The 57,739-nt window shown below is 45.1% G+C and overlaps 4 protein-coding genes across 5 annotated transcripts; 2 read left to right on the top strand and 2 right to left on the bottom strand.

The window, feature by feature from the left end:
- Nucleotides 1-2,988: 2,988 nt before the first annotated feature.
- Nucleotides 2,989-17,091, bottom strand: acox1 (acyl-CoA oxidase 1, palmitoyl). Of its 2 annotated transcripts, none has more exons than XM_079335073.1 (14): nucleotides 16,840-17,091; nucleotides 15,520-15,679; nucleotides 12,668-12,828; nucleotides 8,919-9,026; nucleotides 8,252-8,371; nucleotides 8,008-8,123; nucleotides 7,696-7,865; nucleotides 6,618-6,780; nucleotides 6,239-6,429; nucleotides 5,611-5,790; nucleotides 5,352-5,457; nucleotides 5,024-5,167; nucleotides 4,725-4,931; nucleotides 2,989-4,648 (listed from the first exon to the last, which is right to left on the bottom strand). In XM_079335073.1, the coding sequence occupies exons 1-14, from the start codon at nucleotides 16,946-16,948 to the stop codon at nucleotides 4,598-4,600; spliced, it is 1,986 nt and encodes a 661-aa protein (XP_079191199.1). In that variant the 5' UTR covers nucleotides 16,949-17,091; the 3' UTR covers nucleotides 2,989-4,597. The 2 variants fall into 2 exon arrangements, with proteins under 2 accessions (XP_079191199.1, XP_079191198.1); XM_079335072.1 differs by lacking the exon at nucleotides 12,668-12,828 and adding an exon at nucleotides 10,551-10,711 and having other exon boundaries at nucleotides 16,840-17,090.
- Nucleotides 17,092-17,129: 38 nt separating this feature from the next.
- ten1 (TEN1 subunit of CST complex) lies at nucleotides 17,130-19,018 on the top strand. The gene is made up of 3 exons (XM_079335093.1): nucleotides 17,130-17,279; nucleotides 17,998-18,155; nucleotides 18,632-19,018. Exons 1-3 carry the CDS (start codon nucleotides 17,158-17,160, stop codon nucleotides 18,781-18,783), a joined length of 432 nt encoding a protein of 143 aa, XP_079191219.1. The 5' UTR covers nucleotides 17,130-17,157; the 3' UTR covers nucleotides 18,784-19,018.
- A 439-nt stretch (nucleotides 19,019-19,457) lies between these two features.
- Nucleotides 19,458-35,076, top strand: LOC306819976 (NACHT, LRR and PYD domains-containing protein 12-like; the record flags this gene model as incomplete). The annotated part of the gene is made up of 13 exons (XM_079337603.1): nucleotides 19,458-19,546; nucleotides 19,759-19,911; nucleotides 20,057-20,176; nucleotides 21,559-21,665; nucleotides 21,817-22,196; nucleotides 22,281-24,079; nucleotides 26,833-27,001; nucleotides 27,476-27,702; nucleotides 29,771-29,944; nucleotides 31,948-32,124; nucleotides 33,822-33,995; nucleotides 34,509-34,682; nucleotides 34,977-35,076. 13 exons carry the CDS (start codon nucleotides 19,458-19,460, stop codon nucleotides 35,026-35,028), a joined length of 3,795 nt encoding a protein of 1,264 aa, XP_079193729.1. The 3' UTR covers nucleotides 35,029-35,076.
- An 8,066-nt stretch (nucleotides 35,077-43,142) lies between these two features.
- On the bottom strand, nucleotides 43,143-57,477 carry evpla (envoplakin a). The gene is made up of 22 exons (XM_079333785.1): nucleotides 57,221-57,477; nucleotides 53,528-53,627; nucleotides 53,252-53,406; nucleotides 52,706-52,829; nucleotides 52,478-52,609; nucleotides 52,353-52,394; nucleotides 51,683-51,844; nucleotides 51,473-51,580; nucleotides 51,299-51,394; nucleotides 51,012-51,122; nucleotides 50,511-50,657; nucleotides 50,243-50,397; nucleotides 50,044-50,141; nucleotides 49,791-49,963; nucleotides 48,862-49,037; nucleotides 48,611-48,749; nucleotides 48,333-48,526; nucleotides 47,535-47,685; nucleotides 47,320-47,403; nucleotides 47,050-47,157; nucleotides 46,862-46,954; nucleotides 43,143-46,756 (listed from the first exon to the last, which is right to left on the bottom strand). The coding sequence occupies exons 1-22, from the start codon at nucleotides 57,277-57,279 to the stop codon at nucleotides 43,376-43,378; spliced, it is 5,988 nt and encodes a 1,995-aa protein (XP_079189911.1). The 5' UTR covers nucleotides 57,280-57,477; the 3' UTR covers nucleotides 43,143-43,375.
- Between the last annotated feature and the right edge of the window lie 262 nt (nucleotides 57,478-57,739).

The raw sequence follows: 57,739 nt of genomic DNA, 5'->3' as shown, positions 1-57,739 counted from the left end.
ACGACGCCTCGTAAACAGGGAGACACTGACCTACATTTGACTTTTCCACAGTGAAGAGTTAAACTGCTGTCACACAGGTGAACACAGCTGGTGCATTTAAAGTCAGCTCATAATGTTGGAAATATGAATTGTGTTTATTGTTTGTAAAAGTTTCTTCTGTTATTAGAGATGCACGGCTTCAACATGGGTGTCAGCTGATATCGGCCATGTTGACAGACACCAGGAAGTAATGTGTTCCACTACTGATTCAGAGACAGCTTGTTATTGGACGGATGAAGTCACCTGCTGGACAATGTCCGACTTGTTTTCATGTCAAACGGGAGAAAACTGTGATAGTCTAACGGAAAAAGAAAACTGAAACAAACATGGGTATCGGCCCTTTGAATTACATCTGTGGACCATACACAGTTTGTACAGTTTTTCACTAACAGTGTTCGATAAAAAGATTTTTATTTGTGAGAAGTTAAAACAATCAAGAGAAAAAGGTTAAAATAAGGCTGAACAGAAATAAAACATACGACTGTGACCATGTAAATAAAACAAACCAGTTTGAAACATCCAATTATTTTGTACTTGCAGTAACTTTTAATAAGCAATTTAATAATAATAATAATAAGAAGAAATCATCTTCTTCATCATCCTCCTCTCTGTATGTTACAGATAGAGGGACATGTCACACTTGGCCACAGCAGATTAGAAAGTTTCACTTCTTGTAGTCTGGTGTTTCTTCTTTAATAATTAATAATTATTCACAGTTCAGACACAAACAGAAGCAGATATGAATGAATAGGTGTGCAGGTTGAGGTTATGTTTAACGTTAAGGGAACGAAGAGGAGGAAGAGGAGGAGGAGGAGGACACATGAGATGATTGTTGGTATGTGTCCGGGCGGGCAGAGCAACAAAGGGCTTGTCGAGGCACGTGAAGAAAAAACCACACACACTAAGTTAAAAACTCACCACTTTTAAAAGAATAATTACAAAAAAAAGACCTCTCAAAAACAAGCTTTTTATATTGGAATATTAGCGCGGTTGCCTAGCAACGTCGTTAAAAAAAGGAGAAGTTGTATGGCGGCGTTCTTCTGAAGCTCGCGAGTAACCGTTTTTTTTAAGTTAACGTTTAACTTACTTTTAACGACTCTTCCGCTCCTATAACAAAAAAAAAAAAAAAAAAAGGTGTGTAGAGTTTAATCAGACTCACCTGCGGGGAGAATCCACCTGGTTATTATTCATTAGAGGACGTTTTATATCCGACACGTCTCGATACTGTAGCTGCTTATAGTCCACCACTGTACTCTCTCTCTCTCTCTGTCTCTTCCAACATCCTTCACTGCAGCTCCACGGAGGAGCACGAAGGGGCGGGGCTAACGTACACTGAGGAGACGAGCCCGCCCAACAACGACTGGCCGCGTGCTATATGGTACATTCAAGTGCTGTCGGACGCGTCGGAAAAAAAGACATTAACACCTGCTCAATTCGGAACAACGACGCGGAAAAAAATATGTACGTACCCGACTTGACGTCAGAATCGCCACCACATCGCAGGTCACGTACGTGTAGTGACTGTTAACATGCCTTTTTTTTATTAATTCACGAGTTGCACGTCAACTTTATTTTTTGTTATCAAATAACCTTTAACAGTGATCTTCTTTGTCGCATCCACGCTGTGCTGTTGTTGTTGTTGTTGTTGCTGTTGTTGCTGTTGTTGTTACAACTTTCAGACTTTCTGAACTGAAATCAAGGTGGACAAAATTAAAGAAGTCCGAAGAACGACTTCCCCACCTCGGATATTTGGACTAACCGAGCATCACCTGAATGCAACACGAGTGTGAGAACATAAACTACGGGAGCCCCCACAGCCCCAAATACATCATTAACTCAAACTACGTGTTGAATAACTTAACAATTGATGGAAAAAGTACTTTAATGCTGAATTTTAAGTTTCATTGTAAGCGAAGGACCAAATGCTGCATTCAGGTGCTGTCCGGCACGTCGGTAAAATGAGTTTCTGAGTTGAACACCTGCGCATCAACTTGGAAACCCGGAAAAGAATGACATTCCTGAATTCCCGATTGGATTTCAGAATCGTCATCATATGGGGGGCAATATATATCGTGTTGATGATAACGTACTTTTTATTAATTAAAGTATTGCACGTCAACTTTTTACTCAAATATCACTGATCTTCTACACTGCATTGAAATTCAGATTTTCCGAACTGAGAACACGTGAGCACACTCAGGTCGGAAGAATTACTTTCCAGTTTGGAAACTTTGACCATCCGAGCTGCACACGAATGCAGCACTGGTCAAACATCTGGAAAAAAACTTTTTCAAGTTTTTATTTCCTCCCTCCTTGACTTAAATGCAATTCATTATGCACCTGTCTCAGTCAAAAAAAGTAATCCCTTTAAATAGTCAAAATTCATTCAGCACCAGCAGCCTGGCTTCCAACAAAAAACAATCATTTTAACATCTCTTCACTGGCCGCCTGTGGATTTTAGGATCATTTTGATTACTTTCAAAGGTCACATCTCCTCCTCTTCTTCAGGTTAAGTGTCAGAGCTCCTCTTCATCATGTGTGTGAAGTGTGTTGTTGTAAATCCACTCTGATCCTGTATTTGATCATGTCTATAAACCCCTCTATTTCAGCCCTGCTCAAAACAGGCTGTTTCTGTGTCTGTAGCTTTAAATATGTAAATGAGCTGTGTCTGACCACGCCCCCTCTCTGGAAGGGCTCGGGTGTACTCGCTGCTTTCTGGCTCCATGTTCTATTGTTTACGGTGAGAAGGCAGACTCAGAGGGCAGAACAAACACCTAGCTGTGGGAGTGTCACCCACCTGGGGGAGGGGCTACTGCCCTTTGTGATGTCATGAAGGGAAAATCTCCAAAACGGCCTGTTTGAGCAGGCTGAAGACGGAGAGGATGGACTTTTCTCATGATTGGGGGGACTTGTAGAAGAATTAGAGACAGTAAATAAACAGGAGGCACATTGTTGATTTTTTTATTAATTTAATTTACAGTTCAAATTATTTCACAAACATTAAAACCATGTTAAAAATGAACATTATTCAATAAAACATTTCAAATGAAATATTCCACAAGTGTGTTTGAGAACAGCTAAGTTATTACATATCGATAATTGTGCCCGTTATGACAGAAATCAACCGATCTAAAAGTCAAACAGAGAAATGTTATGAGCGAGAATATTCACAATCAGTAAGAAACAGAATTCAGCTTCTTGAGGCACATATTTATTATTTATCATATCTGACATATTTATCAGGTTTACAGAGAGCCCTCCTCTTTCATTTCAACGAGTCCATCTGTTACTGCCATAAACATCATCATCATCAACAACCAATCAGGCGGCTCTGTCGGAAAAATAGAACAACTCTATGACAGCTATGTTAGTTCATTACAGATTTTATGTGCTGCAAAAACAGGGACGATCGTCTAGAAAAACATGATCCAGTCAGCTGGACATCTGAGCACAGGAAGAATCATTCTTTGTAGCTTTGTAGCCTGAAATCTGTTTGATTAGAAGTAAAAAAAAAAAAAAAAAAAAGGTTAAAGTCGGCGGCGGTTTGGACCCTCGTGTTATATCCGCCTCACACGTCGGGGAGGGAGAATACTAACTCGCATGCTCAGAGCTCACGCCGTCCTCACAGGCGCTTTGGACAAACTTCAACATCTTCAGTCCCTCGTTCACTAACATGCAGACGCACAGAATCGCCTCCAATCATGAGCCGACGTCTAGATTTAAAACGAAGAGCGGCTTCTGTGCAGCGGATTACAGTAATCACATTCATCGCTGGGCGGATTGTTTTCACTTTCTGATTGGATAACAACAGAATATTTCAGGTTGGTTTTTTTTCAGCTAGAAAAGGCTGTAAGTTGAGACCGTGAAGGATGTTCAGCATTTAAATCCAGATATTCTCTGTTCCCATTTTTAAACAAAACAAAAAACAAAACATGACGGCAGTGTGACCTGCAGGAGGACGAGAGCGAATCACGCCGTTGGTGTTTCGTATCAACGTAATGAGAGACATGTCAGAGGGGAAAATGTCCTGAAGATTTCTAGAAATGTTCAGGAGTGAAAACAGCTCTCGTCCAACGTTCCAAGTTACATTTCTCAATTTGGTAGGACGAACAGAAAAGGTCTCGTTTTGAGGGACTCGCACAGTGGAGCCGTCAGGCACTGGTCGGAAAATGAAGGGAAGACGAGGGGAAATGAAATTCAACTAAATCCATTCAAAAAGGAAAAGTGCCAATTTAAGAACTCTTAAAGCTTTTTGTGTGTGTGCAGAAATAAGGACTTCATTGAGATTTTTAGATATAAATATCCGTCCTTGTTCTGTTTCCCTCCCATAATGACAGATTGATTAAGCTCCTCCCCCCTCCAGTGCTTCACCAATAAGAAGTGAGCTGAAATCGTCTCAGTACACAGAGGGGACTTCAGAGAGGCTGATGGTGAATGTGGGGGTGGGGGGGGGGGCAGGAAGGCTTCAGTGTGCTGGTGAGTGACGACCGCCGCAGGTTTCTGTTGAGGTGGGCGGGGTCGGAGGGTCACAGCCAGGGAACGCGGTGCGGCGGGCGGCTCACAGTTTGGCACGCAGGGGCTTCAGGTACTTGTGGAAGGATTCGTGGACCTGAGGAGGAAAGAAGGTTTTATTTGTGTTCCAGGAAACAGCGAATCAGGAAACAGGCGGGGGACGTCTGACTGACCTCTGTGGCGTTTAGAGGTGAGCTGCGAGCCCACTCGAACAAGTTCTCGTAGACGTTCCCGTCGTATCGTCCCAGCACTGAGTTCAGCTTCTTGTCGTTGTGGTCGAAGGCGTCCACCAGAGCCACGGCGTTCTGCCTCAGCTGAGACAGCAGCTCCTTGATGCGAATTGAAGACTGCAGCACCTGAGGCACGCTGAGCAGGCCGGCCTGAAACCGAAACGCAACGAGACCAGGATCAGCACAAAGAAGGAAAACCACCTGAGGCTGTTTGTTCAAACGGGAGCAGATGGCGAGCGGACCTGCAGGAAGTCTCCGGAGTTCCTGGTGATGCCCTGCAGGGCGTAGAGCAGAGCCAGGCTGGACAGCGCAGAGTGGACACCCGTGTCACCGATGTCTCGCAGCTTGTCGGTGAAGAGCTTCACCACGACGTAGTGACAGTGAGCCTGGAGACACACGGGGGAGAGAGAGAGAGAGAGAGAGAGAGAGAGAGAGAGGGAAACATAAGCCCCGCCTCCTTCCAACAACTAACGATCTGTGAATCCAGCACTCTCACAAGCCGTCTTCTGTCCTCTCTTATAAAAGCAGAAAGGCCCAAAAATAGGTTTTAAAATCCAGCTTTGAACTTACATCTGAGGCTCGGACCAGGTCGATGGCGCTGTTGTTCCAGGCGTCCTCCTGACTCTTCCTGCGCTGCAGCTCCTGCTGGATGCTCTTAGCTGCCAGTTCAACCAGACTACACACACACACGCACACGCACACACACACACACACACACACACACACACACACACACACACACACCCCATCAATATTACTGTATCAGAGCAAACAAAGCGTGCTGAGCGGTCACAGACATGGCGGCTCAGCGTGTGGCGCTCCGTCTTACATGGCAGCTCGTAGTTTGTACACCTCCACCAGGCTGGCCAGGTCGTTTATGTCCACCACGGTTGGTCTGGCGGCGACGGGCTGCGGCTGGACCACCCGACGCTGCGCCTCGTTGAGGTAGGACACGATGCCGCTCAGCTGCTGGCCGGCTTTAGCCTGCCGGTAGCTCTTCACCAGGTATCTGCACGGACGACAGGTTACAGGTTAAAAACTTCACCGCGTGGTCGACGACGTGATTCTTGTGTTGCCGATACGTTTATCGTTGCCATGGAAACGCCGGCTGTTACGTTAAAAGACAGCTGCATAACGAAGTGAGAGCTGCTGCTGCTGCTGTAGATTATACTCTGACACATAATTTTCTCTGCCTCAGGTCGGTTTGGCCCGGTCGTCATGACAACGGTCAACTTTGGATTGGAGCGAGTAGCAGAGAGGATCACTCCCGTGATTCCCCTCCAGCCTCCACGTCATCTTTTCTTATTGTTTTGACACACGTGCACTAACAGGAGGCTGCACATGGCGAGCTCCAGAGCTGTTTGAGGTTCAGTGCCTTGCTCAAGGGCAGCTCAACACCGATCTTACTACACAGGCACCTGCAGCTGTTTCCCCTGCTGACGTGAGAACTCGTTTACCGTGCGGTCTGCAGCATCATGACCGTGTTCTCTCCCTCGTAGGTGCACGTCGGCGTGAACTGGACGTAAATGTCGGGCAGGGCGCTGCTGCAGGAGTAGCCGTGGCCGCCGCACGACATGCGGCACACCTCGATGCCGGAGTTGGTTTCCCACGTGGTGAAGGCCTTCAGACCGGCGGACAAAGCGTGGAGCTGCAGAGGGACAAAGATTTAAGGTCAAGACGGGTTTCTCGTTCATTAATCAGGTCTGAGGACTTTAACCCATGACGGACGTGTCACAGGAAGTCGACACAGATCTGCCTGAAGCGACTGGCGTGCTGCAGTTCTTATTCTTATGACCCTGCCTGAGAGAAGGACTTCCTTCACGTCCCCGTCCGTACCTCGGGGAGTTCGCTGAAGTCGCCCTCGTTGATGTCTCCACTGATGCGCAGGTACGTCTCCTTCATGTACTGGCCCACAAAGTGGAACGCATAGGCCATCGCCAGCAGGGGAAACAGCTTGTACTGCTGCGTCTGGTAGTCCAGGATCTGAGGCTCCGGCTCTCTGAGGACACACGGACACACACACACACACGGACACACACACACACACACACACATACACACACACACACACACACACACACACACATTCAGGTCGTGTTTGGAGCAAAGAAGCTAAAGTAGAGAGTGAAGCTGCTGGTCTTCAGAGTCTGTTTTCACCCGCGAGCGCGTGAGACCACGTGGCCTGAGAGACGTAAAGGAAACTTTAACGTCAGTATTTGACGAGCTCGGAGTCTGATTGGACCTCTTTGTTGACAGTTTCTGAACTTTTTCATCCTGATAAATAAGAATTAAAAAAAACTGAGGTTGCATCAAGTCAAATCACGTGGTCTGAAATGGTCAGACATTTCGACGACATTTCTCAGAGGGTTGGTGGAGCGGGTTGGGGGGGGGGGGTTCAGTCCTGATAATGGAGGATGTGGTCAGACATTAAATATTCACCAAAGTAATGCTTCCACTGCTGCTGTGTGGTTGTTTTTATTAAAACCTCTGAAACAAACATGAAGCTCTGATAAACATCGTTTGATTTGGAGAGATCGGCTCCTCTCTGTCAACTTACAACTTTACAGTCCTGCTGACACACAAACATCGAGATGTGCTTCGGAGGGAGCAGGGTCACCTGAGGTCACCTGGGGTCACCTGAGGTCACTGATTCATTTAACTAGTTTATCAGCCTCCTGCAGTTTGTTTGTTTGTTTTTTTAAATGATTGTCTTTCATGCATATTTGGTGTTGTTTATTATTCTTTATATTTGACTTCTTATTTTTTATTTTATTTAAGTACTTTTTATTTTAGCCTCATTTCCCACAGTAACTGTTTTTTGCACTAAGACTCATTTCGATTCTGATGCTGACTGAGTGGCTGCAGCAGGTTCGCTGAGGTCCTTTATGAAGGACCGTAACTTGAAGGTACTGACCCAGGTCGGATCTCAGACTGGTGTCGGACGGCGCTGTAGCGGATGGCGATGGTGCAAGCCTTGGAGAGCGCTCGAGCCGACTCGCCCACGATCATGGAGCGGATGAACACCATGGTCCCGTAGGTGAGCTTGGCGCTCGGTGGCTTCACATAGGTGCCATCTGGCTCCACCTGGTGGACGGACAGAAGAACCAGACTGATGTCATGAGATGCTTTTCTCTGGTTCTGCTGTTTACTGATACTGGATCAATACATTCAGTATCGCTCGGTGATAACGGCTGATACTTCACACCTGAGCACAACGTCACATCACCTTTGCGTATTTCATCAGCATGTTCTCTCGGGGGATTCTGATGTTCTCCAGTTTCAGGTAACCGTTGTCAACTTCGTTAAAGCCGAACTTTGGGCCGATGTCTCCGACCACAACACCTGAGAGAGAGAGAGAGAGAGAGAGAGAGAGAGAGAGAGAGAGAGAGAGAGAGAGATAAACAACAGAGGAGGTAGAGGGAGGTAAAGACGATCTGACTCCGGCTCGTCATGAGACAGGCGGAGGTCACCTGGCAGAGGTATGTGCGTCTTCATGTCACGGAGGGGTGTGATGAAAGCGTGCAGGCCGTGGCAGTTTCCCTGAGTGTACAGCTGGGCCAGCACGATGGCGTGGTTCGAGGTCTTTCCAACTGGAGGGGGAGAGGAAGAGAGAGAGAGAGAGAGAGAGAGACAGAGAGAGAGAGAGAGAGAGAGAGGGCGGTGAACGCAGTGATTCATCTAAAGACTCGTTCCTGATGTCACACAGAGACCACGGCGCTGTTTCTGAAACGATCCACGTCCAGGCGCTCGGGATGGTTTCAGGTTAAAGGTCTTTAACTCATCGGGTGAGAAACCTTTTAAATATTGTCTCACCGCCTGTCGCTGGTTATTCTGCAGAACGCCAGGCCCGACTACGCTTGCAGACTGAACAAAGTCTCCTCGTGTGTTTTGTTCTGATGATTCCGTTACGATGGACGTTACTCTCCGGCATGTCCAACTCTGACCTGGCGCTTTGCATTGTGGGAAACGGTGTGCAAAGGAGACTAGAGAGATTAATCCAGGATCAGAACGACGTTCGAAGGATCTTGCATTTATGTTAAAATCGGTTTGGCTCGAGTGGCGGATTCAGGGCGATGATCCGATCTCACTCTGATCAGATGACCGCAGCACGTCAGAGTAACTTATGGCGGTACTCACGTCCTCCGGGCCACCACTTGATGGAGCTGATGGTGGGACTGTTCAGGACGAACTCCTGCGTGGCCGGGTCATACGTGGCGGTGGTCTCCAGCCCCCTGAGGTGAGTGCCTGCAGAGAGACAGGAAGTCAACGCCCGACACACGAACGAGGATGACTGGAGATAAATGACTCATGATGAATGTTTAACGATTAGCTTAACTGACAACAAACAAACATATGAATCAGTGATGAAAACACAACATGTATGATGAACACACAGACAGGACAGAAGAAGGAAGTGACAGACGTCATGTTCAGCCCTCATCACAGTGATGAACTTTGTGGATGTTTGACAGATCTCAAAACACGTAACAATCCTAAAAACCATTTTACCTTCAACATGCCGTTTGTGCTGGAGGACGTGAGTGATGGGTTTCCTCGTCTGAGCCGAGGCTAACAGAACTATTCCAGGAGCTATCGTGGCCGACAGCCAAACACAGATCTCAAGACTAACGCTAACACAAGGTTAAAAACACACAGACGACGAGACAGCGAGGTGACGGGAGGGCACCAGGGCCGGTTTGTCTTTAGAGGAGGATCTGATGCACACGAGCCGCGAGGCTGGTTTCACAACATGGAGGAGCTTTTTCACAGGTCGTACTCTGGACAACTTTTCTCTCCGTTTGGATCTCTTCATTCAGCGAGTTGGCCGAGACGTCAGAAGTGGTCAAACGCCGTGGATGTGTGATGTGTTTGAAGTGTTTGAAGTGCAAATGATGGAAAAACAATCACAGATCATGATGGGTGAAAGATAAAGGAACCAGCTGAAGAACGAGAGGTGTCAGAGTACGGCCTGTTAAAAAGTCATATTGACCATCGATGAGAGCGGACCGACGTCACTCCTCCAAGCTCACCAAAACGAGAGCGGAGAAAGAACAACCTGTACTCGAACACACAGTGGATGCAAAGGTCAAAGGACGGTAAAGATCCTGACACATGACGGGCGACGAAGGGCAACGGCTCACGTCTTGGCCAAAAAGTTGTACTTGAACACACCGCAAAGACGACAGCCAACCACCACGTCCGTTCTGAGAGGAGATAACTCTCCACGCCAGCAGGTGGCGGTAGGCCGCTGTTATGACCATTCTCACGAGATCGAGAATGTCTGATAAGAAGTTGAAAACGGCGCTGGCGTTGTCAGATCTCGGTCTTTACGTGGAAAAAGAAAAGAGGCTTTCGCCGAACGTGACGGAGAGCTGGAGGTATATGAAACCTCCAAACAGCCAATCAGAGAGAACGCCAAAAAACAGGCCGACGAGGTCTGATGGAGCTGGACTCAGCTGGGGGGCGACGACCGCTCACCGACTTTCCAACTAAGACGGACGGCGGACGATCTCCTTGGTGCGCCTTTAGAAGAAGAGCTCGGAGGCTTTTCTGACGACCAATCAGAGGATGCAGCATTTCGATTGGACGCCGTTCATTTTAGAAGCAGTGCTTTGAACCAAAAGGGGGGCGAGGCCGCACATTAAGGGTCAAGAACCTGCAGGACGAGCTCTCATCAATGGTCAGACCGAAAGAAACCAAACGGGCCCCGTGTGTTCTTTTTGTTTTCATGGACAGGGCCTGAGAGTTCGGACTCTGGATCATTTTTACCGTGGCCCATCTCAGTCTGAGCGTAGGTGCCGATGATCTCGAGGTTCCAGGCGGGCATGAAGAAGCGGTCCATTTGCTCGGGGGTGGCCTGGTTGAGCAGTGTGGGCAGGAACATCCCCAGATGGAGATCCAGGGGCTCGGGCCTGTCCGGGTGCACACAGCTGGGCCGCGCGGCACAATGAGGAGGAGGAGGAGGGTGGTGGAGTGAAGAAAGCAGGTGAAAGGGGGCAAAGAGGGAGACGCAAAGGGAAAATTATAGAAAATTGGAGGGTGAGGAATTTCTTTTATTCACCCACAGGAAGGAGTGTGTGTGATAATTTCTGAGTGGGTCACATCAAGAATTTTAAATGTCTAATGTCATGCATATTGGAATTATTGATATTGATTTATGTGCTCAGAATTTGGTTTGAAATTCTTTCATTTTTGATTTTATTTCATTCTGTCTGGAGAAGCTGCAGTTTGGATACCTCAGAGTCTCAGATTAGGGAGTTCTGGTCTGTTTCTGACTGGAGGCCGACGCTCCTGTTTACATCCTTTAGACCAAAGACACCCTCCCCCTCCCCCCTCCCCCCAACGTCCAAAACCACCATCACACGTGTGAGCGGTTTAGTGAACTAAGCGGCTTGGAAGACCACACCAACCGAGACTTAGACATACCTGAGACCAGAATGCTCCAAGACCGAGACTATTTCAGCCCTGCTCAGAACAGGCTGTTTCTGTGTCTGTAGCTTTAAATATGTAAATGAGCTGTGTCTGACCACGCCCCCTCTCTGGAAGGGCTCGGGTGTACTCGCTGCTTTCTGGCTCCATGTCCTATTGTTTACGGTGAGAAGGCAGACTCAGAGGGCAGAACAAACACCTAGCTGTGGGAGTGTCACCCACCTGGGGGAGGGGCTACTGCCCTTTGTGATGTCATGAAGGGAAAATCTCCAAAACGGCCTGTTTGAGCACACATTTTCTGAAAAGTGGAGCAGGCAGAAGACGGAGAGGATGGACTTTTCTCATCATTGGGGGGTTTGTAGACAGACATGTTAGAGGAACTGAATTGGATTTAACATGAGAGCTTTAAACTTTAAACATTCAGGATCTAATTTTCTTTGTTTACAGCGACTTCAATCAGATTATTTTCTGAACAGTAACAGTAAGTAGACGTCAGATTGAGTGAGCGGCATGAAACCATGGTTACATAAAGTTTCTGTCCCCCCCCTTATGTTCCCTCCTTCCCCGATACTCTTGGACTTTGGCCCCAAACCGGCCAAAACGCAGGTAAACAAAATATTCATTGGAGAAAAAAAAACCTGTTTGTAGATCTGGTGGGATGAAAGACGGCTAACTCACGAAAACATCCACTTGGCTTTGTTTCAGAGGGCTAACAAAAGCTGGCCTGACCTACATTTTCTCTCACTGCAGATTCACCGGCCTCTCATGTTACAAAGAGACACTGAGAGGCTGGAGCTCGCTCTCATTATGAGCTCCCAGAAGCACGTTCTCCTGTAGCACGAGACCAAACTTCACTTATTTTAAAATTTGAGCTCATAAAAAAAAAAAACATTTTCATTATCTAATATTTCAGACATCAGCAGGACTTCTCCTCCTGAATCTGCTCAGCAGCCAATCCAAAGACAGAGGTCATCATTTGCAAACAGACAAACAATTAATCAAGGCACACATGACATCATGATCAGTCAGTACACGAGGGAAAGGACGGGACAGTGAAGCAGCAGAACCATCGGGTCGAACGTGGACTACGTTTTTGTTTGTTTTGTTTTTTTTAAATGGACAATATTTCCAGTTAGCTACATGAAGTTAGCCTGAAACTGTGAAAGTGAGCCCCTAGTGGAGAGACGTCAACACTACAATAGTTTGTTAGATCACAGGTGTGAGTGTTAGAACATACATGCTACATCTGTTAGCCTAAATATTGGTACATGATTCAGATCTGTCAAACACATACAAGGAATCACCAGAACAGTTTTCCACAGGACTTCGGTTCTTCTCCACAGGAACCCAAATACCAATTTATTTCTTTTTTAAGCAGACTGAAGCTGCGTCTGAGGGTCTGACATGACTACGTAGTAAACGAGTTAAAGGGGGGTTTTTTTGAGTCCAGGACTGACCGTGACCCATCTCGGTTTGGGCGTACGTGCCCAGGACCTGGAGGGACTCCGCCAGAGGCAACCACTTCCTGGCCTGCTGAGGGTCACACTGGGAGTACAGGGTCGGGAGGAACATGGCAAAATGCAGCCCAAAGGCCTCATGTTGGTGGCCCCGATATATACTGGGTGAAGGGAGAGTGCAGGAGACACAACTTCAGGTCAGACGTGGAGCCGTTTTATTCTCTGACAATGTGATTTTTTATGAGTTTATGTCGAGCGTACGATCCTGTTTCTTGCTTGGTCATGGTTTCCTCTCTAAAAGTCAATGTCCTGCAGATCTCAGTGAAAGTTTAACTCACTAATCTAAATCAACATTGTTCATAAAAAGCAGCATTTTATTTAACGGCTGACCTATTACATCGTGAGTGATGATGTAACCGGAGCAAGCTGACGCTGCATAGCCTCTCACACAGTTTTAATCTAACGATGGACTTTGCTTCACCTGACTTGACTTGCTGTTGGGCCGCACACAAGCTTTTATTTCCCACTATCACTGTGATGTGTAAACCCGCCTGGTTGGTTAAGTGATCCGAGGACAGCTTTAACTTAGCTTCACTTGCTTTGGATGTAAGGTTGAATAAACAGAACAACAACAAAAAAACAGGTTCTGCTCTCCTTTCTCAAAACAACTTCGTCACCGTTTCTGCTCATTTTGAGGTGGAAGCTGCCGAGCCGGAGACGAAGGTGATTAAATCTGCAAAAAAAAGATGCAAAGCAGCACAGACACACAACAAGCGTGATCACCGGTTCATGGTCATTTTTTAAATGAGTGCACGGGAGAGAGATTTGAGCAGGAAAGCAGCAGCGCTGGTGGCAGAATGTGTTGGAACGGACCAAACGAAACGTCCAGATGTTGATTTAAAATCCTGATAGTTGTCAAAGTGCAACTTTTAATAGAACAGCTTCTTCTATCTGTGTAAACAGGGGTGAGGTGGTGTTTGTATTTGTACAGTTTTGGACGTCAACCTCACTCGGAAGAACGCCGACCCCAATCCAAGTGGTGGGAGCGCTCGTAACACGACGACACGGCGGAGCGTGAAGACACGGCCTGCAGGGTGAACATGTTTATGAGTCCAAGACGGCGTCACCCAGAGGTTCAATCGTGGGAACTATGCAAAACAAAACGGGGGTCCAAGAACTCAACCCCGCATAAAAACACATTTTTAGCACTTGCAAGTTCTGACTGACATGATTTGGATCTGTCAAACAAATGTCTTCAACCTTTTTTTTTTTGAAAAACCTTTTTTGTAAAGGTGCCAAAACAATAAAACAAATATCATGCACTGTGCTGTTATCTGGCAGCTTCATGAAGGTGGGCCTTACACAAAAAGCAAGTAAAGAAGTTAAAGGGGGGTTTTTGAGTCCAGGACTGACCGTGACCCATCTCGGTTTGGGCGTACGTGCCCAGGACCTGGCAGGACTCCGCCAGAGGTAACCACTTCCTGGCCTGCTGAGGGTCACACTGGGTGTACAGGGTTTTGAGGAACATGCCAAAGTGCAGCCCAAAGGCCTCACGTTGGCATCCCATAATCATACTGAGCAAAGGGAGAGTGCAGGAAACACGACATCAGGTCAGTTAGCTGTGAATGTAAAAGGAGCAGTATGTCACTCTGCCCCCTAGTGTTTAAAATATGTACTGCAGTCTAAACTCTAATCATCACAGAGAGCTGTCCCCCCCTCCTCTCACACAGCTCTGCATGTGGTGGACACTGTAGCTTCAGTGTTTAGCCAGCTCTGCATGTGGTGGACACTGTAGCTTCAGTGTTTAGCCAGCTCTGCATGTGGTGGACACTGTAGCTTCAGTGTTTAGCCAGCTCTGCATGTGGTGGACACTGTAGCTTCAGTGTTTAGCCAGCTCTGCATGTGGTAGACACTGTAGCTTCAGTGTTTAGCCAGCTCTGCATGTGGTGGACACTGTAGCTTCAGTGTTTAGCCAGCTCTGCATGTGGTGGACACTGTAGCTTCAGTGTTTAGACAGCTCTGCATGTGGTGGACACTGTAGCTTCAGTGTTTAGCCAGCTCTGCATGTGGTGGACACTGTAGCTTCAGTGTTTAGCCAGCTCTGCATGTTGGTGGACACTGTAGCTTCAGTGTTTAGCCAGCTCTGCATGGGTCTGTAAAGCTTTCTGCGTTCTAACCTCTCTCCATGTTTCATCTCCAACATTGATCCTAGTTTGAGCAGCTTTCTGCTGCTGGAGCTTATTAGAAACATGCAGAGGCTTTTTAGCTCGGGTACAATCACTTCTATCTGAAGCAGTTCCACTGCCCGCTTCCATCGCTGCAACACCTGTTCACCTGATAACTGCTCTCATATCTGGCAACGATCCTGGCGTTTATATGCATTTCGTGTAGGCACACTGATGGTAGAGGCTGCTGAGTAAAGAGTCCATCAGTGTCAACTCTAGATTTATAGACCATCAACGAAGACGAAGGAGCAGTTTGGAGTTAAATGTATTGACCAAGGAAACAGCCGACATGTGGCTGCAGCAGCAGGGGATCGAACCCTCGACCTTCCTGCTGAGAGACGACCGACTCCACCAACTGTGTGTGAGCAGGTGTGAATGTGTAGATGTGACCTGCGGTGTGATGATGATGTGAGATGATCTGTTAGGATTCTGCTCATGTTTGGGTTAGTTGCAGCTTTGACTGGGAGAATAATGCTGAAGATTTGTTTTTTGCTGGTTTGAGCATCTCTGTGAATATCTTAAAGTGTGAACGCAGCTGGCTTGGAGAAATGTTAAGCAGGACACCTGAAACATACGGTTAGTATTATTGGAGGATGTTTGGATTCAAAGCTCGTTTCACCAACATACTTCTTATAGCAGTAGATCTCCTCGGGGTCTGCGATGCCGTACTCTCTGAGCTTCAGGATCATTTGGGCACTCTTCCTGACAGCCTGGTCGTAACGCTCACTGCGGGACAGAAAACTCGGGTTCTCCTCCTTGAAGTCGGGGTCGCTGAGAACCATCGACTCTGCAGGAGGAGGACGGAGAGAGAAAATTAGAAAAGGGGCTGCTGAAGAATAATTTTTTTTGTGCATCTTGTGCATATGCTGCTGGAGCTTATTAGAAACATGCAGAGGCTTTTCAGGTCGGGTACAATCACTTCTATCTGAAGCAGTTCTCTTCCCTGCTACACCTGCGTGTCTATGCTGTGTTTATGATTTTATGGTACAGTCACATCTGTAGTTCATTGGGTGTTTATGATCATGCTGCAAGTGATATAATTCCATCGTAATGTACTAAATGTAAACGATCAACTATAGTTGGTGCAATAGAAAAAACTACAAACTGTCAGTGTTAAAGTTCATTTTCATCATCGTCTTCATTTTAACCTGCATTGTTCCCGTCAGCTTCTGTAGTGATATATTTAATCTCAAATATGGCTTCTTCTCGGTAGGGCTGGAAAATGGATTTTGACTTTTAAATCTACTTTAGTTGTATTTGTCTTTGTTCATGTTTTGCATATTTTGTTTTTGTATTTATTTCCCGTCGATGTGCACATTTTTAATTAGTCCATAGTTTGCATTAATGCAGGTGATGCTGATGTTGTAAAATCAATGAGTAACCCTGTTGAATAATCGTGATATCGATTTAAATAAACATGATTATGTTTGGGGTGGGTTTTTTTCTAACCCTAACCCCTATTATCACCCTTAGCCCTAATAATATAATACCAATATAATAATAATGATAAATGCTATTTGTTTTATGCTGCATCTCTGCTCACCTAAACGTTGTTTTACCTGAAGAACACTCACGCGCACTGACACGTGAAGCCTCACGAGCCTGTTACTTTTGAAAACTACTTATTTGCTAACAATAAAAGGCGCCGAATAAAACTTGTGGTATTGCTTCATTACAATATGGTTCATTTTAATAGAAAAGGCCCTTTAACGGGCTTTCAGAGGGATATTTTACGTAATACCGTGTAAATTTAGATGAGGTCCGGTCAACTTTTAACGTTTACAAAGCTAACGCTCGCGGGGTTGCCCTTAGCAACCACTTACAGCAGCTAACAGGTGACAACCTCTTCGGCTTTTTTCTCAACAATACTTTCTGTCTAATTAACATCTTTACTGCCATAATCATCACCCAAAGTTGGAGAAAGAAGTGAGGACAGTTCATGCTCACCGATTTCTCGCCTCCTTTTTGTCTTTTCTGGGCCTCCGTCCAAAATATAGGTGAGTTTCTCGACGTCAAAAGTGGCATTTTTCCGCTCTTTCAGAATATCGGGATTCATGGTTGTTAATCCGAGTTAAGCGCTGTTCTTATTTGGGGGGGAAAGAAGTTGACTGTGTTGAGAGGTTAATTGTGTAACCTCCGGCTGCAGCAGCGCAAACACTGACAAGTGCTCCTGACAGGGCCTCCTTCTTTGCGCAGGCGCAGAAAGATCCGAGAGGCGGAGAAACAACAAGTGATCTGACGTCACAACACGGAAGTACTCGCTTTATGAAGTTGTTTGTCCTCGTGTATGTTTTGACTATGCTCCCCGCAGCTGCAGTCTTTTATTTTCCCTGGGAAGTTAATAATGGAGCTGCAAAGGAAGGAGAGTCAGTTAGAACATTCGGCAGGTAGTTTTTAGTTTTTAAATTTATTTTCAGACAAATCATCAACAACACCAAAGAAATAAACGCATGAAGAGTTCTGGATTACATTGTCTTTTCTAGAATTCTTTGGAGACCTTGAAGTGCCCAAAAATGTGTTGTACACACAAGATACTTGTGACCTCGAGTAATGTGAGCACGATGGAGATAGCTGCATTAGCTATGTAATAATGTGAAATTTAGAGCAACCCAACACAGTGCAACCTACTATTTAATAAATTCAAGAATGCAGGAAAAAAATCTGCTAATGCGCTATTCCAATTTCCATTAGTGGAAACGGTGCTGAATGGATCTTTTAGGGTCAGATTGGTACCCTTGGCACTCCAAATGAAGGGTAAAAGTAGGACATTACAGATCCATTTTTTGGCACCATTCCAAACTTCTGACGGTGGAAACGCCAATAAAATTTGGTATTGTACCAAACCGAACTGAACCGGACCGCTTGGTGGAAACTGAGCTAAAAATGATATATTGCGTGCATACATAATAACTTGCACGCTCAAGGTATTAACCTGTGTGTAAAACGGTCTCATGTTACATAAAATCCACCTTACCAACTTTTTCTAACATGGAACAATTTCACTTTCTACCAACATTTAAAAAAATACCATAGGTGTGTTTGACCCAAATTCACAAAAGCACCAGGACCGACTTAGACACTGATCCACTCTGTTAATTTTTACAGACTGGCCAGTTACCGACCTGAGGAGTCCAGGGCCACATTGTCTGCTCAGCACGCTTCAAAACAGCACCAGCTGGTCGTCCACACGCCGTACGTGGAGCCCTTCGACCCAATAATTGGGGCCCAATATTTAGTTTTGGGTGAGATAGAACATGCTGACGGTAAGGAATGGCTCCCTTTTTTGTGGTTAATAATTATGATGATGATAATACTCCAGCTCTCAGGAAGCATTTTTTGGGTCAGAACGCTGCAGGGCTGCCAGGGGGGTGTTGCTCTCCAGCGCTCGGGGAAGAGAGTCTATGTAAGAGAGTTTTCACCAGCTCACATAGAGGCTTGAAGTCATCTCGTAGAATCGGGGAACTATCACATGATTTGCAAATGAAGCTGGATAACGCCCTGAGCATGCAGACTCATCCCGGGATTACTCCAACATACGTTTTCCTCATGATCTGAAACTTTGACCACATTTTGTTTTAACATCCACTTGGGATCGGCACGTTCACGTTTCTCCTCGTTTGTCATTTTCTTACCAACACAGTTTATTCAATATATATCCTAAAAGTTGTTCTTTACGATGTAGACTCTTTAAAAAAAAGACTGTCATACCCGTCTTCACCTGTACCTTCTCTCCGTCCAGATGTGGGTGTGATGGTCCGTGCCCGTGTCCTGAACTGTGTGGATGGAGTGAACATCGCCCTCCTTCAGAGAGCCGTCGACGAGCAGAGAAGCTTCTTCAGCGAGAGGGAGGAGAGACAGGCTGATGCTGCACAGCCTGCACATGTTACCTGAGCCCGTTCTCTTTGATTCTCTCACTGACTGTCAGAAGCACAGCGCTGCCTCTGAGGCTGACTCTTACACGAGCTCAGATTCACCAAAGGAGTAAATCACACAAGTTTCCTTGAGACTGCGTGATCATTATGTCTGCTTCTTATCATCACAGTTCTCTGCAGTTTGTCACATTGTATTTCTTGACATTATAAAGTAACATCAATAAACACTGAGCGAGTCCGACCGGGTTTATGAACTTGCTGCTCATCTCTTTTCTACAGTTTAACATAACTCTCTGTCATCAAACAATGACCCTTCACCCACGGAGAGCCCCCTGCCCCGGGTCTGAGTTCAAAATCCTGGAGGGCTGAAGTCCCGTACTCAAGCCGGGCTACAGTACCGATAGCTGGGCAGCCGACTCAACAAAGCCAGCGCTCAACCAAAGCTCATTTCTCAAAGTGTATTTAATAGTCTCCATGTTATAAAGTGGCGTTTGTGCTCAATAGACAGCGGGGCACGCTCCCATAGTGTTAATGTGCTTTGATAATAAATCCTCTTCCTCGTCCTCCTCATCTGTGAGTGTCCATCTGTAAAAACCTCAGCAGAGATTCAGTGAAAGCAGGTCTGTCTGGATCCACACACACAGCTGATTTCCTGTAAATGGAGGAGGGAGGGGCAACATGTGATCCGGGCTCATGATTAACAGGAGGCGGGACGATGAAAGTGAAAGTGTTCAGTCAGTTAGACTCCATTTTAAAGGACAGACAGTAAAGAGTGAAGCGGGGTGAGTGTTTATCCAGTTTTTATATCTTCACTTCTGTACTCTCAGTTTCCTCCTGTGAACGGAACACAGAGAGTTTATAATGACGTCACTACTTACATTCATATGAGCTGTGTGTGTGTGTGTGTGTGTGTGTGTGTGTGTGTGTTAGATCAAACTGTTTCCTGTTTCTCTTGCGTCGATCTCTCAGTGAGTGTTTCTGTGTTTCCTCTCAGACTGACTTCAGATCAGATCATGGATGTGCGTTTAGAGGACGAGGAGGACGGAGCAGAGTCTCCTGTACCCAGCTGTCTGTCTCTGAAGAGTGATCGGTCCAAAGACCATCCTTTAATATTCTTCAGTAAAGAAGCTGGACCCTCAGACTCAAAGTAAGCCTCCTGACAACAGAAACCTGGGAACCTTCTCATCATCCACAGCTGTAGATCTTTTTGTATTTACAGCTTCTTTTACAGATTTGTCATCAGAGAGTTGATCAAAGATTCATAGAAATATAAAACTTGTTTTTTTTAACAGATTTGAGAGGAGCAGACAGAGAGCAGAGTCTCCTGTACCCAGCTGTCTGTCTCTGAAGAGTGATCTGTCCAAAGAGCTTCCTCTAGACTTCAGTAAAGAATCTGGCGCCTCAGACTCAAAGTAAGTCTTCTTACTAACTCCTTGTCTCTTCACATGTTTCCTTGTAGGGTTGGTCACCATGTAAAGCTGTAATCTACGAGGACTCTTACAAACCTTTGAACCTACCCATTATCCTCCTACTTCTCATTAGTACGTTTATTAGCAATAACCCCGCAAGTGCATCAACAATAACAGTGGAGCATGATAATAAAATATTACACCAAAGTGCATTAATGGGCAGCGCCCTTTCCCTTGAAACAACCCATTCACTCACAGACATTCACACCACAACGACAGAGAGGACAAGACAGTCAGAAGTCAGAAAATGTAAACAGATCATGTTTAAGATCAGCAAAAACAAACTCTCGGCATCTGTAATGAACTTCTATCATCTAATGGCGCGAACCACTGTACTGTGTTGGCGGCGACATGGACTAAACCAAGTTATGGGGGGAAACGGAACAGTTCATCTCAGGAGGGCCTTTTTAACAATGGGAAAATTTCTTTTTAGGACAATTATCCACAGAATCAAGATTCAAATCAAATCATTTGTGCAGATCTAGTATAAAGACCCTCCTGCCAGGGAGCACGTTGCGTTCAGGTGCAGGTAGTGCACACTAACACTAGGTAATCTGTACCAATTCCTTTGACTCGAGTGAGTGCTCTGATCCGTGGTCTTGGCCTGGCACGGATGGAAGAGGTGATCTGAGGCATGGTGCGGTTTCTCATGCACGAGCAGAAGCACGGGAACTCAACATGAACATGAAGTATAATCCTGCAGTGTTATATCTGTTTCTGACTAAATGACTCAAAATAATCCTCAAAGTCCTTCAAGTAGCTGTCATGTTCTCCGTGTTGTTCTTTGATGTGCGGACGCAGACTTTACCTCACATTAGTTCATAGTCTGCCTGTGTTGTAAACTAAGTAAGCTTCAAGTTCACATGAAGCCGTGCATGTGTTGTATTACCATGTTATGAAGAAGAGGTAACTCTGCTCAGGCCCGGTTAGTCCTGGAACAGTGTGAGTGCAGGCCAGCGGAGGAACGAGGAGGGGGGTCAGTCGTTGGGTCAACTGGACCTAGAGTGAGTCCACCCTGATACTGCTGATCCAGCACAATGTAATTCACAATGTTTCACCACGTCTAACCTGAGTTCAAAGGTGGACTAACCCGAGCTCAGCTGTCTGAAGTGAAACAGTGGATGACAGGATCAGACTCTTTGATTCTCTGACTGTGAAGAAGCTGCACATGGTGTTCAGTCTGACTGAATCAAATGAATCCAAACAGAAGAAAGAAGGCGTTACCTGCTCTCTGTGATCATCTGACTCTTTAGATTGTGTTTGATAAATCTTCATATTTTCTATCAGTCAACCATCAGTTTAGTTCTAAAGACATGTCTTCACAGGGGGACGAAGAGGACTCATGTAAGAGAGGAACAGACGTCCTGTCCTGGGTATGGATCCAGACCAGGACCTGGACAGCAGACAGTCAGTCAGAGCAGCACTGAACAAAGTAAGACTGTACACCTTTGTGCTTCTGTGATCTCCTCCTAAAACATGATTTTTATTGGTCAATGTCAAAAGTCTAGAAATTAAAACTCTTTTTACTTCTTTAACAAAAACATCTGAAAACAATAATCAGATTCTATCATTCTCTCTTTCAGTAGATAGAGGTCAGCAGGAGGTTTTAGATCAACATAAGGACAGTCTGAGGACGAGATGTGAACGTGTGACTGAAGGAAGTGATGAAACAGGAAGTAGAACCCCCCTCAAAAGGATCTACACTGAGCTCCACATCACAGAGAGGCAGAGTGAAGAGGTGAACACCCAACATGAGGTGAGACAGATGGAGACAGCCTCTAAAAAGAAGACCCTCCATGAGACTCCAATCAAGTGCCAGGACATCTTTAAAGCCTTACCCGACCAACAGGAACCAAAGACAGGAGCTCAACCCGACCAACAGAAACCAAAGACAGAAGCTCAACCCGACCAACAGGAACCAAAGACAGAAGCTCAACCCGACCAACAGAAACCAAAGACAGAAGCTCAACCCGACCAACAGGAACCAAAGACAGGAGCTCAACCCGACCAACAGGAACCAAAGACAGGAGCTCAACCCGACCAACAGGAACCAAAGACAGGAGCTCAACCCGACCAACAGGAACCAAAGACAGGAGCTCAACCCGACCAACAGGAACCAAAGACAGGAGCTCAACCCGACCAACAGGAACCAAAGACAGGAGCTCAACCCGACCAACAGGAACCAAAGACAGGAGCTCAACCCAACCAACAGAAACCCACCAGAGTGGTTCTGACAAACGGCGTGGCTGGTGTTGGAAAAACCTTCTCAGTGCAGAAGTTCACTCTGGACTGGGCCGAGGGCTCAGAGAACCAAGACGTCAGTCTGCTGATCCTGCTTTCATTCAGGGAGCTGAACTTGATCAGAGATCAGCGCTACAGTCTTCTTGAGCTGCTCCGTGTTTTCCATCCAACATTACAGAAGGTGGCAGCAGAGACGCTCGCTGTCTGTAAACTGTTGTTCATCTTTGATGGCCTGGATGAAAGCAGACTGTCATTGGACTTCACAAACAGGAAGGTTGTGTCTGATGTCACACAGAAGTCATCGTTAAACACACTGTTCACAAACCTCATCAAGGGGAATCTGCTCCCCTCAGCTCTCATCTGGATCACTTCTCGACCTGCAGCAGCCAATCAGATCCCTCCTTCATGTGTCGACAGGGTAACAGAAGTACGAGGCTTCACTGACGGCCAGAAGGAGGAGTACTTCAGGAGGAGGTTCAGTGATGAAGATCTGTCCAGCAGAATCATCTCACACATCCAGACATCCAGGAGCCTCCACATCATGTGTCTGATCCCGGTCTTCTGCTGGATCACTGCCACAGTTCTGGAGCACATGATGAGCACAGAGCAGAGAGGAGAGCTGCCCAAGACCCTGACTGACATGTACTCACACTTCCTGCTGGTTCAGACAAAGAGGAAGAAGAACAAGTATGGTGAGGGACATCAGATGAGTCCAGATGAGCTGACGGAGGCTGACAGGGAAGTTCTTCTGAAGCTGGGGAGGCTGGCGTTTGAACATCTGGAGGACAGAAACATCATGTTCTACCAAGAAGACCTGGAGCGGTGTGGTCTGGATGTCACAGAGGCCTCGGTGTACTCAGGAGTTTGTACAGAGATCTTCAAAACAGAGTGTGTGATCTTCCAGAAAACAGTCTACTGCTTTGTTCATCTGAGCGTTCAGGAGTTTCTGGCTGCAGTCTACATGTTCCACTGTTTCACCAACAGGAACACAACAGTACTGAAGGCTTTTTTAGGAGAAACACATGTAGATTCAACTCTTGATTTTATTCTAAATAAATCAATGGAGAAATCCCTGGAAAGTGAGAATGGTCACCTGGATCTGTTTGTTCGCTTCCTTCATGGTCTTTCTCTGAAGTCAAACCAGAGACTCTTAGGAGGCCTGCTGGATCAGACAGACAACAGTCCAAAAATGATCCAGAGACTTTTAGGAGGCCTGCTGGGTCAGACAAACAACAGTCCAAAAAGGATCCAGAGACTCTTAGGAGGCCTGCTGGGTCAGACAGACAACAGTTCAAAAATGATCCAGAGAGTCATCAACAACCTGAAGAAGATGAACAGTGAAGATATCTCTCCTGACAGAAGCATCAACATCTTCCACTGTCTGACAGAGATGAAGGACCTCTCAGTCCATCAGGAGATCCAAGAGTTCCTGAAGTCAGAGAACAGATCAAAGAAGGAACTCTCTGAGATCCACTGCTCTGCTCTGGCCTACATGCTGCAGATGTCTGAGGAGGTTTTGGATGAGCTGAACCTGAAGAAGTACAAAACATCAGAGCAGGGACGACTGAGACTGATTCCAGCTGTGAGGAACTGCAGGAAGGCAAAGTAAGTCCAGATGTGATGAACATTATAAATCAGTGTCATGTACTAATTTACTGATTTTAATATAAACTAAACATGATCCTCTCTGTTCACTAAAAACTGTTCCTCTGTTAATGTAGTAGAGATAATGAAAATAGTTCAGACTGGGCGCTAGTTCTGTCTTAATCACTAGGTTCACCCCAAAGTGTCGGCCAGAACACCACTTAAGGCCACGGTTCCAGGGAGTATGATGAATAAAAGGCAGAGAGAGAGATTTCACTGTTCAGCTCTTCTTTACTTCCAATAGAGCAGCACATACAAGTAGATGTAACTGGTTGCTTCAGTTATGCATGTGAATGTGAGATTTCTATAAAAAGAAAGAATAACAAAATACAGTATCAATAATACAGAATAACATAAATGACTTCACCTATATAAAGTAATATCAGTGAAATATAACACAGCAAGCGATTCAGTAATTATAAATCACATTTCTCTTTACACTAACTTAAACTATCAAACTTAAACACAGAATGTACAGGCCTCTTTAACATTTCAGTCCTGCTATACAAATCCTCTAACTACAAAAACCAGCAGGATGCTTTTATTTTGAAACATGCAGGCAAGCTGCTACATCCGGTTAACAAATTAGCGTAGTTGGAACGCAACATTAATAACAATACTCAATCGACATTAAACACTTTCGGCTCAGTCACAACTGTCTTAATACGACGTAATAAGTGTATAATGAACATGCCTCCAAGTAAACATGACACATCTCACACTGACGCACAGAGTCAAGTGAGCAGAGGGACGTAAATTAGCCTGCATGCAATCAGCTATCATTAACGGGACCGATCATACCGCGAGCACGCAGGCTTCGACTTTCATTCAACCAAACAACATCAACCAACAACATCAACATGAGTAAACAATGTGATAAATATACAAGAGGTAAATACTCACACTTTCATTTACGCACACACAGCTTCTATTGAGTTATAACGGCACAACCGAAGCTCTCTCGTCTGCCTGTTGATACTGCGGTGACACTCATTAGAATATTATGACTGATCACATGGGCAGGCTCATGTCCCTAACTTTGGGCCTTTTCTACAGTTAATGTTCAGGAGAAACAGCCAGTCGTAGTTTTTTTCATGTGATGTCCTGAGATCATAAATATCTTTGATAGTTTTTTTGTGAACACATTCAGGAGAGAATTCCCAAAGAAGTGACTGAGGTGTGTGATAGTGTTAATCCCTGAAAAGACAGATATCAGATGCTGTGAGCGCCCCCTTCCAGCGTCTGCAGGTATAACTAATCAATCATGAGCATCATCTCTGAACATGTCAGCAGGTAGATCACAGATAAACTGTTCTTACAGGAGATCCTTCACCTCACTACATTTGATTCTTTGCTGACTTGTTTGATTTCTAGATCATTCTGCAGCAGTCTCTGTATTTTCACGTTTATAGAAGTGAGTCACACGGCTGGAGAATGAGATGGTCCTCCTCCAGAGTTACTGTTACATGAATTTCAAATGGTTTCCTACTGCAGAGAGAGTCATCTGAATAGATCACACTTCAGATCACAGACTATAGATGAAGGATATTTGAGAGGAAGGAGGCTACACCAGTTCCAGGGAATAAGTCCAACTCAGTGGTTTGTCTGTAAGGACTAAAGAGCTCAGATCTTTCCAGTCCAATCGATTATTCTACAGTTTTTAACTGGTTTTCTGTCAGAGGACAAAGACTAACACGTCATTAATCTTCACATCATAATCCAAGTTACAGATGTAACAAAGACTATGTTCATCTTTAAAACTTACTACAGAATTAAATATATGACTTAACCAAATCAGTAGATAAACTGATGAACTCATTCACTGCTACTTATTGGACTTCAACAAAGGAAACTTCCATCTGAAGCACACAGTCCAAACTATCAGGATTGATGAGAAATTCAAATATAGTCAGCTCCATTGTTCCCAAAGAGTTCACAGCAGGTGAGCTGGCTGCCTTTATCAGCTCTGAAGCTCCGCCCATCCAGGAAACACAAATCCAGGCACTTAAACACCGGTAACATCATTAAAAAGTCTCAACAGTGTCTTTAAAAAATTAAAGGATTTCACTTTAAACAAACACATCCTGTGTAACTTTAACAGCAGTGTTATTGAAAGCACCCTCACCAGCTCTCTGACTGTCTGCTTTGGGAATCTCACTGTGCAGGAGAAGAAATCCTTAAACAAAGTTGTTCGTCATGCAGGCAGGATGATTGGTGTCAGCCTGCCAGCTCTTGAAGAGATTTACAGTGATAGACTCCTGTCACTCACCCTCAGCATCACCAGGGACCCTTCAGGCCATCCTACTTGTTGTCTCATCTTGTGTAGTTTTACCGTTTTAACTCTTGCACACACTTTCCAATGTTTTTTTTTTTTTTTTTAATTTTTTACTACAAATTGCAATAAACTAAACTGAACATAAAGCCAGGTAGAGGAGAGTGAGAGAAGGAGGGGGGATTTTACACCATAGACATGATGTCCTCCTAAATAAAACTCCATTAGTTTCCATTCATCTGTAACATTTAGTGAATGATTGATAGGTGAAGAATGTGCAGGTTTGAAAACCAGCGATGGGACTTTTTGTGTCAGTGACAGATTCCACTGATGTGTAAAGTTAAGACCAAACAGGACAAACTGTTTAATCATCAAATATGAGACGTGAATATCAGACGCTTCTTTTATAAGTCACGTTTCTCTATTTTATGTCTCACAACAGACTTTATAACTGTGGACTCTCGGAGACTCACTGTGACGTCGTGGCCTCAGCTCTGAAGTCCAACCCCTCCCATCTCAGAGAGCTGGACCTGACTAACAACAACTACCTGCGGGATTCAGGAGTGAAGCTGCTGTGTAAGGGACTGCAGAGTCCAAACTGCAGACTGGAGACTCTGAGGTCAGATCACTGACTGTGTGTAATCTGGATTTCTCTTGATGATTGTCTAAAGTCAATGAGACCACCAACATTATAAAGTCCTTTTGAAAGTCTGCCTGTTTCCAGCTGCTCGCTGTCACATGAGGAGAATCACAGGACGCTGTCTGGAAAAGCCTTTCTTTACATTTCCTACAGAAGAGATTCACACTGACTTGTAGTTTGTAGAGTTCAAAGAAAGCAGGAGGAGTTTTTAGTGAGGGAATACTGTACAGGACAAGATCAGTAAAGAGAGAAGAGGTTTCACTTTGTCCACAGGGGGGCGCCAAAACAGACACGTAATGAAAGTTCCTCACAGGAGCTTTGAGTGTTTGAATCTAAGAAGGATCAGGAAGAACTAAAGTATTAATGCATCCTAATAAAGTCCTTCAATGTTGGAATGAACAGATGATGATCACATCAGTGTGTTCATGTGGACAACATCACACATTCATGTATAAAGCTCACTGTCATCTACATTTACTTCTTTTATTCTTTATTCAGATTGTGGGGCTGCAGGTTGTCAAAGATCAGCTGTTCTTCTCTGGTCTCAGCTCTGAAGTCCAACCCCTCCCATCTCAGAGAGCTGGACCTGAGTCAGAACAACCTGCAGGATTCAGGAGTGAAGCTGCTGTGTGATTATCTGCAGAGTCCAAACTGCAGACTGGAGACTCTGAGGTCAGATCACTGACTGTAATATTTATATGACTTTCATCACACATTTTGTTCATCCAGGCACATTTATAAATCTATTTTAAACATACATTACAAAAAATAATACTAAAGAGCCGAGGATATGTTACGAAGTAAAAAAGATCATTAAATTAAGATTAAGAAAGAAAATAAATAGCATGGGGGGGTCCTTCAGTCCTTTCTTAATTTAATTAAATGTATATACTCTCTCGAGCGCAGGGATCTCGGCTACGTAGTGGGCTTTTTTAGGAATTATTTTAATATCCTAGTTTGTTGCTCTTATTTACTACTTGACCTTGAAACCTCGACCCTGCCTCACTTTGATTGCTTGGTCTGGGCCGAGTGTGAATCTCGTCAGGAGGACCAATAACTACCTTTCATAAAGATATCGCTGCTGCCTTGAACTAGAACATCACTATTGGTTATTAGGAGCAGTTAAAAAAAATACACAGATTATTCAGCTTTTATTCCTTTAAAGTTATTGAGTTATTACAGTGTTGAAGTCATTCCCCTCTATGGTCAGATCATAGGCTGTTAATACTGGAAAGGCCTCCTTCACAGCCGTTACCTGGAGGGGACTCTCCTCGGGTCTCTCACACCCTAGTGGGTCCTAACCACTTTAAAGCAGAGTGTCCCTCCCCAGTCTATGTTTTCCTCTCTGGTATTGGAACAATGGGGACAAAAAGCTTCTTACCTTAGTCTTCTATCCCTTTGGTCCGTCGTGGTCCAACAAGAGAAAAATATAAGATCTAAAAGGAAAAGGGTTTTTGTTGGAAAGTCCTGACAATGGAAGGTTTCCTTTTATTTTATACCACAATTGATGAAAAACAGAGCTTACAAAAGAATACAAATCCTACAAAAGAGTGCTATTCTCACAATGAGTGACTAGGGTTAAGTAATTATAAAAAAAAATCTAGTGCAATTGATCACAGGTGCAGAACAAGTGTAAACCACTAAGACATGAGAGAGAGAAGCCTGTGCGTCCCTCTTATATACTGTGGCAGACTCTCGACATCTATGTCATGGAAAGTTCCAGTTTACATTTTGTGTTACTTCAAACAGTATGTAGCATAAACAAGACATATATTGTTATCTGGGTGTGTCTCAGTCAGCTGCAGGAAACTCCCCTTTTCCTAGCAGGGCATTCCTACGTACCCCGCTATGTGAGCAGTTCATGACCCCCAAAAATTCTTTATAGCTTGCTCTCCTCTAGCAGTTTTATGACCACCAACTATTCCAGCACATAATAATAATATAACACTCATTAATATATTATAAGTACACATTATGCATGTAATACATGTATCAACTTTTCATGATAAGGTTTATGCAAGTTAAAGTAAGACTTTTGTGATTAGCTAAGTTCAGCCTGAACTAAGCTTGAGTGGAAATTCTCCTGTGAGGGGTAAAAGTGTCAGCCGAGCTTTCAGCTGTTGAGAATGAGCAGTCTCACTTGCTTCTGGCCGGTGTGGTGAGGTGAATTGTCTGTGATCTTTCAACAATACATATTATTCAACTTTGTTTCCTTTACTCATTTACTCCAGTTACGCATAGTCATTTTCTTGTTTCTTAGCCTATACGTGATTATTTAATTTCTTCAGTTGTTACTTTCCATGCATTCATAGATGGAGATTTATCATCCAATCAGCTCCCTGTTATTAGCTTTCATGCAGCTGTGTGTACTGTGTATGACACGAGAGTTCAATAATCTTCACAGACTCAACATTGTGCTCTCTCTTTCAGAGTGTAACAGTCTGAATGTTGTTGTAGTACCAAACAGCTCCACCAGGTGGAGCCTCTGTTCTGATCAGTAAAGAGAGAAGAGGTTTCACTTTGTCCACAGGGAAATGAACGAAAGTTCCTCACAGGAGCTTTGAGTGTTTGAATCTAAGAAGGATCAGGAAGAACTGAAGTATTAATGCATCCTAATAAAGTCCTTCAATGTTGGAATGAACAGATGATGATCACATCAGTGTGTTCATGTGGACAACATCACACATTCATGTATAAAGCTCACTGTCATCTACATTTACTTCTTTTATTCTTTATTCAGATTGTGGTACTGCAGTTTGTCAGAGATCAGCTGTTCTTCTCTGGTCTCAGCTCTGAAGTCCAACCCGTCCCATCTCAGAGAGCTGGACCTGAGTGACAACAAGCTGCAGGATTCAGGAGTGAAGCTGCTGTGTGAGGGACTGCGGAGTCCAAACTGCAGACTGGAGACTCTGAGGTCAGATCACTGACTGTAATATTGATATAAATTTCATCACATATTTTGTTCATCCAGGCCCATTTATAAATCTATTTTAAATATACAATACAAAATACTAAAGAGCCGAGGATATGTTACGAAGAGAAAAAGATCATTAAATTAAGATTAAGAAAGAAAAGAAATAGAATGGGGGGGTCCTTCAGTCCTCTCTTAATTTAATTGAATGTATATACATGTTATTATTCCACTCCATCGTTTCCTTTACTCATTTACTCCAGTTACTCATGAAGTCATCTTCTCTGTTTCTTAGTCTATACGTGATTCTTGAATTTCTTCAGCTGTTACCTTCCATGCATTAATAGGTGTAGATTTATCATCCAATCAGCTCCCTGTCATTAGCTTTCATGCTGCTATGTGTATTATTGTATATGACACAAGGACAGGTGATGTATGGAGGCAAACACAGACCCAGGAGGAGAGTTCAATAATCAGTCCTGTTTTGCTAGTAGGTTTGGTACGTAGGTAGTCAGATATGTAAAGACATCCAGAGGAGCAGGCTGAGGTTGGAAATAAAGAGCAGGCAGGAGTCATACACGAGATCAGGAACAAAGAAACGCCAGGACGAGGTACAAGAGGGAAACACTACGAACTGGCAACATGAGGGAGGAAACACGGGGCTGAAGTAACACAGACAATCAGGGAGCAACGAGACACAGGTGTGAGTAATCAGGGGCGGGGCTTTGACACACAAGGTGGAGATGAGAGGAGGATCTGAAACACAGAGACAAGAGTCAGTAACACATAAAGAAAACATGATCAGAATAAAACGAAACACAAAACATCATCTCAAACAGGCTGACTCCTGTCAGTGTACAAGTATTCATCCCCTTCTTCTCTTTTCCTGCTGGAGCGATACCAAATATTTTATATTTTTCTTGAAGCTTTTATTTAAGCAGGTTGGTCCCATTGAGATTAAGAACCTCTTTTTCCACAGGAGACCTGACAGAGACAGGCAGCAGCAAAAACACAAAGTTACAGACACAAAGTACTATTTACAAAACACTATATCTAACATTATAATAGAACCATCTATGAGTCAAATCTGGGAGTCAGTAGCTCAAGCAGCCAAACTAAAACCATGTGCATCCTGTAGAATCTGCTTCCAGGTCTTTCATTTTAGATTTAAAAACCTTCAAGGACTCCATTCTGCTACAGATTCCAGGCTGAGGGTGCAGAAAACACAAAAGCACTTTTACCAATTTCTGTTTGAGCGTTTGAAACAAAGAGCATAAAAAGGTCCTGAGAACACAAAGAATACTGTCCAAGACTTTTCTGTGTGATAAAAACACAGAGATAGTGAGGAAGCAGACCAAGAATGACCTTCTACTGTATATAAAGGTGTACCAGTGTAAGAGCCTACGGGTCACCAGAGCACGCCATCCAACCCGAGAGTACATGTAAGTGTACTGTGATTTAAACGTAGTGTGAGGAGGTTTGATCTGCTGATGAAACACACTCAAAGTAATCTGGATTTCTCTTGATGATTGTCTAAAGTCAATGAGACCACCAACATTATAAAGTCCTTTTGAAAGTCTGCCTGTTTCCAGCTGCTCGCTGTCACATGAGGAGAATCACAGGACGCTGTCTGGAAAAGCCTTTCTTTACATTTCCTACAGAAGAGATTCACACTGACTTGTAGTTTGTAGAGTTCAAAGAAAGCAGGAGGAGTTTTTAGTGAGGGAATACTGTACAGGACAAGATCAGTAAAGAGAGAAGAGGTTTCACTTTGTCCACAGGGGGGCGCCAAAACACACACGTAATGAAAGTTCCTCACAGGAGCTTTGAGTGTTTGAATCTAAGAAGGATCAGGAAGAACTAAAGTATTAATGCATCCTAATAAAGTCCTTCAATGTTGGAATGAACAGATGATGATCACATCAGTGTGTTCATGTGGACAACATCACACATTCATGTATAAAGCTCACTGTCATCTACATTTACTTCTTTTATTCTTTATTCAGATTGAGGGGCTGCAGTTTGTCAGAGATCAGCTGTTCTTCTCTGGTCTCAGCTCTGAAGTCCAACCCCTCCCATCTCAGAGAGCTGGACCTCAACTACAACAAGAACCTGCAGGATTCAGGAGTGAAGCTGCTGTGTGAGGGACTGCGGAGTCCAAACTGCAGACTGGAGACTCTGAGGTCAGATCACTGACTGTGATATTTATATGAATTTCACCACGTTTTGTTCATCAAGGCACATTTATAAATCTTTTTTAAACATACATTACAAAAAAATAAGAAAGAGCCGAGGATATGTTACAAAGAAAAAAAGATCATTAAATTGAGATTAAGAAAGAAAATGGGGGGGGGGGGTCCTTCAGTCCTCTCTTAATTGAATTTATTAAATGTATATACATGTTATTATTCCACTCCATCGTTTCTTTACTCATTTACTCCAGTTACTCATGAAGTCATCTTCTCTGTTTCTTAGTCTAAATGTGATTCTTTAATTTCTTGAATTTCTTCAGCTGTTACCTTCCATGCATTCATAGATGGAGATTTTTCATCCAATCAGCTCCCTGTCATTTGCTTTCATGCAGCTGTGTGTATTATTGTATTTGACACGAGGACAGGTAACGTATGGAGGCAAACGCAGACCCAGGAGGAGAGTTCAATAATCAGTCCTGTTTTGCTAGCAGGTTCGGTACACAGGTAGTCAGAGATGTAAAGACATCCAAAGGAGCAGGCTAAGGTTGGAAACAAAGAGCAGGCAGGAGTCATACACAAGATAAATGTAGCATGTATAATGCTGCAATTTAGTAATGTATAGTGTAAAGTACAATGTAAAGCTAGTATGTAGAAGGTTCTAGGCTGACTCAGAGGAAAAATGGGGTGCTCAATGAAATACAGACACAGTATTGCAGTGCTTAGTGAAATGTATTTTGTACAGTGCAGATGTGGAAAACAATTATTTACAATTTATCTACAAAGTGTACCAAGAGTTGCAATGATAATTGATACACAGTTCACACAATGCCGGCTTCTTCCGCACCGGCGGAGATTCGGATTGTTTCTTTTTGGGCTCTCATCTGTGGCTCGAGACCTTAGCTCGCCATCCGATTCCCCCGGACCTGGCCAGGGCAAAGCAGGACCATGCATTACATACATTATCTTTAAATATTGTTCAATATTATTGTTATTTCAACACAATTCAGTATACTGCGCAAAAACAAATCAAATGAGTACTCTTTAAAAAAAAACAGACGTCTGTAACTGTTCAAGACGTTATACATTTTGGATAAATGACATTAAATGTTCATATTGTAACGGTGGTCTATTTAAAGTGCAAACCAGTACATCCAGCGCCAGCACCGGCAGACAGGTTCACATTACAAACAACATTTTAGCATGTTGGCTCATAGAACTCACCAGTTCCGCTCAGACAAACTCAAACAAAAAAGAACCCATCACAGTGGAGGTCATACACAGCAAAGAGGCATCTGAGGAGGTTGATAGGCATGACATTGAACAATTGATCGATCTTTACAAGAATAAATATTATCGGACCATCGCCTACCTGTAGCAGCACGAATGCCGGTTGGGTCCACACTCATGCTGTCAGTGTGGGTGCGGCCATTTTGAATGAGATTTAGACGCATTGAAATCTCGCAGTATGTTAAAATCTCGCAAGATTTCGGACGGAGCGCAGACACGGATCAGGAGCAAAAACAGCAAAAACACCTGGGTTACATAAAGTATTAATGCATCCTAATAAAGTCCTTCAATGTTGGAATGAACAGATGATGATCACATCAGTGTGTTCATGTGGACAACATCACACATTCATGTATAAAGCTCACTGTCATCTACATTTACTTCTTTTATTCTTTATTCAGATTGAGGGACTGCAGTTTGTCAGAGATCAGCTGTTCTTCTCTGGTCTCAGCTCTTAAGTCCAACCCCTCCCATCTCAGAGAGCTGGACCTGGGTAACAACAAGCTGCAGGATTCAGGAGTGAAGCTGCTGTGTGATTATCTGCAGAGTCCAAACTGCAGACTGGAGACTCTGAGGTCAGATCACTGTGTCATTCATTTGAATCATTTCAATCCACATCCTCGATTGTTGCACATTTCAGGATTTATATGTTTTCAGTATTTCTCTTGGGAATCTTGTTTTCTTAAATTATTTTGTCTAAGTTGTTGAATAATTTAGAGATTTGATGTGAAAATGTTTTTGTGACTCTGTGAAGTAAAGTTGAACAAGGTGCACATGAAGCCTCTGGTTTCCTCTGGTTCTGTTAAGAAGTGAAATCATGAAGACTTGTGATTCAATAATGTGTGATTTGATAAATGTAGTAACATCACAGAGCTGACTGAGATCAGCAGCCTGTTCTTCATCTGTGCACATGAACAGCTGGATGAATGTTGAGCTGACATTTGGAGGATTTAGATTTAGTGAATACACAATCAGAAATGATCCTCTAATCATTTAGAGAAAACTTGATTCATCAGGACAAAGTGATGTTGAGATACTCATCACAACCTGAACACGTTATTTTTATTCTTCTTTTATTCTTTATACAGATTGAGGGGCTGCAGGTTGTCAGAGATCAGCTGTTCTTCTCTGGCCTCAGCTCTGAAGTCCAACCCCTCCCATCTCAGAGAGCTGGACCTGACTAACAACAACCTGCAGGATTCAGACGTGAAGCTGCTGAGTGATCTTCAGAAGAATCCAAACTATCGACTGGAGACTCTGAGGTCAGTCACTCAGTGTTCTAAACCCTCCACATTTGAATTTATTTATTTATTAATAGGGACAATGTGATTGAACATAGTCTCAATACAAAGCATGAAACTGATGAGCTGCATAAAGAGTTTATAGCTGTTGTTAATTTCCAGCTCGTGTCTCTAGTTGGTCCTTTGTGTAAACAAACATTAAACTCGAAAACACTTTTTGTTGTTGGAGAAATCCTTTTCTGGGTGGACACTATGAAGAGAGTTCAACATACTCAGGGTTTGTTTTCTGTGATCTGGCTTCACTAACCCTGACAGAAGAGATGGTGCTGAACAGTCACATGAAGCTGCTTATCAACCTGACAAGTAAACCCAGAGTTTCAGAGAGCACGCTCACATAAAAGGGGCGGAGCTATCTTCATTTTACCTATCACAATCATCACAGAGTCTGCAGTCAGCAGATCATCATATCTAACAAACTGTGAACAAACTATATGAAGAAGTTGAAGACAAACAGGCTCAAAGACTAAAGTTACACAGCTGCAGGAACAAATGCAGGAAGGACAACTGACAGAAACAAAGAAACATCAGAGAGGATTCATGTCCAAACTACGGCTTCTTCTATTTCCTTCCCATCGTTAGTTCACCTCAGAACTGAGCAGAAGAACTCGTGTTTCTTCTCTGAACTGAATGTGTTGCTCTGACTCTTTCATGTGGAGACCAGAACAGTTTGAGAAGTTCAGCTGCAGCTCTGAGCATCACCAACAGAGCGGCATGGAGACACTAAACATTCATATGAAGATATCATTCAAAGGCAGAAGAAGCTCTTCATCATTGAACATCTTCAAAACAACTCAAAGGCTGCGCTGCTTTTTCTCTGTTAAAGGATGAAGGATATCAGGAACAAACAATCATGACCTTTAAGGACTTGATGGGTTGAATAATATAACTGTCCCTAAAGCTGAATCTATCAACAGACTGGAGAACACTAATGCAGCATAATCACGGCCGTGGTTCTAATCTAACAGACAACACTGAGACTCTGTGCAGGCTGAAAGGTAGACACTTTAATGTTCTTTGTGGAGCCATTATATACTGTTCAACAGATGTCACAAATTCCTTCCCACTTTAGATACTTCTGTACATGGTCAGGAGAATCACATCACCTTTACCCTTACAATGTCAAACCTCTATTTGAAGAACAATTCCTCATTCCATTGTCAACTGAGGCCATACATTTATACTTTTAGAATACCTCTAATGACATTCTTCTCTTCAAATATGGTCATAGCTTCCCCAAATAGATCGTAGTCTGCTCACAGCAAAGTCACCTCTACAAAGTGTAACCAAACTGAACGTATTCACAGAAATTCGTACTATCAGGACTATAATGTCAAATGGGACACATGAAGTGTTTGTCGCTCTCTCTCCATCAGCTCACAGAGCGCCACCATCAAGAAATCTGATTGGTCAGTGAGATTTTCACAAGTTGATCTCTTATCTCCAACATAACCTGCTCCTGAGCAGGTTAGGTGTGCAGCATCAGTTACCATGGCGATATTCCCAGTATAGAAGTGAACCACCTTCAGGACTGTAAACCCAGGGTTAACCCTGAAGTGACCCTAAATACTGCTTCGTGGTGCAGGCCCCAGGTCACTACAGGTTGTCATGACGACAGACACTAAAATGTAAACATGACAGTAACTACGTGTTCATCTCTCCCTCGTGAATCTTCTGTCATCATCGCTCCCTTTGACCATTAACTCTCTGGAGTAAACAGGATTTCTAAATTGGAGGTCAAAGTGGCGCCCTCTACAGGCCTGGAGCACCTCTTTTTGCTTTCTGTTGCATGTTTGTCCTGTTTGGAGGGTTTTTGACTTTTCCTCCTTTTCTGTATTTGATGAACATTTACTGTGAATGTTTTTATTTTGTCTTTTTCAAACAGATTCTTTCTTTGATGAAACATGTCCCATAACTCAGTGTCAAATCACACTCAGACACCAATATGAAACCATTCAGTGTTACAGTACAAAGGTGGAGTGGGGGGGGAGCTTAGGTACAGCGCTGTGGGGGAATCTGATGACTTCCAGCTGATGAAGGGAGTCAGTGTAGAAAATGTTTTCTGATTTCTGTCATCTCTCTTCTTCTCTCTTTAGATGGGGATGGAGATGATCTCTGTCATAATGTGAGTGATCAGGACTCTGGTGGAGCAGAGAGGAGCAGCTGATGATCCACAGAGGAGGAACCTCCACCATCTTGTGTGTGGAGAAGCTCTGCAAGCTGAGGAGAGCTTCATCCATCAGGGACTGACAGAGGAATCAGCTCACAGTTCATTTCAGTGATATTTCTAATGAATCTGTTCTCAACACATTACAGGAGAGGAAGGTCAAACAGGAAACAGCTGCTAGAAATGTTCAGAGGTCAAAAAACAATTTGTCCTTTGTGACTCCAGACTTCAGTGTGATGTGTTTCTACTCTAACTTCTGTCACTTGTTAGTCTGTATGTTGGACTGACATGTTGACCTTTGACCTGTGTCAGCAACTGAGAAAAACTTCACTGGTCTGATGGTGAGTGGTTTATTGACGAGCCTCTGAGTGATTCGAGTCGACAGCTCCTCAATATGAGAGCTCTGTAGATGTCATTTTGTTTGAAAGGACAAACTGAACTTCACAGAGCAAACAATGAAATATGTAACGGATGCAACAATGCAACGCCATGGCGTGCTGTTAGGACACGGTGTATAAACATGGAAAACTCTGAAGCGCCTTGGTTTAGATAAAAACTTTTTAGTATGAACATGATATTAACGTGCCGACGCCTTTTCTACTGGCACAGATTAAAGAATGTAAAGTGGATTATTATCAGCTTTATCTCAGCGTGTCTGCAGTCTCATGTAGTCTGCTGCATATTAGTCTTTACTGGTTTTTGTTTCCATATTTAATAATACACTTTTTGTACATGGAGAGCTGTGTTCACCTTCATCTAATGTCTTGTTTCAGATGAAATCAGAGAAAATCAATTCTGATTCAAGTGAAGAAAAAAGAAAGATGTTATGAGGGTTGGAGGTCAGTTATTACTCTGTGCTGGTTTGCCTCTCCAGCAGGGGGCAGCAGAGTCAAAGTGGTGTTTCATTGAATCCCCCTCAGCAGGGCAGTTTGAGTTTAGTGTTTGTTTCTTGTTTAGTCCACAGTCTCCTTTAGTGACCTGTTCAGTGAAAGGAGCCTTTACAGCTAACTTCCAGCTGTAGTTTCCTTTTCCCGGTTTTCCCGGTCTGTTGACAAAATGAATCCTGTTTACTTCGAGGCCTTTTCCTAAAGGGAATTCATGTGTCCATGTTTTTTTTGTGGTTATAAATGAAGCTGAGGAATGTCAGATATTCTGTTCAATGAGATGCACATACATTATTGTTTTACAGTTTTCAATAACAAAAAAGGAATCACTTCCTTCTATGATGAATAAAACCTGGACTGGATGAACCCGTTTGTGGTCCCTGGGGAACTTTTGGCGCCCCTCCTGTCTGAATGTATTCAATCACTTCAACGGCCACAGCGTAGATTGAAGAGCATGGCCAAGTTTGGAAAAATATATTAAACAAAACAAAAGACAGTTATGTACATTCCCTGCCTACCTAAGGCGGCTTTCTGAGTGCACAGGCGCAAAATAAAGAACCTCAAAGAAAACAAAAGGAGTCCATGGAAATTCTTGGTGTGTGTGTGTGTGTGTGTGTGTGTGTGTGTGTGTGTGTGTGTGTGTGTGTATTTCTTGGAGTATGTATGTTCTTTTTACTACCCGGGTAGGTTTACGAGTGTTCTTACCTGTATTTATGATATGAAGACGTAGGATGACGATGGTTCCAAAGATGCCACAGCTGACCACACCAGGCTCTTGGTCCGTTCACTGACTTCTGCGGTTGGGTCGCCACTGACCGCCAGGGTCACATGATCTATCCCTCTCTAAAAAACAATCCATGCATACAGTACAGAATGCATTAGTTACTATTGTCTCACTTCAGTTTAAATCTTATCAACTTGTCGTCATTCAAATGTCGTATCAAATATACCCAATTGTAAAGGATATAAATACTCTACTAATATAAATAATGAATAGATACAGATCACTACACATAAGTCAGTTCCAATCATATACAGTACTTCCATCTTACAGCATAGAAATGAAATCAGGAGATCTCTGAAACAAGATCTTTTAACTTTTTAAATCTATTTATGCATCTTAACAAAGTCTTAAACACAACATTTTAATGTATTCACCCTTTTAAACAGTTCTTCTGTTACTCGTAATCATATCAAACATGTCCTATTGGCAATTAAATGAATTTAATCATCCTTATCTTACATGATAAACAAGAGGATAAACACTATGAATAAAATGACGTCTAAGTTAATAATACCAGGGATCTCAACTTTTAGAAATTGTTTAAAGTGAGACAGATGTAAAGTCCCCATGCGAGCGTGCAAAGTGCACGAGATCATTTTTTTGGGGGGGTGTTTATTTATTAATTTAAAGCATTATTATGATTCTTAAAGAAAACTAATTAATTACTTACTTTGGGTGTTGACGTTGAGCCAAATGTAGATTCCTCCTTGAATTGCGCTGAATGTAGACGAGGGTGACCTGATTTCTAAAGCGAAAATCCGGGACATTTTTAGCACGGTGGTCAAAATTCAAATTTCATAATTATGAATATAATAACTCGGTCAATTCCGTGTTTTTGTACCAAATGTACATATTTGATGTGTATTAAAGTAAGGGGGGGGGGGGCAGGAACAATGAGGGAGCATTTTGGTTTCCAGCCAGGAGGAGAGGGTAGGTGCACACCCTCGACCACGCTGGCTGTTTTTGTTTATCCTGAGTTTGGGAGGACGGGTAAGAAGACATGCTTTGGTTTTATATTGTCCCATTAAGAGGTTTAAAACGCGTCACTATCAGTGCTGGTTTTTGCTTTCAGTTGTTTTGGCTGAAATGTTCCGTGAAGGCTGTAGAAGCAGAGGGGGGGGGGGGGGGGGGGGGGAAAGGGAGGGGGGGGGGGGGGGGGGGGGGGGGGGGGGCTCGTGAGTGCCCAGGTGTGTCTCCGTCACGGAGGTTGTTATCGGTGAGACGCGGTTTTAACTAAGTTTTATTTAGGTCTGAAGTTGAGGAAGTTACATTATGCTGTGTTCTTCATCCTTTCAGCAACAGTTCGGCCAGACGTTGTGTCTGGTGGGGGATGCTTGGAGGGTTTTGGGCCCAGCGTACCAGGTACGGATAATTTATGTACGTCCGTTTAATACAGCTTTAGCCAATTTTTAATTAATACTCTATATGGGATTTTGGTTGGGGAACTAATGTTTTTATTTCTGTTTTAGGGAGCCGGGCAGATTTCCCTCTGCTGCTCTTACTGTGTGGGTTTAGTTTTGGTGTTGATATTGTTTTGGGGTTAAAGTTTGTTTTGTTTCTAGTCCTGTTTTGTTTTTGTTTGTTTGTTTGTCGTTCTTGCCACTTCATAGTGTAGCTCCCATGGTCCCGACAATAATTGAGCCAGCTATTGTATGGCGACACAGGGATTTTATGTCATTGCCAATAAACGTTTGGCACCTTTTTTTTCTACCTAATTTTGTGTCCATTTCCTTTTTGTTTGGTCATTGATTTGACCCCTGCTGGGGATCTCTGTAGTAACCTGATTGCACCTGAGAGGGGGGTGTTACAGCAGTATAGTTTATGTCTGCACCATTCAACATTAGAGCAGTTACTCTCCTCTTCTGCTCTTTTCCAAACACTCTCTCTCCTTACTCATCACTCTCTGTACACTCTGATATTCTACAACAGTGCAATATAAAGTAATATTATCATCATCTAGCCTTGGATAATGGTGGATAGAGTCGGAAGGAGAGAGAGAGACAACATGCGGAAGAAACACCACGGGTCGGGCGCAAATCCAGGTTATCCGCGCGAGGACTGTAGCCTGAATACATATGGACGCGCGCAGAGCCACTGCGCCACCGGCACCATACTCTCACTGCTGAATGGTTGTGACGCTTTTTGCATCACATGAAGAAAACTTTCAAGCAAAGAAAAACACATTTTTCTCGTCTCAGGGCAAAATGAGGGTTGGATTCATGACCATTCAACACTACTACCATGTTTCTAATGATACACAGCTTCATGTAAATGGGTGAAGTATCCCTTTAATGACTCAACTTGCACTTTAATCTGCATCCCTAACTGTCTTCATTGACTATTTAATGTCTGTTCTCACACCTCTGGCACTACCTCAAACACCTCTGTACATGCACAAACAACACTAGTTTCTAGAAGGTCAGCACTTTGTTTCTAAGGCTCTTTAACTGTTTACAGGTCTCTTTTAACCAGCACATATGTTGTATCTCATTCACAGGTTATGTACATTTATGTTATATAAGCATAACTCTAATGTTAATGTTAACTGCACAGGTTTAATCTGTAATTATGTTTACTGTTAGTCACATAGGGGGCTCCTAAATCTTGTTTGGGGGATTATTGTATACAGACGGGAGGGGGGACAGCGGGTGTGTATTGTATCTAATCTGCCTGTCTTGTATACTGCTACTGGAGCCTTGGATTTTGCTCAGGTATCTATCTATCTATCTATCTATCTATCTATCTATCTATCTATCTATCTATCTACTTAATCACACATAGCGCTACATGTACACATAGCCAACAACACCAGTGATAGTTTGGTGCTTACCTTAGAGTCTCAACTGCACCGTCTTGGATTCAGCATCAGGACAGCAAGTAAACAATTTTCCCGTCAGAGCGTCAATGGAAAAGTTATTTTTTGGCCGAGTTATCATTTGCCTGAGAAATGCAAGGTATGGCGTGGGGCATGTTAATTGCCTAAAATGCATGTGTTGCACTCTCATTGCATAAGAGTTGAGAACCCTGATAATACAGAATATAAAGGAACCTTTAACAGTCTGAATACTATCAGAGAGCTGCTACAGTGATGACTAGCCTAGCTGGCTAGCAAAAGAGCAAAAATCAAGACACATTCACATTTAAATGCTAACGATTAGCGCACGGCTAGCGCGATTAGCGCACGGCTAGCGCGATTAGCGCGCGGCTAACGCGATTAGCGATCTTTTATACACATCTTATTCAGCATAAACGATCTAAATCTGTGTCTATATAATATCAAACAGCAAGAATCAGGGTCACAACTCCAATTGGTTTTAGAAAAACAGTATTTTGCGCCATAATGGAGCTAGCAAAATTAGCATAACAGTCGCGTTAGCATTAGCATCCTTACCGGAGGTATCTTGAGTAGCTCACTGAGTCATGCAGCTCAGTTCTCTCTCTCACAGCTTTCAACCTAATGCTCAAACAATATTTAAATACTTTTAACTAGACTATTCTTTGAGAATTTCAAGCCTTTGGGGGACATTCTCATACCGGTCCTTGAAGCTTCTTCTCCACTGGGTAAAGTGTATTTTTCTCTATAAAGTTCCCGGGCTGTACGCGCCACCCTCTGGCGGATTAGAGAATTGCACTCTGGTAACCTTATGCAGGTTACAAACACCTCTGACTTGGAGTAATTTTCCCCCCTAAAATGAAACTTTTGATCTAATATTGTAGTGACTGATTTTAAACTTACATTGAGGGATGAATGTGGAAGCTTTTTCAGATGCATACTCAGCTCAAACAAATAAATAAAGTCCAAATTTGTTTTCCCCAGTTTGGTTACCTTCTTTCATATATTTAAATAAACTTCAACTCATTTATCTTTCATGAGCACGTTTTGGCAGTCAGCTCGAGCTGCACTCATTTTTAGTGTCATTCTCCACTATCACCCGAATATACCTAATAATGATAAGGTTTGAAAAAGAAATTCACCCTCTGCCTACAGTGAGTAATAATAAAGGAATGAGACCCATTTGTTTTTTTTTAACCAGGCTGTAAATGTGTTTATTTCTGCTGTAAAAACAGGCTTTTCAGAAAGGGTGCGTTTGTGACTTTGGGTGTTCCTGGAGCCAGCCTCTAGTGGACACTTGATGAACTGCATAGGTTTTTGAACTCCTGCATTGGCTTCACTTTTCAAGACCGGAGGTTGTCGCTGGTTTAAGAGACCCAAAAACCTCCCGACAGCTGTTGTGCCTCAAATGTGCGGTAAGAATTTCCGGGTTGAAAATGTGTTAAGAGTCGCCCAGATTTTGCTTCAGCTGGGTTCTTACAATAATTCGGGATTCCTTATTTGAAAGTTAGTGTTGGAAAACCTTCATGTTTTGTGTTTTTTTAAAAGACCTAATAAAAGAACTAATAAAAGAAAGGGAATCCATGCTGTTTCTCCGTTTATAATTTAAATTTATTGATATATCTTCATAAAGTATCAAACAAGACTGAGTTTAAAGTGAACAACATCAAGGATAGCCCGTGAGTAATACAGAATCAAATCAATCTTGGTAAAAAGCATTGCACCTTGTCCCAGTATCCCAAATAACACAACGATATCACAGATAAAATGCATTTATATTCTCTGGTTTTTAAATTAAAAAAAAACAACAACAAAAAACATCTGCTCTCATCAAACACGTTAGGTAAACAAAGGCAGCGATCATTTCGGCAGACAGAAAGCTTTGTGGTAGAAGACTTTTCCTGAGTCAAATAAACATTGCAAGAGATTCATTTGGCATTAATTTTCTTATATTAGGACATATTTGACCGGATCGGATAAGTATGTTGTCTAGAATCTTGCATATTTATTGGAGTTGGTGTAACCAGACTCTTTGGAGGAGGCGGGCAGCATCGGGAGGCCAGAAGATGGGTCTTTCTTGCTGCGATCCAGAGCCTGTTTGTAGTTGATCTTCTCCTTTGTAATTGGGTCGACGATATCCTTGATGTAGGTCGACTCCGCCTGCAGCTCCCTCATCATTGTACTGTCGATCATTTTGTTCCCAATGGCGTCCACGATGGTCATTCGGCGACCTGTGTTGGGATTGATGAGGCCTCCGGTCAGGTGCTGTGCCTCCATGTAGCGAAGGCCGGTGTCCTTCGGCATCCAGCCCTTCTGGACGGCCTCACCCACGGACAAACACTCCCTCGTCATGGGGTCTTCAACGCCGGCGAAGGCCTTCTGAGCATTAAGTAGCTGCTGGACTTGGCTGTCTTCAACAAGGCCTCTGGTTGCCGCCTTTTGAACTGAACATCTCTCGTTGGTGTTGATGTCGATGATGCCGCCCGTCGCCGCCTGAGCCTCCAGAAGTCTTTTAGCTGTGCTGGGGTCGATCAGTTTGCGCAGGGTGGCGCTGCGAATTGTATAGCAGGTGTCAGTGTGTGTATCTATTATTCCAGCGACAGGTTGAACTTCGGAGGAGTTTGGAGGGGCAGACTTCACTGTTGTGGTGGACTTTGGGATGATGGAATTGAACTGAGGTGGCTTACTACTGTCACCAGCAACCAGCAAGGCGAACTCAGAGATTGGGATCTTGCCCTGTTTGTACTGCCGTAGCTGATTCTCCGTCAGCCTGCCTGCCTTCAGGGCATCTTTGATGGAGTACTGTTTTCCACTCTTGCGATCCTGCAGTACGGATGTCTCCCCATCTGGTCCCATGGAGGTGATCTCCTCCCAGTCACACTCCAGCTCCTGCAGATGAATGTACTGGGAACGATCAATCAGGCCCTGCAGGTAGGCGTCATATGGCGACATGTCTTTGCCAGTTTCCGGATCCAGGATGGTGATTTTGGTGGAGACATTGGTCTCTTTGGTCCTTGTCTCTACCTGGTCTTCTTTCTGCAGGCTCATCAGGAGGTCCCGGATGGTGCTGTCCCTCATGTGGATCTTGTCTTTTTCATCCAGGATCTGCCTCTCCAGGCTCTGTGTTTCAGACGACATCTTGAGGCTCTTTTGCTTGTTAACCTGTGTTCTCTCACTGATCAGTTTGCTCTGCTGCTGATAGGAAAGGCTGGTGTCTTGTCTCTTGGTATCCAGTGTCCTAAGCTCCCGAGTGAGGTTGTCCTTCTCCCTCAGTAAGGCGTCTCTGTTCAGGGTGAGAGTCGTCTCCTCCCTTGAAGTGCTTGACTTGCCGCTCAACAGATGGTTGGTCTTATCATTGAGACGTCTGATTTCATCTTCCAGGTCCTGTCTGGCAAATTTAGTCTGAGTTACCTGCTCCCTCAGGCGATCCCTCTCCGCTTCCACACCCTGGTCTTTCTCAACACGGATGACCTCTTTATACACCGTCTTCTCTCCAGACTTCTCCCTCTGAAGGATCTCAAGCCTGAGAGTGAGGCTACGGATTTCTCTTTGGAGACGCAATATGTTACTGGTTTCTTTGTCCATTTCCGACCGCAGTCCATTTGTCATTCTGTCCAATTTCGGGTCCCTTTCAACCTTCAGTAACTCCTCGACAATGATACTTTCCTCGACGGGAGGTGGGGCATTTTCCAGCTGTGTGATGCGCATTCGAATCTCTCGCAGTTCTGACTCAGCTTGAATCCTCTTCTGGCGCTCATCGCTCTCTCTGAGGAGCCTCTCTTTATCTTCAACCTGTGATCTAAGCTGCTGCAACTCCAGGTCGAATTGACGCCTGTTCTTCACTTCTTCATCCAGGTTTCTGCTGAGCCTTTCGTGCTCGACTAACTGCCGTGGGTCCTTCTGTAAACGCACAACCTCCTTCTTGACCAATTTCTCCTCTGGCTTCTGCCTCTCCAGCAGGATGTATTTGTTTTGCAGATCAAACACCATCTCCTCAATGCTGCGCCTCAGCTGTGCCTCCTCCCGAACATCTTTTCTGAGGCGGTCAGCCTCTTTTTCCAACAGGGGATCGGCTTCATACTTGATGACTTCTCTCTCGACAAGTTTGGTCTCTATCTTGGACTTCTCGGCCTTCAGCTCATCTCTTTCCCTCCTGAGTCTTATCACCTGGTCTTGCAGGGTGCTGTAAGTGGAGTGCGAATTGTTCATCTGGATGTTTAGCCTCTGAATCTCTCGCTCGTTTTCAGGGCTTCTCTCCTCTTTCACCACCTCTTGGAGGACTTCCTTCATCTCCACTTTGGGTTTCTGAGCGCGGAGGACATTCACCTCAGATGTGATCTGACTGACATTTCTCTCAAGGTCAGAAGTCTGTTTGCTGGAGTCTTGTATATCTTTCCTGAGCCGCATTATCTCAACCTCTGTGTTTGGGTCTATCCGGTAGATCTCGTTAACAATTTCCTTCACCTCGAGTTTTGGCTTCCAGGTTTGAACTTCTCTGTAGCGGCTTTGGAGCTCAGACAACTCTTTGGACAAAGAGCTGTTTTCAATGATCTCTTCCTCTATGGTTGTTCGAATCTTCTTGGATTCAGAGATGAGCTCGGGGTCTTGTTCGATCTTTTTCACCTCCTTTGTGATGACTTTTGGCTGGATGTTTGGAATGAGTCGCTCCAGTGCATTGATCATGCTCCTCGTCTGGAAGATTTCATCGTTGAGGAGCTTGACCTTGTGGTTCTCGTCGGAAATCTCCGTCTCAAATGTTCGAACTGCTCTCAACATCTCCGGGTTCTTCTCCACTTTCACTACTTCCTTCTTGACCACCCTCTCCTTGATTGGTGGTCTCTTCTGCTGAAGAATTGTGACTTCCGTACGCATCTGTATATGCTCTCCATCTCTCACTCTGATTTCATCTCTCATCCTCGCGATTTCGTCTCTTATCTTTGCAGCCTCTACATCCAGCTGAGGATCTTTCTCAAACTCTGTCACCTCTCTGGTCACCAGTTTGGGTGCGGTGCCTTTAAGGGTTTGTTCCACAGTGGTGATTTTTTTGGTGATCAACTCAAACTCACTGTAGGTGGTGCTACGCTTCAGGGTCTCTTCTGTCAGGGTTTTTTGCAGATCAGTCAAATCGCTCTCTAGTTTTGGGTCCCGGTAGTACTGCAGTACTTCTCTCTCCTCGACACGCTCCACTCCTCGCCGACTCTTCAGTGACAGCAGCCTGTCTTTGTAGGTCCTTAACTCAATCTGGACGTGATTCGCCCTGTCCTTCTGCTCGTCGAGCTCCTTTGCCAGAGTGTCTAACTCCAAAGAACTTCTCTGCGCGTTTTCGAGCTGCACTTGCTGCTGTGCCACCATGGTGATTTTCTCCTCGTTCTGCGGCAGGAAAAGTGAATTGCAAATTAATGTAACAGTCAAGTCAAGTCTTCCAGCTTCAGTGTTTTTTAAGTCCAGTAAATGTAAAGTGCTTTGTCGTCTTACTTGTCCAATAAGATTCCTCGCCAAGTCCATCTGTTTCTGTCGTTGGGAACTCTCAGCTGTCGCTTCAGCATAACGGTTGACGAGATCCTTTTCCTGAAAGAAAAAAAGTCCAAACAGCAAACCCGTCAGCATCCTTTATTTTTGAATATCTGTGTAAAAAAACAAACAAACAGAGGGTGGCATGTAACCTCTTTCTCGACAGCTTCAGACAGAGTGGACAGACGCGGTTTCTGTGCGACAGTCACTCCAGAGTCCTCCAGTGTGCTGTTGTATTTGTCAACGTTGGTTTCGTAATCCTGCACGAAACAACAACAAAAATCCGGAATGAATAATCAACGGTTTAATAAATGCATTTAAAGGTATAAATAAAGATAATAGATGGTTAAATGTGTTGAATTTAAATAACCAGGAATGCATTTCTGTTTGTTTTTTTTTGTTAGCATTGAGTCAAGCCTTACGCTGAGCAGATATTGCAGATCTCGAGACAGGTCGGTCACTCTGTCCATGTCGTCTCCCTTCCTTTTCAGGTCCTCCGCCGCCCTCTGTGTTACATTCAAACAAAAGTTGTCGTTAATATAATCTTCTATTTGTACATAGCATGCTTTTCACAGAGTCACTTGAGACATGAAGAAAAGAGTGGCTGCTCTGGGCGTTGGGTGTTTTTGAGTCTCACCTCTTGAGAGCTCTTTTTGGCGGCGATCTGAGACAGGTCGTCGTTGGGACTGATCTGGTCCTTCGGCAGGTTGTCCAGGAAAGATTTCAGGGATTTGCTTGTGCCTTGGAACTCCTGGTTTTTGGTCGCAGCTTCTTGTAAGATGTTTTCTCTGTGATAATTTAAAAAAAAAAGTGGCATTGTTCATTCAGATTCCCAGGTTAGCAATACTGACGTCTTGGTTGCTCATGAAGTTTTTTTATGATCGTTATAAAAGGCAGCAAGCAGAGGAGGGGAAACTGCACAAATACATTGGCAACGTTTGAGGAATTCAGACAGTGTGCAGAGGTTGAGTTGCAGTTTTTGGTCATTAAAAACAAGATTAAGGGGGACGCGGGTCGTAGCGGTTCTTGCTTGTGTCCCACATATGTTGCTGTGGTATCAAACGATCCAACGCTGAGTTTTCATTATTAATGGTGATAAATTGGTTTTCATTCACATGTTTAAAATTCAAATACTTTTAATTTATTTTCGTTTTGAATTTTTATTCTGTTTTAAGACATTGTTACTCGCTGTGTGCTGTGATGCAAGGAGCATCTGGTAGAGTGAAGGTCCACAGAAACATTTTTACTTAATGCACTGAATTTAAGTTTGATTCAGAAGGTTAGATTCTGCAAAACAAGGACCAACGCATACTTTTTATCTGCAACGTTAAAGCCTTTGTAGACGAACAAAGTGAAACAGATGAGTCAGCGTGTGAACCGTTCTGATAGTTCTTCTGAGTCAGCACAAGCATCTCTGCTGCAGCGTGATCCTCACCTCTCCTTCAGCTGGTTAGCAACGTTAGCGTAGCGCGTCTGCAGCTGCTTGACCTCGGTTCTCTGGCGCTGGATATCGGGGCAGTACTCCTGGTAGCCCTGCTGCAGAGAGCTGCACAGCTGCTCCGTGGCCTCCAGATCCTGACTCAGCTTCTTCATGTCGTCTTGAGCTGCCGCCACAGCCTTCCGCTGATACTGAACACACAAACGAAGGCGCTCAGTGTAAAATCTGTCACATCAAGGTTAGAGTTGATGAAAAAAAAAAAAAGACGTCCATACCTGGATGTCATCGGTGCGGGCTTGGAGCGCATTTGGTGCGTCAGGGATTGCGGTGTCATCGCTCAGCTTTTTCTCAAATCCAGAGACGAGGCCGTCCACCTTCTGGATCTGGTTCTCCAGGTTGAGAGACGCATTCGCTCTGAAGAACGACACATGTACTGATGAGACCACAACATGAACACACGCTGATCCAAAAAACCCAACCACCATGCCGCTGCTCGTGTAAAACATCTCAAAGCGGAAAAACGTACTTCTTGCCGTAGAGGTCGGCGAGGGCGGCGATGCTGTCGTGCTTGTTGTTGGCAGAGCTCAGTTTGAGCGGCAGCGTGGAGGACGAGACGCTCGGGTCTTTGGACAGCAGCGGCTGCAGATTGGCCTGCGCCGCCAGCTTCTGCTTCTCCAGATCCTTCAGAGCCTCGGCGGCTTTCTGCGAGGGACACGTGAAGAGATCTTAAAAGTGCGACCTGCACCCACACACCACATCCAGTCCTTCAGGTTCACAGCCCCCCTCACCCCCCTGGAACCCCCTCAGACATCCATCCAAAGCCCCATCTATGGACTAAAAAAACTTCTCTACATCCTTCAACCTCTTGTAACTCTGTCTCTCCATCGAGCTCCAAATCTCGCTTATGTTTCCTCTTTGTGTGGTCGCTCCGCCACTCCTATTATTATCATTGGTGTCTGATGAATGCTTTTTATTTAACTCTTGATTTCAAACTTCGTAGGAAAACAAGATTCGTGCACCAAGGAGCTCTCGTTCGAAGAGCCTGTTTGCACGATTCATCAATAAATCCTTCAAAGGAAAGCTTCCTGATGATGATTTAGGTTTTTGCTTTCCTTTAGGTATTCGTGTTTATTGGCTCAGCCCCCACTGAGGGACGTGTGTCCTGTCTGATTTCAGCCCAGCGTATGAAACGTTTGGATGATTCAGTGTGGCTGTTTTAATAGATTCAGATTTGGCATCTAAATCAATGTTGTTATTGCAAATTGATCAGAAACACATCATGGAGACGTTTCAAATTGTTTTTTTCCCTTTTGGAAAGTTTGCAACTTTGAGGTTTTAAAAAACACTTGTCCTGATGATGCATTAAGTGTGAACAAAGAGGGAGATCAATCGTGTCCAAACATGAGCGTGGGACGATGCTAACAGGTTGCAGGAGAATATTTGACGTCCTCTCACCTCCTGTTCTCTCAGCCTCTTGGCCAGATCTCCGGCCGGGTCGCTGCGGTTCAGCGGCGTCCGGAGGCGGCTCAGCATGCTCTCCTCGGCGCCGGCCAGCTCGTCGTCCAGCTTGTCCAGCTCCTGAGCGAGCGCCACGGCTTTGGGATCCAGCGGGGTGGAAGATGGTGCAGCTGAATGAAGGAACAACACAGACTTGATTTACAGCGTCACGTCGAGAGGATGGGAAAGGTTGAATTTGAAGGGAACTCACCTGACTGAAGCGACCTGGAGGCGGCTGATTTGTTATTCTTCAGGGAAGCAGCGAGAGCAGCTCTTCTCCTCTTGATGTCTGCCAGCTCGCCTCCCAGCCTGGACGAGCGAACATGCACAGAGAGGGAGGGGAAGAACGTGTGAGAATACAGGACGCTGCATTGTTCCTGCGTCCTTCGTTTGTCGCCGGTTTTACTCACAGGTCCACTTTGTTGATGGCGTCGGGATCGGGCGGAGGAATCTGGAAGCAAACTCCTGGGAAGGTTCCTGTGGAGCCGTCGGTGGAGGTGATGTCCCAGTTCTCGGGGTCGGCGTTGGACTTCAGGGTGACCTTCTCCCCTCTGTTCAGATTGGCCTAAAGAACGACGTCCAATAAAGAACATGAGCCGTGGACGTCGAACACCGCTTTGTTTCCTCTGACCTCCTGACAAATGTGAAGTTTAAAAAAAAACAGCAGGCGACAGTCACCTTGTCCGTCTCCCAGTCGCACAGGGACTCCAGCGTGATGGGTCGGTTGCCGGCGCTGCGGCGCAGCTTCAGCGGCGCGATGGTGGTGCTGCGTCTCCTCAGGTCAGCCAGCAGCTGCTCGCTGTTCTGCAACGCCTTCTCCTCCGCCTGGCCAACAAACCACGAGGGGAAAAAACACGTCTCACTAATCGTCATCTCAAACATTTCCCACCGAGCAAAAGGACTTTAAAATATGACGTCTGTGTGATCGCTTAAGTCTCATTTATTTGTGTTTTAATCACTCAGCCTCTGTTTGTTGTCGGCACCTCCTTTGACCCTACGCTGACCTCTGCACTGACGTGAACTTACAGTCGCCTGTCTCATTTTCTGAATTGGACTATTCTTCTTCACCGAACATGTGCAGGATAAAAAAATACATCAAAGGGAAGAAGCTGTCACTACAACGTAAGCGACCTCCTTTGATTCTGTGTCTGTAACCGTGGCGATGAAGCGGCGTTGTACCTCCAGCTGCAGCAGGGTCTCTGAGTTGCTCTGTTTGCTGACGGCCTTCGGGTCCAGGCTGTTGTTCAGTTTGGTCAGCGTCTCCGACAGCTGCTCCGTCTCCATTTGGTACTAAGAAAAGACAAAAAAGGTTTTAAAATGACAAACTGATCGTTCTTTTTTAGAGAACATGAAACATGGCGACTAACAGGGATCGGACAAAAACTGATAAATGGATCCAAGGACTTATCACGTCATGAAATCCTTCTGACACATGACGAGCTCGTCACCATGACGACCATATTTACCCTCTTGTAGTCCTCCACGTTGTCCAGGTGAGTCTCCTGACAGATGCACAGGTTGAGGAACTTCTGCCACTCGTTCCGCAGAGCGTCTCTTTGAGCCTGTAAAAAAAAGAGAGACGATTAAAGTTTGCTCGATCTGTGACGTTTGAGTCTGATCGACTCGACTCGGCTGCGTACCTGGATGGTGGCGCTGGCCGGATGCTTCATGTCCACCAGTCTGTCTCCTTCATCCTGCAGTTTGTTCACCTCGCTCTCGTGGGACAGCAGGTTGTTGTTCTTAAAGTTCTGTTGGAGATCAAATAAAAACAACAAACAAACACATGAGTCACATCTTTGACCCCGCCTTCAGACGGCGTCTTTAAAAGTCATCTCATCCACGGTGCTGACCTCGTACTGCCTGCGAACATCCGGCGGGTCCACCATGCGGTCGCTCCAGTCCTCACCCTTGATCTTATCCTGCTCCTCGGCCAGGAAGGCCAGCTCCTTGTTGCAGCCCTGCATGTACTCGTACAGGCTCTTCAGGTAGTGCTGACGCCACTTTGAGTTATCCTGGAGAGAGAGAGAGACGGAAAAATACAGACTGAGACCGGGACATACCCGAGACCAGAGCGCTCCAAGACCGAAGTCAAGACCATCAAATCCTCATCTTGAGTGCAGAGGACGAGTCGCTAACGTAGAGCGTAACACGGGGAAGGTCATGGCCATAACAGGGGAATAAAAAATCAAATCTTTAAGAGAGAGGCGTTTCCCTTCGAATCCCAGGAAGGATGTGGTGGTCTGGACCGGTCTGAGTCCGTCCAATCTGAGACCAAGACAAGGAAACCTTCAAAAAGAGGTCTCGAGACCGGTCTTGGATCTCGAGTCCTCCAACACTGGTCTGTCTGGTTGAACAGCCGCTCAGCTCTTTATAATCCAGGTTAAAGTTAAACTTTTTACGTTCTTACTTCAGTTAATTTTATTGGATTTATTTGAACATATTTTAACTTTTCATAATTTGAGTTGGTTTCTAAATTTGTTTGTTTTCTCTCGTGTGTTGAGACGTTCCCGCTTCACTCACCAGCAGGTTGTTGTACTGCTTCTTCAGCGCCGTGTATTTCTCCTGCAGGACAAGAAGGACAACGTGAGTCCGTGTTTGTGTGTGTGTTTGTTTTCTACACTCGTGTGTGCCGGAGTCCTTTTTACCTTGCTGCCCGCCGAGCTGACGCAGAGCTGCGCGCTGTACGCCTCCACCTCTTTGTGCAGGATGTTGTGAGCGGCGATCTGCTTCTCCAGGTCGGCCATGGTGGGGCCGTACTCGTCCACGTTCACCTCTTTCTGCGAGCGCACAGGAGGAGGAGGGGGGGGGGGGGGGGGGGGGGTCAGTACACGTGTTTCCACACCGCAGGTCGGACTGTCGGTTGTGACACTTACTTGCTTTTCGTTGAACACGGGTCCCCACTCGATTAAAGGCATCAGCGACACGTCGTCGATCTGCTCGTAGATGTCTCGGTAGAAGAGGCAGTCCTTCAGCCAGCGCTCGTGGAGCTCGATGACGCTGGAGGAGACGCACAGACATCCGCAGTTAACACAGACTGAACGGGCGCGAGAGGACAAAATGACACCTGGAATTTTTTAAACGCTGTGTCTTGCACGCTCCTCTTTAAGGCCCTCGGCTAAACGCTGCAGATACATCGCTAACTGGAAGCAGGAAACGTTTGAGGCTAAATCGTGCATTTTCTGTAGCTGCCTCGAAGCTCTGGAAAACTCTACCTCCTTGTATGAAGTGTTCCTTTTCTTTGGCTATTTCTAAGACCAGACTGCAGACCCCCCCCCTTTTAATTCAAGATGGCCACCCTGTTAGCTTCCTGTGGTCCTAAAGGTCGATCGTGTCTGTTTCCTTATCAGATTTGGCTTTTATCGATTTGATTTGTTTCGAGACACCGCCGCCTCCGTTTTTTAATTTCAGTGTGGACTCACTCGGTCTCGATGTCTTTGGCCTGCGGGTGTTTGAGCTTCTTGGCTTTGTCGATGTCGAGGAACAGGTCTTTGAGCAGATACTCGGCCTCTCCCAGCCGGTCCGAGATCTCGGTCTGGTGCTCGAAGGGCTGCTCTTTCTTGTCATTTTCGGCATCCTGGACGAAGCAGACCACAGATCAGAATCATCGTAGTGCCTTCAACAAGGTGTGTGTGTGTGTGTGTGTGTGTGTGTGTGTGTGTGTGTGTGTGTGTGTGTGTGTGTGTGTGTGTTCTTACCACAGCCAGCAGCTCCTCAGACCGGAGGATGTCTTTCTCCACCGTGTCGGCGTTCTTTTGCATCTGGGAGACCAGCTGCTGCAGGTTCCCGGCCTGGGTCCTGTGAGGTGGAGAGAGAGAGAGAGAGAGCGAGAGAGAGAGAGAGAGAGCGAGAGAGAGAGAGAGAGAGAGAGAGAGAGAGAGAGAGAGAGAGTCAGAGGAAGTCACAGACTCTCTAAATCTGAGGACGGGACCTGTGGAGGGACCTGGGACATCATCTACGTTGTGGACAAAAAAAGGAACCGAAGACAGAAGGAAGAACGAAGTCTGCTCCAATGAAGACTTTCTAATGTTTTGGGGGCCCCGGGCCCTTCGTCAGCAGGGACTTAAATAAACCTTGTAACATGTCTGAAGACTAATTAGACACAGTAAGCATTCCTAAGCGACGGGACACTGACCCGATACAGGATGAGAAACACTGTGACTGTGATTGTTTATAAAAGACGGCATCACAGGGAGCTGCAGACCTTTCTCTTCATCCTGCAGCTTTATGAAATGTGTTGTTAAACATCTCTGTCCTGCACGTCGCTGCTCTGTGTGAGACACCCGATCCAAAGAATGTGGACCGACCCATCATATCTGACCCACATACCGAGGCTTCCTTCCAAGTGCCAAGTCCTTTCTCGCCCCGAGGAGGGAACAAAAAGCATGTCGATGTCGATGCTGGACAGATTTATGAGGAAGACACCGACTTCAATCGGGTTCCACGTCCACGCCGCTCGAGGAATGCAGAGACTCACTCAGCTGGTTCTGCAGCCGCTCTGACAAAGGCCCCTCTATCAGCAGGAGGGACAGGTATGTGACACACACACACACACACACACACACACACCAGACTCCAGCGCCCCCTGCAGGGACACACGGGCGCTTGCTTTCTCGCTCCGTGTCCTGTTATTTACGGTGAGAAGACAGACTCAAACACCTAGCTGTGGGAGGGTCACCCATCTGGGGGAGGAGCTTCTGCCCTTTGTGATGTCATAAAGGGAAAATGTCCAAACGGTCTGTTTTTAAGCACACGTTTTCTGTAAAGTGGAGCAGGCAGGAGACGACCTCACATCTGAAACGTCAAACTTCTACATGAGGACAAAGAGAGTAACGGGCGTGTGCGTCGCCTGTGAGGTGATCTGAGGTGTGTCTGTTTGCTCTGAACACACACACACACACACACACACACACACACACACACACACACAGCACGCTGCTCTGGATAAAAGGCGACGCCTCGTACTTGAACAGTCGGTGGAATCACGCCAAACTCTCAGCAGCAGCAGCAGAGAATGGACCTTTGTTTCCGCCGCGATGACTCCGCACTAACGTTTGATTCATGAATGACCACGGCGGCTTCGCCAGCAGCTACGACTGATTCCACCAGAACGCAGGCCAACTGGAAGAGCCGCATTATTTAGCAGGGCTGGTCTGCATTTTTTAAAAAGTTACAAAATCACAGAGCTCCTCCCAGCTCCTCCCAGCTCGGCGCTTTCAGTGGTGACGCCACGTTTTACTGACGTTTAGAAACTTCAGGTGAAAGTCGGTGTTATCGATTCATCGGTTTATTGAGAGTCCAAGACGTCAGTGTTGCAGCTGAAAGTCTGTGTGTGTGTGTGTGTGTGTGTGAGTGTGTGTGTGTGTGTTTTCTCTCCTCATCATGTTTTGTGTCGTCCATGTTCAGGGGGGCTGCGGTTAGCATCGTGCTAATCGGCTAACTCTGGTCCAGTTGATCTCCTCTGCTGTGCACGGTCGCTGACAGACGACTAAAACAGACCGAACAGTCGCCTCCTCGCCGTGGCTTCGATCGCCTCTCTTGGAGCTGACTGACGGCGCCTCATCGTACGGCGCCACGAGCCGAGCGTTTATCCAAGCAGGTGCGATCAAAACGTTCTAAGACTGATTCGAGACGAAAACAAGTCCACTTCTCACTCGGTCTCCGTCCATGTAGCGGTGAGTTGAGTTGCTGCGGCTAACGCTACGCAGCAGAATGCTAACCCCCCCCCCCCCCCCCTTATGTATGGCCCTGCATTCACACACACACACACACACACACACACACACACACCTGTATGTTCTGCTCTCTACCTGTGCTGTGTGACATGTTACATGTTGGACTCCTGCACCTGTTGACTCTTTTGTTTGTTGACTTCATGGCTACATTTAGAGAGATTTCCTGCTTCGCCATAAAATCCTCTCACTGTGAATGAACCAAACAAAAAAACAAACAAACAGGTTGGAAAGATGAGTCACGAGTGGAATAATCGTTAGCTGCACTTTAAACGTCTCTGTATTGATTTAACGAGCCGACTCTGTGTCGCAACATCGAGCTCAGTTTGGGAACCAACGCCCACACGGGAGGCAGAAACCAGCTGAGCTGCACCGACCGCCCGGCCCTCGTCACACCTGCATCACAGCTCAGCACGCAGACACACACGTCCGCCGTGAAGCCACAGGCCGGACACCCCCCCCCCCCCTCACAACCCCCCCGCCCCCCCTCCCACCCTGCGACCAGTCAGGGTTATGCAACCAACACGACAGACACACAGCTGATGGCGTCTGAAGTGAATGAAGCCTCGATGAGTGGAGGTCAGAGGTCAACCCTCCTGCTCCAGGTCAAACTTACATCACTGCACAAATCTTAAATCAAACGGGTCTTAACACGCATGTTACACGTCCTCCTGAACGTCTCGTCTTCATGTATGAGAAGCTTGAAGACCAGAAGCTCGTCTGCCAACGAGGGTGGAAGTTAACAAACGTCACCTTTACTCGTTGTTTGAGCTCGTGTCATCGATCCGGGCCGTGTTTATCCCTCGTCTTTTATTTGGAATCAAATATTCACATTTCTTTAACACGTCAAACAAAAACCTTCGTCTGAACGCCGACTTCCTGTTTCAGTCACAAACAGCCTCGCCTGACCAACCGTGTGATCGACAATCTGATCTGTGAATCGAACGATCGGTCGAGCCAAACCGGAATGAAGCGAGAGGAACAAGAAAAACAACGGTTTAAAGGGTGTGTGTGTGTGTGTGTGTGTGTGTGTGTGTGTGTGTGTGTGTGTGTGTGTGTGTGTGTGTGTGGGCACCTCATCGATTGCTCAACAAGTCGGCCTCGTCTTAAAATCATGATATGACCCAAAGAAAGTCAGAGTCACTGAAGATTTTAACTTTTGGTTGCCATGACGTCCAAACAGGTCGATCCATGTCGTTTGACTCGTTCCGCTTCAGGGCTTAAACATCTGTTGTCATGACAACGCACAAGAGACTATATTCAAAATCATTAACGCCCCGGCACATTTTCTTAATGAAGGAGTCTTTTTTTTTTTTTTTCAGATTTCCTCTCGTCCTCTGTGGCGAGGAAAGATCAGACGCTGGACTTTTCTTTTTTTTTTTTAAAGATGGAGGTTAAGAAAAAAAGAAAGGTGACATGTTTGTCCGTGGTCGTGACACACTTTTTGTCAGCACACACATCCAAGTCTAACTTTAAGTAACACATGAAGGGAAAGTGTGGAGGAGAAAGAGGACAATCTGCACGCACAGGAAACATGACACAGACGTCGACTGGGGGCAAAACAAGAGGAGGGAGGGAGATAAAGTGTCACACACACACACACACACACACACACACACACACACACACACACACTCAGAACAAACAGGAAACACTTACTTGGTCATCTTGCCCGCGACCTTGAGCGTCCCATCCTTACTTTCCTTTTTCTTAAACATCGTGGACGTCGTGTGTGTGTGCGCGGGTGAGGAGGGGTCGCGGGGGGGTCACGCAGAAATCCACCAGAATATAAATCTCTCTGTCTCTCTGTCTTCTTGTTACTCCTTCTTCGTCTCTGTCTTCCTCACCCTGTGGCTCCTGCTCTGTTTCTTCCTCTCCCTTTGGTTTCTCTCACATCAGCAGCTCCACCCAGACACGTTAGCAGGTGCGTCGCCGCCCCCTTCACATCCACCCAGAGAGAGAGAGAGAGATGAGGGGCGAGAGAGAGAGAGAGAGAGAGAGAGAGAGGGAGGGACCGGACCGACCTGTTCCCTGCACTCTCCTTTTCTCCCCTCCTTACGTCCTGCCCTTCCCTCCTTTTCATCGGGGCCCTGACACACTCTCACATGTCTCCCAGGGAGCAGGGGCCCTTCAGGCAGCCGGAGGGTCTCTGAGGGTCTCTGGAGGGTCTCTGCAAGG

Source organism: Symphodus melops, assembly GCF_947650265.1.
Source record: "Symphodus melops genome assembly, chromosome: 2".
Lineage (NCBI taxonomy): Eukaryota > Metazoa > Chordata > Actinopteri > Labriformes > Labridae > Symphodus > Symphodus melops.
This window is presented reverse-complemented; position numbering and strand designations above follow the sequence as displayed.

Excerpts from the sequence above, each read along its gene's own strand:
- acox1 (XM_079335073.1), bottom strand. The coding sequence starts at position 16,948 with ATGAATCCCGATATTCTGAAAGAGCGGAAAAATGCCACTTTTGACGTC. Across the intron at positions 6,430-6,617 it reads ACTTCAGCGAACTCCCCGAG|CTCCACGCTTTGTCCGCCGG; the intron begins GTACGGACGGGG and ends GTCCCTCTGCAG. Across the intron at positions 5,791-6,238 it reads ATGATGCTGCAGACCGCACG|ATACCTGGTGAAGAGCTACC; the intron begins GTAAACGAGTTC and ends TCGTCCGTGCAG.
- ten1 (XM_079335093.1), top strand. The coding sequence starts at position 17,158 with ATGAAGTTGTTTGTCCTCGTGTATGTTTTGACTATGCTCCCCGCAGCT. Across the intron at positions 17,280-17,997 it reads TCAGTTAGAACATTCGGCAG|ACTGGCCAGTTACCGACCTG; the intron begins GTAGTTTTTAGT and ends TAATTTTTACAG. Across the intron at positions 18,156-18,631 it reads TGAGATAGAACATGCTGACG|ATGTGGGTGTGATGGTCCGT; the intron begins GTAAGGAATGGC and ends CTCTCCGTCCAG.
- evpla (XM_079333785.1), bottom strand. The coding sequence starts at position 57,279 with ATGTTTAAGAAAAAGGAAAGTAAGGATGGGACGCTCAAGGTCGCGGGC. Across the intron at positions 52,395-52,477 it reads TCAGCTCGGCGGGCAGCAAG|GAGAAATACACGGCGCTGAA; the intron begins GTAAAAAGGACT and ends CTTGTCCTGCAG. Across the intron at positions 51,581-51,682 it reads ATGTTCGCAGGCAGTACGAG|AACTTTAAGAACAACAACCT; the intron begins GTCAGCACCGTG and ends GATCTCCAACAG.